The sequence below is a fragment of the Sciurus vulgaris genome (assembly GCF_902686455.1).
Source record: "Sciurus vulgaris genome assembly, chromosome: 5".
NCBI classification, from domain to species: domain Eukaryota; kingdom Metazoa; phylum Chordata; class Mammalia; order Rodentia; family Sciuridae; genus Sciurus; species Sciurus vulgaris.
The window spans coordinates 151,914,052-151,986,140 of NC_136465.1; the positions used below are offsets into that span (position 1 = coordinate 151,914,052).

Below are 72,089 nucleotides of genomic sequence, written 5' to 3' on the forward strand. Positions count from 1 at the left end.
AATTCAAAGAAAGTCAAGAATCTCAGGAAAGTAGAGTTAAAGTTGGAAAAATTCTGGGTCCTTGCCTTATCACAAGAAGGGACTTGTGTATCAACCAGGCTTATCCATATTGGAAGGTCGAATGACTAAGAAATTTGCTTGTATGATGTTCAATTAAAGGAAGAAAGCCTCCTTTTTCTTTTTTCCCCCCTAAAACAGCTGTGGTCCTCTTAATTAAAATGTTTGTTTTCTCATTTAGAAGGTGGAGAAGGTCTAATCTAAGGTTACTAACTTTACAATGGCTCTCAAAAATATCTCAGAATGGGATGCAATGAGAGGCTCATTGCCCTTCAGTTCATCTGCCATTTTGAGTTGCCATTTATTTACTGCACAAAACAACAACAACAAAAAAAAAAAAAAAAAAAAAAAAAAAAAAAAAAAAAAAAAAAACATGGATTGACTACCTTATCCTCCAGGACTGCTAGAATTCCCTCACTCTGTTTTTCTAAGAATCCACATGAAAGGGAATTTCAAGAACTACTTCCTTTGTGTCATTTGTACCTTTCAACCTGAACTTCGGTCTTTTGGTAAAAATCAGTCTATACTAGTTGAAGAATTAAGTCTACCTTATGCATGTTATGGATTCTATTCTTAAGTCTTCCAAGTACAGATAATGTTTAGATTGGGTGCTAAAGATAACAAAACATAGCGGGGAGTGGTAGCACAGGCCAGTAATTCTAGTGGCTCTGGAGACTGAAGCAGGAGGATCACCAGTTCAAAGCCAGTCTTAGCCAAAGCAAGGTGCTAAGCAACTCAGTGAGACTCTGTCTCTAAATAAAATACAAAATAGGGCTGGGGATATGGCTCGGTGGTGGAGTACCCCTGAGTTTAATCCCTGGTTACCCATCCCCCCCAAAAAATATCATAACGTGCGTGCTAGCTTCCCTTACCATAAGAAATATCTTAGATAAGTCAACTGAAAAAGAGGAAAGGTTTACTCTGGCTCACAGTTTTGGAGATTTGGGCCAATAGGTTTGGAGACATAGTGCTTTGCATGTGTGGCGGCACTGGAAATCCTAGTGTGAGTATATATGGCAGAGGAAACTCATTTAACTCAAGGGTGTGTGTGTGCAGAAGGAGAAAAAGAGGAGGGAGCAGGGTTCCATCATCTCCTTCAAGGCCATGCACTCAATGACGAGAAAGCCTTCCTGCTACAGTTCAGTCCTTCACAAAGTTTCCCGTATCATACTGGGACCACCATGCTCAATCTCCCTCGGCTGAAAAACTTGGCCTGTGGACCATGTCACAGCACCATTCACATTTCTGTCAAAATCCCTTTAAAATACTTACTTCTTGTCTTCTTCCTGTTACAACATTGCCTAATTTCAATGGTAGTTGTGAAACAGTAATGAAATTCCACAGGTGAATACGCTAATAAACCATGTCGAATGTAGGGTAGCTTTGGTAGAATTATTGCCATTATTGCTGCTGGAAAACCAAAAGAATGGATGTTTTTAAGATCCAGAAACAGACCAGCTCCATCATTTTGTCTCAAAGGGCAGGATTTCATTCTTTTTCTGACTGAATAGTATTCCAGTGCATATATGAAAACAAATGGAATTTGAGATCATAAATCGCATAAGCCAGGCATGGAAAGGCAAGTACCACATGATCTCACTCAAATGTGGGATATGGAACTGTTATGGACATAGAAATTGAAAGAAGAATGGTTACTAGAGGCTGGGGAGAGCTGAGGGCAGGGTGATAGCAAAAGGTTAATTGATGGGTACTGATTTATAGATAGAAGCAAGAAGTTCTGGTGTGCTATCACACAGCAGGTGACTCTAGATAAGAACGATGTCCTAAATATTTCAAAAAGGTGACATGATGTACTAAATATTTCAAAAAGTTGACAGAATTTTCAATTTTGTTTTTTACCATAAGGAAATAATATTTGAGGAAATACATTTAATCTGATTTAAACTTTGCAAAATGGATTCATGTATCAAATGTCACATTAACCCATTAATACGTACTATTTTTATGTATCAGTTAAAAGCATACATTAAAATGGACCAAATGTTAAGGTATATTTGCAGCTTACAAAAACACTGCTTTCTGCATTATTACCTGATTTCCAGCTTTTTCCATCTAAGGTCCAAGGCACACTTCAGGCAAAAGGGATTTAGAAGAAGACACTAGCATCTGGAGAAATTATAGATTCTGTGGGTGTCACAGCAGTTTTTAAACTGGGCCTAAATCATACCACCTACTGCAGCAGAGTTTTCTGTATTCATTTTCCCTTCTAAAAAACGACTCACTCTCTCAACATTCTTTAGAAAATATAACTGCAGTGTATTTATTGATAGGAGTTGATGAAGCTAGGAAGGAATGTCTTTTAAAAATTCACCTAGCAATCTGGATAGTGTGAGAAGAGTCCCAGTCAAAATAACAACATCCAGAAACATCTGGTCCCCTCAGCTTTGTTTATCATTTCCTGGACCTCAGTAAAAGCTTTGTCCTGTGATTTGTAGGTGGCCTGGTGTTTGTTACAGCGCTCCAGATGTTTTTCCTTAGTCAGGACAGCAGCAGGAAATTTGTTTGGCCTTATCATTCTTAATCATGAACCAGTACTTAATTCCTTTGTCTTTCATTTCCTCTCAGAGCCTTCTTCCATATTGTCATTTTTTTTTCTTTTAAAACTTATTGAAATAATATCTCACTTTCACATTCCAAAGTTATCTACTAGGAGGAACAGAGTATACATATTTCATCTTTATTTTTTCCGGGCCTAACATAGTTCTTGTCATATTCTAAATCCTCAACAAATATATGAATTAATAAAATAAATGAGTAATCAATCAATTAAGATTTTATTTTCTTCATACAAGCTTGCTAGGATTGTAAGAGCATAACCCCAAACTCCACATATGCATACATGCCTGGTTTTATGAAAAGAGAAAGAAAAGTGAATGATTTCAGTCACTTTTTTAAAAACATATTTTTCTTAAATCCATATCAGATCCAGAGGACTTATCAGCTCTTCATGAACCATGTAGGTTATTAAAGAATTGCCTGGAATTGTTCTATGTTAGGACTTCATGTAGAAGAGACTTAGCTGTAGAATTCCTATGGGTTCCCAAGGTTCTCTAGTTAAATGTGGTGGTGCAGTGTCTGCGGTCCACTGGGACCACCTGCAGTTTCAGGCTATGCTATCTTTATCGTTCAGAACTGTTTATTTGTAACTGTCAAACCACTAGCACGTTATCAACCCACAGTCAAGACAGGCACCAAGCAAGCTTTTGTTAATGTGAATTTTTGAGTGAAACAGAAATCATACAAGTTTAAACTCAGCACGAGAAAACAAAGAAATGTTTGAAAAAACAATAAAACCCTCTCTGGAGAGGTTTTTCTTTCTTGGTGTCATCCAAGCAAGATCTGTTTTGGAAATGCTGACAGAATCACAGCAAAGGCATCCAGAGGGAAATATATACTGTGTTTATTTATCTTAGAAACCACAGAACATTGCAAAAGACCAGAACTGGCCCTGTAAAATGTGTTACTAACATGTACAGTATGATTGCTTAGTTTGGATAAAGTTGACTCAGTTCTTTGCTGATAAAGAAAGACCACACTCTCCATTCTGGCATCTCCAGAATCTGTGTCTGTAGCAAAGCTCCAAATCTAAGTTGTCCTTGGTAGTTTCACAGGGAAATGGAATGTGTATCTCAGAAGAACACACTTGAAACCAAACTTTCAATTTCCCCTCCTTTCAGAGCAAACTCCTCCGTCTTCCATTTTCTTACATGGTGACCTCATGCTTCTAAGGCTTAGGCCAAAATTCTTGGAGTTGTTTCTGCCTTTATTCTTTCTCTTTCATACTCATTCTGATAGCTGAGCTATCTCTGTCCTATCTTTAAAACTAATCTGTGTTCTGATCCCTTCTCAACACTCTCTGCTGCTCCTTCAGGTCAAAGCCACCATCATCTCCTTCCTCGTGTATTTCAGTGGCAACCTGAACATCTTTTCTCGGCCCCTTCCTGCCCCTTTACAGTTTAGGCAGGCAGAGCCTCCTTTCAAAGACATGATTCATTCCTCTGCTGACACTTCTTCAAAAGCTTTCCATCTTGCTCAGAGTAAAAGTCAATCTTTAAAAGTGGTGGAAAAGTCCTAAGGACTCGGTTCCCCTAAAGTCTCTGACCTCATGTCGCATCTTTACTCACTGTGCTTTGCTCACATTTTCCTCGCTGTTGTTACTGGAACATGACAGGCACCCTCCTAACTTAGACTGCCTTTTCTTGACTTGCATCCATCTGACCTTCATATCTCTGTTCAGATGTCATTTCTAATTCGAAGGCCTTTTTCTGTGTGTTGTATAAAATTGGCATGCTGCACCCTCCTCCTTTCGTAATTCCTCAGTCCTCCTTCACTTCCCTCCACTTTAGTACCATGCCTCACAAGGCTTCCTCCTGCTGTGATGTGCACTGCAAGAGGGCAAGACACTGTCCATTGCTGCATCTCAGTGACTAGCACAGCGTCAGATACACAGTAGATGATGAGTAAATATTATTGAATAAATGAAGTAATAAGTGCTGTCAGTCATATCAAACCAGGACAGATGTGATGTATTTATTTGAATATTCTGAGCATCCTTTAAATTGATTTCCATTCTTGGACTTGTTCCTGATGATCTGGAAACATTAACTTGGCCTTCACTATTCCTATTAGAGTAAGTGGCCTGCAGAGAAAGTCCTCTGACCACCAAGGTCTAACACCTGGTTTGAATGTCATTTACTTAGGAGGCATCTCAACTTGGACCTTTTCTGTTTGTCTTACCCTGGGGAACATATGGTCTTTCCTCTTTTTCAAGATTATTTAACCCGGTGATGTTGTGGTGCACACTTGTAATCACAGTGGCTCAGGAGGCTGAGGCAGGAAGATCACAATTTCAAATCCAGTGTCCACAATTTAGCCAGGCTCTGAACATTTTAGCAAGACCCTGTCTCCAAATATACTTTAAAAGGTTTGGTAATGTAGCTCAGTGGTTAAGCACCCCTTGGTTAAATGCCTGTACCAAATATGTATATATATGTGTGTATGTGTGTGTGTGTTGGGAGAAATCCTAGTTCTTGGCTGGCAGCAGTGAATGTCTCAAGTGTGTAAACTTGCAGGGAGGAGTATTCCGTTTCTTCTACCTAGGAAAGTAAACAACTGCCCCAAGTTGACTCAGTGTTACCAAGGGAACCTGTATAGGAGCCTGGTGGTCTGATCCTCCGTGGAACATTGTGATTGGGGGAGAAACCTATAAAACACATGGCCATTCCCGCAATAAATGAGTTTGCAAGCTGCTCTCCACAAGCCTGCTTCCACCCAACTCCTGGAATCTGGGGGTCTTGACTTCACGTCCCTACCAGCATCTGAGCTAGCCTGGCACAAACTACATGTATGTGTGTGTATATATATAATTTAACCCTATCAAAAGTTGTCCTACTTTACAGGGTATTTATAGCTCTATGTGATTTTAATAAGTTAAGTGTTTTGCCTCTCATGATTTCACTTAATTTTCCATGCGCGGACTGCCCTGGACCTGTGACTTGAAGTATTTGTGAGAGATGGTATGATTTAAGATACACACAGTTCCAATAAAATAAATTCTCTAGAGTTAATAAAATTTTAAAAGTGTGGGAATTCAAAAGTGGGCAGCAAAGAGAGAAATCCCTGTGACATTAACTCAGTGAACTATAATCCCTGTGCTGCAGATTAGCATCTGAAGGACGCGGAGGTTTTGTAAAGAGCTCTGTGTGTGGGGGGAAGTCTTACACCAGTCCTGGGCGGAACACTGGAAGAATGGGAAATGGCTGCATAAAACAGTTGTACTTACTTGAGGGATTAGGCGTTTCTTCCTTTGCTTTAAGATAAGATGATGATAACTTCAGTCTGCCTCAGCAATAAAACCACGGAATGAAGGAGGTCCTTGGAACAGTATTATGGAGAAGGGAGAAGGAAAAATTGCAAAAAAATAAAATAAAATAATAAGAAGAATAATTGTGATGAGTCAGTAAAACAAAGAGACTGGAAGGAAAGCAGAGACCCAGGAAATGCCTGATTTATGTGATAAGAATGACAGAGTAACCGAGTAACATTCATTGCCAGATCAAGGTCATTGATGAAAAGTGCATTAAAAAGAACATAAATACAGTGTTCTGGAAAATTTGGGTCACTTGAATATGCTAAGATAACAGTCTCTTGTAGCATATATCTTGTAGATATATATATATCTCAAGGACCAAAAAGAGTCAAGGGCAAATTCAGTTTCTAACCTTTGAAGTGTATCACACATAATCAAACCAAAGGTTTAATTAAAATATAAAACAAAAATTAATATAACCAAAAATTTTATAAAGGATAAAAAAACTGGGTGTTCATTGTTATTTTGTGTTGCTCCCTAAAATATGTTCAAAGTCTAATACCCAGTACCCGTAAATGTGAATTTACTCAGAAATTGTGGCTTTGCAGATGTAATCAAGTTAGGATAATCTCATACTGAGTTAGAGTGAGCCCTAATTTATATAACTGCTTAGAAGAGGAGGGGAAGCAACACAGAAACACAAGAGAAGAAGGTCTCATGAAAATAGAGGCAGAGGTTGGAATCCTGCTGCCATAAGGCCAGGAATACCTGGAGCCACCCAGCCCTAGAAGAGGCAAGCTGAGTCTTCTAGAGGTTTTGGAAGGAGCATTGCTGTGTTAATCAGGATTTTATCACTGTAATAAAATACCTAAGACAATCCACTTAGAAGGAGAAAACGTTTATTTTTGTTCACAGCTTGAGTGATTTCATCCCAATATCAGGCATACCCATGCTTGGGGTTGCGGGACACACATCAGAGCACAATTGCATGGCATGGCAAAATCATTTACCTCCTGAATGGGACCACAATCCCCTTCAGAGTCACTCTTCCATGATTTAAACCTCCCATTAGGCTTCTTAAATTTTCCATCATCTCCCCAATACTGCCAAGCTGAGGACCAATCTTTTAACACAAGAGTCTTTGGGGGACATTTCAGATTCAAACTATAACAATGGCCCTATCGACACTTCGATTTTGAAGTTCTGACCTCCAGAATGTAAGAGAATACATTTCCATTGTTTTGAGCAATCCATTGGTAGTTCCTTGTTACTGCAGCTCTAGGAATCTCATATAGTGGGGATTTCTCCCAAGGACCAAAGAACAGGAGGAGATGGCAAAGACATGGGCCAACACAGAAAGAGAAGATTGTGACGTTGTTCCTCAAGGCATGCACTCAGGGGCAACAGCATTGCTGAATTTATTTAAAATGTAGAATCTCAGACCAGAGTCTAGACCTGAGGCATAAGAATTGCCCTTGAGTTGACTGAAGCCCAAATTATGTGCCTGGGCAATATCAACAGCAATAGAAGCAAATGTTTTTAAGCCTTTTCTATGTGTGGGGCTCTGATCTAAAAGCAGTACACTATGTTAACTCACTTTATTCATGTTCCAACCCGTAAAAGGTGCACTCTTATTAGTACTATTTAACAGACAGAAAAATGAGGAAGAGAAAAGTTAAATAATTTCCCTCAGTTGAAGGGGAAGCAATGAGCTGTGTTTATCTTTATTTCAAAGGAAAGATACCTAAGAAACAGGAAATAGTGTTGCTATGCAAAAGAGGGGCATTGAAGAGTCAGGGCTCTATGTCCTTTTGGTGTGGAGTAAAAAAATAGCTTTACCGATGGAAAAGATGTGTCGAATGATCTGCCTTACAGATAACAATCCAAAGTGATCTTTCCCTCTTTCTGTCTCCTCCTGTCTTTCACCTAGTTACCTAGTTGTTCTCAGCCCATTAAGTCCCAGGTTTTTAATTCTGCATAGGACAATAGGACATCATTTAAGCAGCAGAGTAACTTCAGGTTTTCCCCTTAGAACTCTTACAAGAGATGGACTACAACATGGAAAGCACATCATTCATTGCTACAACAGAGAGGTACATCAAACAAGGTTCTGTCCTACCAAAAAATATATATTTATATGTATATATATATATATACACACACATAGTGTATATATACACACATAGTGTGTGTATACATATATATGTGCATATATGTGTGTATGTATGTGTATATGTGTGTGTGTGTATATATATATATATATATATATATATATATATATTCATTCCATTGATGATTATGGCTCTCGAATACCTGAATGCCTTCTTATGGAAACCACTTTTTTAACTGCAGCCATGAAGATGGAATATTTTAAGAGATGGGAGAGAAAAAAAGGAGACATGTCCTTCCCCCTCTAAATTTAGAGAAAGAAAATGGTGGCTTCTTCTGATGTTATTGTTAGCTGTGTATATATCAAATGTAAGTGTAAAGTAGTCTCTACTTCAGAAGAAGGCAAAGAAACTGAGTAAATCCTGTCGAAGGTGTCCAGGCAGTCCGCTTGGACTTTCTCCCTTCCCACCACATCTCCCTGTTGAATTCTCAGGGCACCTACATAAACCCACCTCCACTGTTGCCTCCTCTATGAAGATTTCCCTGTTCCTTTCACCCTTTGCAGAACTCCTCACCCCTCCTCTGAGCCACTGCAAGAACTTGAACATCTTTCTAAGGTAAAATTATCCTGCTCTCTTTCAATTATCCTGTCCTCTGTTAATTTTCACCTTAAAGTTGGGATGGAATCTTGTTCCTTTCATATCCCCAGGTTCATCACAATCCTAATAAATATTTTTGCTTGGACAAAAGTCCATTCTATACCATGAAAGAAATATTTAAACTCATTTGAGAGTGAAGAGAATTGCCCTTTTAATATGATACCTATTAGTTTCATGTGGTTAGTTAAATTCAAATTTATTAAAATTAAGCTAATTTAAAATAAGTTCCTCAATTGCATTAACTCATTTCTAGTGCTCAAAAGCCATGGGTGCTTTCGTTTATACTATACTGGATATTGTTGATAAGGAACATTTCAACATCGAATAAAATTGTAAAATATTTTGAAGTTTTTATGAGCAAATTCATCCTTTTTCAAAAGTATCAGTGCTAATTCAGGCTGATGGGCTACTCATTATTACAAAGAAGATGGAAAATGACATTGATATTCTGTAATACATAACGGTTAGACATGAGTGAATTCTTTTATCAAGTACCAATACAATGAACTGATGAAAAGTTTGCTTTCTTACTTATATTATGAACCATGGGTAAATTGGGCCCAATTTCCTCAAGTAAAAAAAAGGATATTAAACAGCCACATGTAGCCCATAGGGTTACTGTAAATATTAATAAAATGTTGTTTGGCAACAGTTAATACATAGTATCCACGGTGTAAAAATTATTATTTTTATGGTACCTGTATTTCAAAAGTCTTCTTTCCTCATAGTCACTTTAAAAACAGCCTGATGTTTCATAAAGAGAAATAAGATTTAGCTAACCATTTGACAACTTTTCATCAAATTTTAAAAAACTGATATATACCTCAGATCAATGCAGAAAAATCTGTTAGAGCCCATAATGAGGAATCAGAAAAAGCACACAAGTAAGGATGGGATGTAATCTTATCTGTGGCTTGGAGAACTCATTCAACCATCTTACAGTTACTGGTTCTTCTCCATATGTCCTGACCTGACCCATTTTTCTCCCTCATCTCCCTCACCCTCATCTCCCTGGCTTTTTGATGTTCATCTCCTCATTGGATTTGATCAGTGGAAGCACTGGTAGGTGATCTGCATGAAAGAAAGTAGGTGCCTTGCTTCAGTACCACACTAGTGGCAGTTGTAGAGGGCTGTGCAGGATCAGGCTACCTGGGGTTGGGAATCTTCCATCCTCACTTGGTTCCAGATCCTTACTCTTCTTTGATACCCTTTCTGCCATATGGATGGGGACAACTTCACATCATAGCCAATCTCTGGATACGTCACCACACCTTGTTTGTATAGTAAATTCTGTCTACACTCTATAATAATCCCTTCATTCAATTATATTAATTTTAACCCTCCAAAACTAATTGTTTTCCAATGCATTCCAACTTGTACAAGATTAGAGTACTAGTGTTCGGTCCTTCCCAGGTATTTGACTATGGAAAAGTTATTTAATTTTTCACTTCAGTTTACTTCTTTACAAAATACCATTAATAATATTTGCTCCATTGTAGTACTGGTGTATAATAACTAGAGAGAAACTCATGAATACTCCTATAAATCTTAAGATAATATGATTTTCTGTTAAGAGTGGATAAATTATACATGGGATTCATGTTATGGAACCATGAGGGAAACCAGTCAAGCAATGAAAGGTTGAAGGAATTGCAGAAAATTTTGGCTAGAGTTCTGGTCAAATTGTGCTTTAAGACTCATTGGGGGCAGGTCTATTTTGTACTCCTATTTATATTTTAAATCTGTTCGTGCTCCCTTCAGGATCCGAAATGACAAAACACCTAACTTTGTAGAAGAAACTGTGTTCACATGTTTGCTTCTTAGATGTTGGTAGTATAGATGTATTATTTGGTAAATACTCATAGTAAATCAACCCATCCCCTAGGGTTTGTATAATTGGTTGCTTTGATAGATGTTTCCAATGTTCAGGCAAGCAGCATGATTATACACATGAGAGTTTTAAAATTGATTTAGTAAATTAATAACTGGAAATAGTACTTCTCTAGGCAATTAAAAAATTCTCCTTTATGCTTTATAGCTCGATTTTTAATATTCTCATCCTTCAGTTGGAATAGTTTAGCAATGCATGAATCAAATATAGATAATATAAGGTACCATACCAAATACCAAAAAATGGATAGAAGTGACCAAGAATGTGAAAATCTGTGCTGTTATTATTAATTCTATTCAGAAAATTGAGACTAGGAGATGTTTACAATTAAGCTTTTATACAATATCAATTTTGAATGCATTTTAATTTATTTTCTTTAAAATAGTGACATTAGCAAAACTTTGACACAGCCTTATTGAATTTACATATTCAAATTAGGCTTTACCAGTAATAATGCAGATTAATACAGAATTAGGATTTGGCTTTTGACTTCATGTCAAAGGAGCCAGTTGCGCTATGAATTACAAAAGACTGGTACTCTGATTCTTTCTAAAAATTAAAGGAAAAAATTTTATTAGATTCTTGACATATATAGTTACTCCATATTTCATATTTAATGAAATAAAAGTACCTGTTGTAGCTTGGTTAACATCAACAGAAAACTTCAAAAAAAATGATTCTGAAAATGGCAGGCAAATTATTTTTTATTGTAGGCAATTATTTAAACTGCATATTTGGCTTTGTGCATAATAAGTCATGTGGGAAAACATCCACAATACAGTTAAGTTTCCAAAATCTAGCTTTCATTCTTTTTTCTTTGTAGCAATGGCATGAACAGAATTTTGCCAGGTTATGAAAATGAGGGTTTTCTTGGGAATTACTTATAGTTTCCGAGCTGAATGGCAGAGCGCACATACACACACCGGAAGGTGGATGGCTGTATCTCCCAGTACTGGACTGGGTTACTGAAAAGACTCACTCCTGAATAAGAAGCCTTCTTGGTGTTGTATCCTGGTGGGCAGAAGTCGTTTGCTCCAACTGCAGAGATATTGTTGTTATGAAGGTAGACAACCTGCAACATGAAACAGAGAATGATTTTTACCCCTAAATATTTTGAGACTCTTCATGTAAATATTCATTTTTAATATTCTCATCCTTCAGTTGGAATAGTTTAGCAACGCATGAATCAAACTTCTGTTTTCTCCCTTCATTTCTAACTGGTTTCCCTTCTTCATCTTCTGCTTCTCAGTAAGTTGCATGTCAACATTCCAGATGACCAGGCTGTGATCCCTGCCATTTATGCAGCCCTCCCTTTCTTTTACCCTGTCTTCTGTCATGACATCCTGGTAGCTAGGCCTCCAAAATGTACACACAAGCCAGATCTCCCATGTCTACTCCCACAATATTCTCCAAACTACCAGTATCTATATCTGGAGTATTAAAGTTGTCCTGGTTGATCTTCCTGCTTCCTCCTTTGCTTCTAAATTCTATGGTTTAATTTACCTCCCAGAGCAATTATTTTTTAAAATTTTATTACACATTGTATATTCTTTGCCTCTGCACTCCAGTGATTTCCCTTCCCATGCTGAAAAATCCAAAGTTCTCACAATAACCTACAAATACTACCTGATCTGACCTCGTCTCCCTTCACTGATCAACCAACTGTTACTGGTCAGCTTGCTTTTCTGCTACCTGAAGCAAGGTCCCTTGTAGTTTATCACACACTGGCTTCCTACACTTGGAATAATCTTAGAGACATCTGTAGGACCTTCTACCTCATGCAATCAATATTTTCTTAACATAGAAGTCTTCCCTCTTATTCTCTTTATATTTTTCTCTATGATTCACAATAAATAAGAAATGCATTATGTATAGAGGTTTAGCATGTATGTATCTGTGCATATGAAAAAAATTTATGAACTAGTGATGTGCTATTTTCTATTCTATTTCATTCTTTCAATGTTCCTAATGAACTTATAACTTAAAACTTAAGAAGTTCATAATGTGTCCTGTCTGACATCTGAAAAACAGGAGGCAAGAATGTGAAAATGATCATGCAAGGATATAAAAACAAACAAGTAAAAGCTCAACAGCAACAAAAACTAATAAAAACAATATCTAGTCTTATTAAGTATTCTAAGCATCTTTGTTTTACTTAAAATTGCCTATTCATTGTTTCATCACCACGAAAGACCCTGTTGAAAAAAAAAATCAACCATCAAGAAATATTTTAAGTTTGATCTTCCTACTTATAAAACATGTTACAGAAATTGAGTTAGTGTAAATTGGCCTATGTCAATTTAAGTAGGAGTTTTGTCAAAAATCAATAATAACAAGAGACTTGTAATTTATTGACATTGTTTATATCAGAATAAAAGATAAATCTATCTTGAAACCCAAGCAAAATTTAAATATTAGATTTTGAAAACGACAACTATATAAAATGACTTGACTATAAAAAAGCATTAAGATATTGTTTCTGATTCACCATGACAGACCTAAGTACCTATGTAAACTTCTGAAAGAAACTAAATTTAAAAAGCTGAAAAATTAGATAAAATAAGGATATATGTAAGTTCTACAAATAATGTTGAATTTTTAATTGAATCATTTAAATAACTTATTTTTTCAAAGTAATGATGAAAGTCATTATGTATAAAATTATTATCACTACTTAAACATAAGCATTTAATTTGCATATTTGCAGACTGGAAAACACTATCATAAAATTGTACCACTGACCCATATCTTCTTATTCTTATTAAGCACTGTAATTTGATAATTTATATATAGTTAATTAAGCCACACTACTAGCTAAACATTTTTTTTGAGCTACATCATATGTGCTAAAACTAAAAGCTAAACTTTTATTTTTAGTTCATGTCAATGCATCACTGATTATATCACCCTGGGCAACATTTCCTGGAAATGACACTGTCATTTAAGCTGTTTCTTCACAGCAAGCATTGTAGTATGTTCAAAGAAATACCACTAATTAATGAATAATAATTTCAATCTGTTTTTTTTTACAAAATGAAAATGAATATTTATGTGGAAATATTAAATACATATTTCTGAGAAATAGGTTGAATTTTGTTATCTCCTCCCAAATCCACATGTTGGAACTGTAATCCCTGTGGTTGTTAGGAGATAGGACCTTTGGAAGGCCATTGGGACGTGGGGGAGGAGCTTTCATGAATGGCATTAGTACTCTTATAAGAAGAGGTCATAAAGCTGGCTGACTGTCATTTGTCATGTGAAGACAAAAGGTTATGTTAGCATTCTGCAACCTGGAACAGGGCCCTCACCTGAACCAAACATGCAAAGCGCCCTAATCTCAGACTTCCAGTCTCTAGAAAAATGGGAAATGAATGTTTGCTGTTTAAGCCACCCAGTTTATGGTGACATGTTACAGCAGCCTAGCTGACTATGACACTGTAGAAACCACTTTTAAGTGAAGCCTCCTGTCTCCCAGCATCCAGTAGGGAGTTGTACTCTTTGGATCCCTCACAGTAAGGAGTTGCTTATGCATCACCTGGATGTACTTGTGCTCCGCCAGTCCACCAGGGACTTTGATAAGCTTATTGTTGTCCAAGTGAAGCTCCCTCAGGTGAGGAGTGTTGGCCAGAGAGCCATTGTCCACAACAGAGATGCTGTTGAAACTCAGTCCCAACCTGCAAGGCAAAGCAGAAATGAACATGTACCTCCACACTAGTGTCTTTTGTATAGGCACTGTGTGATTAAGCAAGTTAACAGAAAAGGGAATCTTTTTGGTTTTGTTGTTGTACAATTTTCTCTGTTTACAGTGCTTTATCCAATCTCTCTGAGCTTAGACAAAGCCTATTATTCTTTTTTTTTTTTTTTTAAGCACTTTTAGGTTTACTCATCAAATACAAGATCACACACAAAACAGAAGTTGCATACATACTGTTTTTTATTATTTATTTTTTATTTTTCACAGACTGCATTTTGATTCATTATCCTATGTACATGTATGATTACATAAATGGTATGAATCTACATCATGTACAACCATAGACACAAAATGATGTACCCCATTTGTGTACAGTGAATCAAAATGCAGCCCATTATTCTTAATAGCTCAGTGTTATCTTCTTTGAAACTCCTCTGACGGAACAAGACTGGACAGGCACCTCTTGTAAATGCTCCATAGCACCCTGTGATCAACCGTGATTACATAAGGGGCTGTATTCTGTGTTCTAAAGGCCTGTGGAGGTGAATGCCTCTCCTTTGGAATAGTGACACTCTTGTGGTATATCCAATACTAACATAGTTCTTGGCATGCTCAATAAATAGCTACGGAATAGATTTCCATGTGTAATGGTCACATTAAATTCATTTGAAAGAACCAACAGAAATGGCATAACCAATTTGGTCACTTTGAAAATGGAGCAATAGTGCATTCATCATATACACTTATTCACAGAAAATAAAAGGTGCCGTATTCTAAAAAGTCAACATAACCTACTTTCTAGAAAGTTTGTTTTCTAGTTTAAAAAAGTTCCTCAGTGACTATCTAATAGTTTCAAACTCTGTTTTGGTGCCAGCATTCTTGCTTTGACCCAGGTCTCTGACTCATAAATCCCTCTCTTGCCCCCTTTGACATTCCTACTATATGTCCTTCAATTTTAATTCACTCAAAGTCTTGGTTCCTATTTTTGGAATATTGAATGCATAATATATGGGTGTTCTTCACTGTCCCTTCACAGATTTCAAGGCCACGAGAGATTGACTCAAAGATGTGAGTAATCTGTACAACACTCTGGGAATGAAAAGCAAAGTGACATCAATCAAAGGGCAGAGAGAAGATACCAGGTATGAGACAGCAAAAGAAAGAGAGTTAGAGATAGAGATAGAGATAGAGATAGAGATAGAGATAGACATAGAGATAGAGATAGAGATAGAGATAGAGATAGAGATAGAGATAGAGATAGAGATAGAACTCCAAGGAGGGCGAAAGAGAGTTTTTCAGGTTCCCTAAGTGCAAAGGAAGAGATCTTGGCACATTGTTCATGGATAATTTCTCCCTGTCTCCAGCTAGTTCTGTTTTGAGTCTCTTTAGAATTCAGATGCTGATTTAGGTAAGGAAGTTTCCCATTTTTAACCATGGCTTGATAATTGAAATAAAGGTTAAAGTTAACTGCTTTTAGGCTATTAATAATAGCAGCACTGGATTGTAATAGCTATTGATTATTAATCTGGCATCTTGGCTCAAAAAATATTTGCTTTTTACTCGTTCTTTTTTCTGACCTTTCCATTTCTATTTCAGAATTTTGTCTCCTGTTTCTTATAATACTCTAAGTCCCAATATTCAATTTGAGAATACAGCATTCCTCATGAAGTTATTCAAGGAAATTTTCATTACTCAAATCATTACTTAACCACTTATTTATCTGTTCAATCAATAATTTTTTTTTTTTTTTTTTTTTTTTTTTTTTACAGTACTGGGACTAGAACCCAGGGCCTCACTCATGCTGGATGAGTGCTCTACCATTAAGCCACATCTCCGATCCTCAAAAAATGTTTTTGAGAACACAGTATGTACATGATTTTACTGTAGGCATGGTGAGGTCATGCCTAAAAAATGACTTTAATTATCAAAAAATGCTTCATTTAGTAAAGGAGATAATGGTGTATACATGGATGCATATAATATTATATATATATATATTATTTCATACTTCTGATGAAGGGCATGCACTCTTTTCTCCCAACTTATTATCTATTACAAATGGTAACAGTTGCCCTAAAACAATGTTCTGTGGCCAGTGGTTGCATTTTTTCCTTTCACAGTTTTCATTTTCAACATCAAAAGACTTTTCATGTTCCAACATGAGTAAGCAATAAAACCATAATGATTTCATGGTTTAATAGAAAGATGTTTCTGCATTTGATTCTGAAAAAACTATGTTCAATAAATTCAAAAAATGAGAATATTTGCTTGGCCAATGAGGCCATGAATAAAACTCAAAAGTCATTTGAAGAGAAGTCTGAGTCTATGGACATTTTCAACATCTATTAGCTCTTTATGCTTTATTTTGATATAAAGCACTTGACATCAGTGTTAAAGTGGAGACTCTCTAAATCTCCATATCACTGTTAGTACAAAATGAATTTATTCTTTTTTTCTAAAAAGCATACTTTTTATGAATCATTTATTCTATATAAAACTTTCAAATATTGTTTTCCCTGCTACTATTACTGCTGCTACTACTACTACTACCAATAACAACAATAATAATAGTAATTCAATGCTAATGACTTTGATGAATAGTGCAATTCATCTGACTATTCATTTCTGCAGCTAGAAGGACCTGACCTGGCAATACAGGTAGGTGATCCATAATACTACGGTGAATAATGTTTTCTACATTAGTGACTGGCATTAAAACAGATCTAGATGAAGCATTTCTTATTATTTGATATATCAGCATTAATATATGTCAGCCCTATTCACATGCATGTGTATATCTTCAGCCCTCTCCATTGGGTGTTATCCACTGAAATGGGAAAAGCTACCTTAAACATCCATTTGGACTTAGATATATCTCAAAGATAAAATGATTCGTGTTATATTTATTTATCTCCCATGAAATTTATATGCAAAGAGAGGAGTGAGTCAATTTGGCCTAATAGCACAGTGGGGACATACTATGTAAGCACATGCAGTAATGTATGCATATCAAGAACAGAGTATTCCAGGAAAGAGTTTGCCAGCACTGTCCTCTTTTTATTACTTAGCCAGATTGCAAACGTAGAGAAATTGAAGTTAGAAAGCAGATGATCATTTACAAAGAAAGAAACAAAGTTAAGGAAGACAATACCAACAAAAATAATAATAATAATAAATAATTTATAGTTGACCTACATTTTACATGTAGATATATTTTATTATAAACTTGAGAGAATAGGAGGTTAGAGAATTTCATTATAAGCACTCTAACAGTGATATCCAATATTTCTAGATTTTGGTAGTGTTCATTTTTGTATTTGGGACACTTTGTTAATCTTCTGCTTGATATCAAGTTAGTATACATTGAATGAACATATTCAAGTAAAACCAGTTAATCAAGCACCTGGTCCATAAGATCTGTTATAGTTTGGATGTGAGGTGTCCCCCAATGTGAGACAATCAAAAAGGTTCAGATGAGAAATGATTGGGTTGTGAGAGTCTTAACCCAATCAACAATTTAATCCCCTGATAGGGATCAAGTGAATGGTAACTGAAATGGTAGGGTGTGGCTGGAGGAGGTGGTAATTGGGGTGTGGCTTTGGGTCTATATTTGTATCTGGCCAGTGGGGACCTCTCTCTCTGCTTTCTGATCACCATGATGTGAGCTGTTTCCCTCTCTCACCCTCTCCAGCCGTGATGTTCAGCTTCACCTTGAGCCCAGAGAAATGGAACTATTGTTCAATGAACTAAGACCTCTGAAACTGTGAGCCCTCAAATAAATTTTTCCTCCCCTAAAATTGTTCTGTTCAGGTCCTTTAGTCACATCAGCAAAAGAGCTGACTAAAACAGACCTAAACCTATATCACTTTCACAAGATACAATTCCAATCTTGGTACTCATAATAGACAGACTATTTCACTGATTTTTTTCTTCTCAGAAATAATCATATAGACCCAAGTTTAAATTTGTTGAAAATAACAATAACCTGCAGCAAATATTAAATAAAAACCAATCATCATGTTTCTAACTTCAAGCATATAGGCACTGATATGCCTAGTCACTGTTCTGAAAGCAAGTAATGAAAGAAGATTACTTAGCCAAGTTATTGAGTCCCTTCAGGCTAGCTGCATCCACTCTGCTGATTTTGTTGCCATCGAGATGTAATTCAGTGAGGGAAGGAGGAAGGCCTGGAATATGGAAATGGATCATGCTAAGTTAGCAAATAAACATGAGTACAGAATCTAGAAACACTCGATGAGGACTTAGGCCATCAAACAGACAAGCAAGTTTTGAAGAATTAGTTTTGCTTTCTATCTTTTTCCTTCTTTCCTTTTATAATAATGCATGCTTTTGAAAGTAGTAAAAAACCTTCCTACTTTTCTCCCTGTTGGACTCAACAAAATTATAAAATGTTTTAGTCATGTGACAAGTGTTTGTGCTAGCAGTTGCAGAAGTGAAATCAAACACTGAATCTCACCATTCTCTTCTACCTTTGTTAATGGACTAACACTGATGTTGATAAAAGAAATAAGTTATAAAATAAAGAAATGAGCATTTTAATTATAACCAAGGGGTGATGTATTAGTTAAGCATATATGAAAATTTAACCAAGCATTTCATTAATGAGAATCATTAATAACCCACAATGATAAGCTGTGGTAGCCCTACACTTTTCCATAAAATCACCAAATGTCCCTGCAACCCGAATGTGTAGGAGGAACACATTAAACAAACCATTTCTTTATATGAGAAGAAAGCTCAGGCCTATATCCAAGTCATCTACCATATGTAGAACATCTGGAGAAATAATTTAGATCCAATATGCCCACTAAGCCTCGGAATAGTACTTCCTGAATGACTATAATGTCCAAAAACTTAGAAGTAAAAATATGAAAGGTTTAATGTTTTATTTTCATTTCCTCATGCCATCTGAGGATATATCATGTTTTTATATAGCTTTTTACATAGCACATTGTTCCACTTAAAAGAATAGCACAATTGCAAAGAAAATAGCAAATCTATTACATGTAAAAATAAAATCTAACTTCCAAAACTTCTTGCTTATTTACCTATAAAGATACCAGTTTGGAAAATCACAGGTTACATTTGATGTGAAACTTTCATTACATCCCACTGAATTATATCAATATTTTCTATTTAATGAAATAAATTTATCTGTGTTTGACTAAAGAATGAATATGCTTCTCTAAGGAAATATGGTTTTTTTGTGGAAGATGCTAAGGAAAAAAATTGTGTCTGTTATGGCACTTTTCTTAACTCAATTTCATTAATTATCTCACTACATAAATTATTGATAATTAATCCACTATCATAAGTAAGGAAAGAGAGTCTCAAAATTACAGATTCTGTAGACAATCTATGTTTTAAGTAAAGAATATAATATGATCCCAGATAGCCAAAGAAAGTTAAAATAGCCTGTTGTCAACTATAGGAAATGAAAAAAAAAAATTGCATTTTTCTTAAGAATCGAATCTAGGGAATTGTAACCATTTTGACAATAAGGGATTTCAACCACTCAATTCTTCTTAGAATAAATGCACATTAATTTTTACATTTTCCTCTGAGAAAAGCAATTGTATATGGAACAAAGCAAATCAAATACACATTCTTCTTCACCCCTGTGAAAAGTTTTCTTTAAAATGCATTGCCTCTAGTATTCCCCTTATCCCACAGCTATCATTCCTCCCTGGTTTCTTACTGCCTTACCTTTTTAGTGTCAGTTTCTCAAATGTAAAGTTAGAACCAGGAGGAAGTTTGACTATGAAAAAAGTTTTGCAGCAGAAAGAGAAAGGCAAATTTATATCCACTGTGACATGTGACTCAGAAAACATGTTCTTAAGTTACTTTTATTTATTCTTTTCTTTTCCATTTCCTTTTTATGGGATAAAATTAATGAAGGTTACTTAGGTGTGGGTGCTACATGTATATAAATATTACTTATATAAAATGATCCCCACAATAATCCTAGAAGATAGGTTTTATTAATACCTTCATTTTACAGTTAGAAAAACTGATGTTTTAGAGATATGAATAATTGATCTAAAATTGAAGAATTTCTAAGTAGCTGAGATCCCTCTCACTGTTGTTGTAATTCAAACCCATGATTTTATAGTCACTACACTATCCTTTCTCTCTATTTCCATAATTGGTGGGAGAGAATATAATCAGGACACTGGTAAAGTGCAGGCATAAGAGCCCCAGTCTAACAGTAGATTCTCATTTTAGATAGACATAAATATGTAGAGGAGGGAGGGCTTAGGGTAGATGGCAACAGAGTGAAGCAATCACATGAACTCTGATAACAGCCTAGAGAATCTTGCTGTGCCACTTCCTACCTCTATGACATTGCGCACAATTATTTTAGCTTAAGACTCATTGTCCTCATTTAGAAAACAAGAATGATATTACTATATATGGAAGTTTTGACTCCATGGCCTGGTACCTAGCAGGAAACTAGTGCTTAATAAATCATAGTTCCTATGACTTCTATATAATTACAAAGTAGTCAATTAAAGCAAACCAGAAATGATGGGAAAAGCATATGCAGGATAGAGAGAAACCCTAAGAAAGTAAAGAAAAACATATAATTAAGTGATGAAATGTTTCACTTAGGGATATTTCATAGGAGGCATCAGGAGGATTGGAACGTCAAAGATAATGCTTAATAAAAGTCATGGCAACATGAAGTGATGGGAAAATTCCAACCTCTTTACCTCCTATGAGTATGACTATAGGTCAGCTATATAAATCTGCATCTATATATCTTTATGTGTAAGTGTGTGTGTGTGTGTGTGTGTTTGCTTCTGTGTGTGTACATAGTTATCCTTGTGTACCTGTAGGGCATTAGGGGATTTTTTTATGAACCCTCCCATGTACCAAAATTTGCGGATGCTCAAGTCCTTTATATAAAATAATATAGAATTTGCATATATACTACATATATCCTCTTGTTTTTAAATGATTTCCAGATTACTTATAACAATATAACACAAATGGTGTATAAATACTTGCTGTGTTGTATTGTCCAAGGAATAATGAGAAAAAAACACATGTTTCAGATAGAGGCAACTAAACAAATTGTTTTGATCTATGGATGGATGAATCTCTGGATATGAAGCCACTGGTCAATTTTAAAAAAAAAATCATTTGTTAGATGCAACAAATAACTCGACATGAACATGGCTTGTGAACTTTAAATTAAAATATATATCTGTCTGTCCATCCATCTATCCATTCCAGCAGTGACTTTTAAGGACACCAAAACATGCTCTGTATGAAGACTGTAGGGAGGGTAATCAGTATTAAGAAGGCTTCTATGATGTATACACTCTCAGAAATTAAAGTCTGAAAATTCAATAAAGTAACATTGGTGCTTTTTTTTTTTTTTTTTTTTTTTTTTTTTTTTTTTTTGTGCAGAAAAGTACCTCTTATCTTGTACCTAGACCAAGAGAAAGGCATTTAAGCTAAGAAAGGCACAGACTGAGGAGAAAACTTATAGAGAGGCTTCTGTGAGACTGTAACATCTAGACAGTCAGGGAAATGTACAGATTATAGTTACTTATTTTGGAAGATTTATTGCTTTCCTGTCACAAAGCCTGGCTTTTGTGCCTCTCCTAAGCATCCAGGAGCAGGATGAGCTTACTCAGTGACTGTGGGGTGATTGCTGCTTATATTTTGGTTCCTAAATGTAGGTAGCACATCCTGTTCATGGGCCTGTCAACAATGTTCTGTACATTGCCTAAGCCTAGTGAGATTTTAAAACATTTTTAATGAATAATAGGAGATAATATTAGTCCCACTTGCCTACATGCAGATTCTCTTCTGATTATTTATTTTAAAACAAACCAGTTGGGTGTATATTAATATCATTCCCGCTTTACAGATAAAGAAATTAAGGGTCCTTGAGTCAATGACAACTTGAACTCAAGCAAACAAATTCCAAAATCCACACTTTTTACAAGTACTGATATTAAAATAAGAGTGGCAGATCCTCTTCAGATACTAATGATTGAACAGACCCACAATGGAAAGAATTCCTTAAGGAATTGGTGATCCAAATTAAAATCGGCTCAATTCCAGAGGTACTCTTATGTATCATTTTTTTTAACAAACTACCAAAGCATTCACTTTATTTTAAAAATAACTCCACTGTCTCCTTGTGATATCACAATTACAAATATAAACTCATTGCGCATTGTTATATTGTGGAAGAGACATTTTAAGGAATCTCTCCACCTTTACAATGAGCCTGCATGATCTCAGAGTCATCCAGGTTCCACAGAAACAATTTCAGGGATAGAGAAATTGCCATAAATAAGGTTGGACACTTGGTAACAATTTCAATGTCCACACCCACTTTTTTAAGATGTCAGAGCCGTTGGACTTAGGTGTTTCAGAATGTTTGGGAGGGTTTCTGTCACCTTGCGGGATGGACGTTATGTTGGTGTCTGCAATGCGGATGTAGGAAAGTTTCTTCATTCCCTGGAAGGCTCCATTTTCAATTCCTGAGCTCTTCAGCGGGTTGGTGCCCAGCTCTACAAGTGCAAAAAGTGCAAGGCTTTTAGAGGGAATTTCAGGATATTACAAGGCAGAGTAGCATCTTTCTGTCAGGCCTCTAGAAAGAAATTTGGGTCAATAACAACTGGGAAACAAAAGGGAAACAAAAGAACACACTCTTCAGATGGATAGCAAAATGGATAAAAACTTTCCATTCTTAAAACAAGCAAACAACAAAAGAAATCAAGCAACGAAAACCAAAGATGTATGAAACAAAAATAATTGCAACAATGTGTCTAAGGTTTATTTCAGAAAATGCTAACATTAAAGAAATTGTTTATAGATTATACAGTATGCTATTGCTTTTCTAAGATACTTTAATGTATTGCTAAAATTATGAATCTAGCTTTTTTTCAAACTGGTTATAAAATTATATATATTTTTACCAGCTAGCTAGCAAAATGTTATAAGAAAATATGTAAAGCAAATGATTTCTGGACGTTTAGGACAGGGCAAATCCCTACAGAACAAATATTTCTAATTAAGCACTACTTAAAACCTTCCCGTACATTGGGTACATAGCAGGAGAGCTGCTGTCCTAGATCCTCCTCTACATTCTCAGATCCTCAAAATCAAGGAAGAAAAATGTTGTAAATCTCAGATTCAGTCCAATTTCTCCTGACCCTGTTATTATACACCATGTAGGTTTCAGGTATACTGCCTCCAGCTTGTTCATTTCCCGCAGCTAAAGCTTACTTGATATCTCTAAGGTACACCTGGAGCCTTGGCCTTCAAGTTTTAAGAATATACATACCTATGACAATCATCTGGTTCAATCCATTGAACACGGCTTTTCTCACTTTGGTGATCTCATTCTCGTGGGCACGAAGCTCCTGAAGAGTTTTGGGCATTTTTTCTGGCAATTCCTTCAGATGATTTTTGGACAGATAAAGTCTTTCCAATTTCACCAAAGGTGTAAATGCTCCAGGGCTTATTTTGCTAATTTTATTGTTGACAAGGATCAAGGCCTATAGACAGAAAACAAAAACATTTGCTTAAGTCCCAAACCATCTATTATACATGATTTATACATATACATATATATGTTTATATGTGTGTATATCAAATCACATGTGTATATATGTCTATATACGTGTGCATACGGAAGACACATGCACACACACATGCACACACACATACATTTAACAAGTATGTAGTCTCTTCATTTCATTCATGGTACTTGCAGAGAATACCTGGAAAATTGCAAGAAATCTGAAAAATAAGCAAATGTGATTGCTTTACTTTATTCGTGCATCTGCATGTCTATATTTATGTATATGTATGTGTGTGTGTACATACATACATCATACATATATCATTTTTAAATAGTAAATGCTCCCAAAGATTGTATTTACTAGAATGACCCAAGATTCCTACAAACAATCAGTCACAGACATTCATGTCCCAGTCAGGTCTCCATCCTAAATGTCCATCACATTGTCATTGACTGTATCACAGAATCTGCTATGGAGGGTGGTGCCACTTTACACTATCACCAACAATGGAAAAGACTAAAATTTTATTGTAGTTTTACAAAATTTGATATCTTTTTAATAATGTTTTGCCAAATTGTATTGTAGCTCATTGCTTTGTTCTGCATTTTCTTGAAAAGTTAAACTTCATTTTGTTTTCTTGCTATGTATTGCCTTCTTTCTGAGGGAAGAGATTTTCTGATCATAAATGCTTCTTAATTTTAAAAAATTGTAATATATTTTTATAATTGGTTCAGAACATAAAGAAGTAGTCAATACAACATGAAAAATCAGTATTTTTTCTTTTTGTCTCTTTTTATATAATAATCTTATAAAACAATGTAAGTGGTGATTTTTTGGATTTTTGTATCTCAGTTCTCCTAATGCAAGAACTTTTTTTCCAATTAATCAATGCTGTATTTATAGCAATTTCTAAACATATTTGTGGACACTTTATTCTGTCCCAATATTTGTTCTATCAGAGTCACCCTGTGTTTACTGCTTTAAGTCACATTATCTGCTATTTTTAAGGAACTTGGGATAATTTATGAAGGTCTAGGAAACATGCATTTTCAAATGCAGCACATGCTTTTGCATATATGAGGATGCAGGGGTAGGGGAAAGGAGCTGAGGTAATAGAACAGTAAAAAATTTTAGTCACTGAAATGCAAGAATGTTTTCTGAAAGCAATCACTACTTAATTAACCCATGTATATCCTCATGTTATTCACATTATTTGATGAATTAAAACTGCTAATGAATAACATACTCTCTTAATTAATCCAAAGACAGATTGATTGATTAGTACAAAATTGTAAATGCTCCCAATGAATATTACATATAGTTAAAAAAAAATGGGAGTTAAGTAGTATAAAATTTAAATTTACAGGCAAATGCCAGGGAAATCAGTGTAAGACAAGGCCAGAGGAGCAGAGTGAGACCACTTCGTTTTTACCAGATGCACAGGATGGCTAAAGGTCAATGAGAAGTGCAAAGCAGATCTTCAACTACCATCCACACAGGAAAATTCTGAAGATTGATATAACTAAATGTAGGAAGTATAGTTTCAAAATCTGGTTTATATTATATTAAATGCCGAAATCTGACTTTTAACATCATATCCCCTGGCCTCTTGTGCAGGGCCTACACTCTATCATTTACTATCATACTTATTGGTAATTTTTAATGAACAAGAGAAGACTTCTCAAGAGAAGACTTATCCTGAGATTCTAAACTCAAGTTCTGTTTCCTAATCACTAAGAATAGTTATAAGGTTTAAATATTTTCATATATCTAAGTTACTAAGAAGAGCAGCTAGTATAAAGAAATTGCTGAACAGTTTTCATTTGTTGGCAATTTTGTTGATTTTTAATTAAAAAAAATACATTACCAGATTTATTAAGCTTCAATTCAAAAGAAATACTTGAATGTTAGTATTGCCCTACCTCATTCCCCATTTTTTAATAGAAAGATGATATCGTTTTTCCATTCTAAGTATAAAACTACTCATGTGCAAAAAGTACCACTCATAATAAGCCAAAGCATTGCAAATGGATACAATTATTGTAGAATAAAAGTTTTTGGTTTTTTTTTTCCAGTTGAATCCTTTCTATTTTAATCCTGGCTAAATTTTCGTTTTTCTCCTTCCCTCCCATTCAAATGCACCTTTCCTAGCTGAAATTATGATGTTTGTTTGGATAATAACAAGGATGGTAAAGATCAGGAATGAAAGAGTAAGAGAAAAATAGCTGTTTGACATCCTCTGAAAGGTTGGAAGCTCTAATAAGCTCTCTCTCTCTTCCGATGTGCACTTTGAAGTAGAAAGAAGGGGATTGCCAAGGTAATGGCTGCCTGAAAGCACACGCAAGAGACTTGAGGAAAGAAAGAACATATTGTTACGGATACTGGATTCAAAGAAACATCACAAAAATTTAGATGTCTCTTACTGAAGAGCTTTAAAAAATTGTTCAGCATATACTTAAATATACAGGAAGTTAAGATTAGAGTAAGAGAATTTTCTTCCTTAAATATGAAAACAAAGTAGCTTTAGGCTAACCTTAGCAAATGAAGTCTTTAAATATTTTAGTTCACTGAAATTAATGATATTCATTCTTTATTATCACTTCTTTAAATTTTTTCCAATGATAGTTTCAATAGTCACTGAAAAACCTTGCTGGTTTTTTGGCATCAGCTCACCCCCAGTGAAATCTTAAGATGAAGGCAGAGAGCAGGTGAGCAGCTTGGGACCTACTACCTGTGGAAACAGACCCCACCAGCCAAGCTGTGGGACTTCCAGCTCAGGCCTCAGAGCCTGCATGTTTACTCCAGTCAGCTTCCACTTTATCAAATTCTGCTTTCTTTAAAGAAAGAAAGCCTTCGCTTTCTCCTGTTGGAGAAAAAGTCTTCTTATCCCTACCTTTCCAATTTTTGCTCATCTTCTGAAACTTGTTATCCATATTCTCTCAAAACTCTACTTGAAAAAAAAAACTCTACTTGATATTCTGATACCATGGTGATGACTGATTTTTCTGTTACTTTTGTGCTATTAACACTCAATAACTATATTGTGCGTATATTATTAAACATGGTTCTTTTTTTTTTTGCGGTGCTGGGGATTGAACCCAGGGCCTTGTGCTTGCGAGACCAGCACTCTACCAACTGAGCTATATCCCCAGCCCGACCATGGCTTTTTTATTATGTGCTATTTTCAAAAAAATATTCCATGTAGAATCTTAAAAGTTTTGCAGAAAAAATGTGTTTCCTTTAAAAAGCTGGTATATATTCTTTTCATGGGTAAATGTTCATTGCTTTTATCTCATCTGGGCTCTCAGAACATCCATAGCTAAATCTTATGTTAATTTCGTTAAGTAATTACAGTTTATCCTATTTTATATTTTATTTTCCCTATATCTATATTTCTTACTTCTAATATATAGCAATCAGATGATTTATTGTATATTTATATTTTAGTATAAGTTGCCTATTTAATATAAGTTGCCTATAGCCTTTCTATATGGTAAGAATGACTAGAAGAAGATGGTGTGAAATTAGAGTTCACCAAGTTTATGCTTTAAGCTTAAGAATGTATTTCTATGACATTCATCATAAGAAACTGTGAAGTCTTGTCTCCACAGACAGGTATTATTTAACTATTTTCCAAAAATTCTAACCATTTTCATTGCATTTCTTAAAAAAATTTTTTTTTTGGTTACAAGGTATTGAACTCAGGGGGCTTAACCACTGAGTTACTCCCTCAACCCTTTTTTATTTTTTAATTTGAGACACAGTCTCACTAAGTTACTTAGGGCCTTGCTAAGGTACTAAGTCTTGTGTTAAACTTCTGATCCTTCTGCCTGATCCTCCACAGTCACTAGTATTACAGGTATTCACTGCCATATACGGCTTCCTTGCACTTCTAAAGTTGAACAAAAATCTGCTTTCCCGGAATTTCTACTCAATAGGACAATTTCGTTATCTTGTAGCAGCAAATAAATATAATTTCTCTCCTCCAAAGGAGTCTTTCAAAGTTCACTGATGGACCTTTAAACTCAGTTTAGAGATCCATGTCCATCAGTTGTGCCTTTGTGACATCTAGTCTCCTCAGGCCCATAAGATCAGCCTTCCCTGGATGCTCTTTAATGCCATCCTTTGCCAAGAACCAAAACCATCACTTTAGGAATGACCAAACAGTGGAACCCACATAGTGAGATTTTCACAGTATATCTTTTGCACATTGATGTTTGGCTTATTTATACTAAATGTGCAAAGATAAGTTGAGGGGAAACTGCAATATACTCATTGCACAGGTAGGGAGCCAGACTAGATAACACATTTTGTAGTACTCTCTGTAAAGAGGCCATGCATTTACTCTTATGGAAGGCTGCCTTAGAAGATGTATCCCTATTGTCCATTTATGGCATATTCTTTCCCATCTTCTGCTGTATTCACTCTTTGTTCTTTCTGGCCCTCCTCTGTGTCGTAGGACATGATCTCACTCTAGGGATGACACCAACCTAGTGCTCTTCACATATGGCCTTTCAATAGGTTCCTTTAGAGGAGACATTGGCAGGAAATAAAGGAACAGGACAATAACTCCTCAGTTCTCTCATGACTGGAAACTAACCCAAGTTCCATTAAGTCTTGTGGGACTGGGTGCTTTACAATGCCTTGTTGTTTCCCATACCCCTTTGCAAACAGTCCTCTCTGTAAAGTCTCCTGCAGGAATTCCTTTTGAAAATACTGTTTGTTTTCTGATGGGATCCTGATCTTTAGACTGGACGTTTCACTTACCATTAGGTAAGTGAAAATCTTGGTCAAAACAGATCTACAGATGCAGCATGCATGATTCTGAATACAACCCTGTCTGTAGATAAATGTGTATGTACATACACATATAATTATATTTACTAAGTAAAATATTAATGATTATTCCTTTTTATGCTGTTTCAGTCTTTGAGAATTTAGCAGATCATTTTCACCTCTCCTGGAAAAGTGAAAGGAAACAAAGAAATAAAATACCAATATCAACCTGCATTGTATTTTGTTCCAAAATTGAAGTACAACCTAATTGAGAAAATACATATATTTATTCATGAAAACATGTGAGGACATTAAGATATACAATGATAGATATAAAGCGAATACTAAGAAAGTATGGGGATACACTGGAACATTTAATGATTTTTCTTAGGTTGGTTAATTAATACGATGCTCTGCTCCCCGACCACTGCCAAGAAGAGAATTTAATAAACACGTGGATGGGTGCTGATTATTATTATAAATGGTTTTTCCCTTACCTAGTTTTAGTTTGGAAAATATAATTTGAGATATACCATTTTATTACTAAAAAATAAAATTGCTCTTACATGAAGATTCTTCAGGTTCTTAAAGTCCCCATCTTTGATTTCGGTTATTTTGTTGTTTTGCAGGTCCAGCAGCGTTGTGTCTGGGGGAAGATCCCTGGGCACTTTGTCCAGACCTAGCATAGCAATAAAGGGAATATGTAGTCAATAAAAGGGGATTCATGACTACAGAATCACAAAGAACAGATTGACACAGAAACAAATGCCGTGATTATAGTTTTACCAGTAACTTATTTTTCTTGTAAGAATGACATCATTTGTAGTTTAAAAGGTTTGTTTTATCTTCTAACCAAGTCAAATGATTTTCTTTCTTAGTCATAAGCAGAACATATTTTCCCTAAATAATTACTTTTATGAGTAAGGGGAAATTTTGTATTTCCTTAGGATGCAGCTCAAATGTCTCAATACACACTGTTTTATACTACATTTGTTTGGTAGGAGTGAAGTGTAAATCTCTTCATTTCTAAATAGAGACATATTTTAGTCAAATCATCAGCGAATAGCATGTATTGATAATCTAACACTCTCATAGAGCTACACTTTAACTTAAGTTATATGACTATGTAATCATTGAAAGTCAACTACATGAAAAATATTAACCCAACTACTTGAAAACCTTCCCAAACTTCTGGGGGATCAATTCTCTCAGTTTTAACTAGAACACCAGAACAATACCCATTTTAGTTGATATTTTATGACCAATTAATATGTGGCTAATTACAATAAAATAAAATGAATTTGGTGGTACAACTTCTCTAAAAGTAACCTTATGAAACTTTAATTTTGAACTTTACATTTTGGTCAAGTCTAAATGAGTTATTTTTGTTAGTTTTTAAATGTAAATATATTGCATAAGCAAGCTCTCCATGGTATTAAAAAAACATTTCATAGTCATTAAAGCAGTTTTATTCAAAATATATGCCACCTCGAATAAAGGGAATAAAAGTTAATGGAGATAATTATTAAATGAGGTTTTTGGTCTTCCTTTGGCTTTTTTTTTATTGATGTGAGATGTTAAATAAAATTTGATATTCTATTAACTCCATGTGGTTATTTCTATATGTTAAGATTGCATAAGATAAATCTGAAATGCTTTTCATTCTTTGAGAGAAGCAATCTCTCCATCATATCTGAAACAAAGTGCTGAAGAACATGTTTTCATTTATTTGCCAGCACGTGGTTGAGTACCTCCTAAGAACCATCCACTTGCTAGCTGCTGGCTATTAAGTATGAACGAGTCAGAAATTACTCACTTCTCATGGAAAACATAATTTCATCCAAACTTTTCAATTAAAGATCAAATTACAACAGGGTATAATAACTTTTATGTCGGGAAAATTTCCTTCCAATTATGAGTTTTAATTAGAAAATATTTGGAAACCATCATGGCAGACACATTTCAACTATCTTCATTGCTTTTCATGAAAATGACTTAAATGTATCTAAGTCCCTTAATTATGAGTTTTTGCAAAATAATTTTTTTGATCACAATAACATTGTTCTGTTAGTAGTGGAAAAAAATCTTGTCCTTAATCCAGTGACCACTATGTTCATAAATTTCAATATCAAAATGCACCTGATTCTGAACTTACATCAATATGTCATGTAAATAGAGAACTCACTATAGAAACATTTCCTGTAGAAATGGCAAGAGTAAAGTGTTTTCCACCATAAACAGTGAACCACCAGAACAGCTACCTCGTAGTAGGATATTTAATGGCACTATGCACTCATAGTCCCTGCCATTTTCAGAAATGTCAATTTACTAATTTCATGCAATTAGTGGTGGGAGACTTCTGCCAAATCTTTGATAATTAGTTGTTATCCAATCAAGAAAAGATACACTTTCCTCTAATTTCAAATAAAGAAATAAAGTGAACTACCCACATATTACTTCATGAACTTTTTATTTTATTTTATTTTATTGGTCAAAGTAAGTCTTAATATCCATTATTCTTACTTTTTCCACATTGTTGTACTTGAATTCTGGTGATTTTTAACATTTGTTCGCATTCAAACTGCAAATATAGTCTCAGATGTAGAGGGACAGATTGATATATCTGAATGTCTGACAATTTTTATTATGCTGTTATTCCAGAATTTTGTAACAACAGAAACTGCTTTAGGTGAATTATACATGCTTTATTTCTGAAGATTTAGCATCAAAATGGCATCTTCAGCCTTGTGATTTTTACTGTTTAGTTCTTGTAGAGCTATTTTAGTGATTAATTCTATAACCTGATCTGAATTATTAATAAATTCATATCCTTTTGAGAGATTTCATATATGAATGTTTTATCATTAATACTTCATATTTCTGTAACTTTAGAGATTATTTTCAAAAATAAATGCTATCTTATTCACTTCACAACAGCCCAATGTGACAGGTAAGGCAGTATGATACTTTCCTTTTTTCCAGATGATTTTCACACAAGGTTTAATGACAAGAGAAAACTCATCCAGCCAAGAGTGACAAAATGTGTCCAGAAGATTGCTTTCTTGGCTTCCAACATGACATATACTTTCTCCTGTCAAACATACATTCCCAAAAGGATATCACACCAATCTTATGCTATATGTTTAAAAACCAGGCCAGGTGTTGGGCCGTTGGCTGCCGTGTTCAAGAACTAAGGGCAGAGTACCACTGGCAAATTACTATAGCTATGCGTTCCTAGAATGTCACAAAGGGAAAATGACAGGTATTCTATGGTTCCCAAATGCTTCAGAATACACAATGAAGTTTCTTTGGGCTACATCAAAATAAGAAAAACGACAAGGGCAATCTGGTTAGTTTTAATGTAAAGGGCCTCCCCCCATTTCTGAGAGCATTTCCTGCCACTACTTCCTTTTCTGCTTTAAATATACCTTTATAAAAATGCTATGATAGTAGATGTCAGGTGGTTGTGATTTCGTTAGGTCTGGTTTTGCCCTTATTAAGAAATGAACTTTTCAATATTCACAAATATTTATTTGTCCCAGAAGTCAGGTAACTTCTAATCTAACCCATCCTCTTTTCTTCCCACAGGTAGAGAAAAAGAAACCCAGAAACGTCAGGTGGGTTAGCCAAGGTGCCTCATAACTAAAATAGCCCAGGATGGTTTGAGTCCTCCCTCAAGGAAACCTCCACCCAGTCATGTCTTCCTACTTCCATTCTGACAGTGTCTGAAAGCTTCCTTTATTCCCCCTACATGAGTATCTACAAATACTCATCTCTTCCACTTCAGATAGAACTGATCTGCCTCTGAATTTGTTATGTAGTCTACAGTCCTATAAGTTTATGACATACTGTTCTTTATTTTTGGATGGTCTGCTTGTTGTTTGTTGCTGCATGTACAGGGTGAGCCAAGACAGATGATCATTTTTCATCAGAGTGTCATTCTGTCTGCTTTTTATGCAGATGTCTTGCTGACTAATTTTGAAATACAGTCCCAGGTAGGAGGTTCGTGAACATGCCTTTGAGAATTCTTTCTGCCACATTTCATTATTAAATCTCTCCACATTCTACTTCTATTGTAGTTCTTTTTCTTTCAGAAGTATTGGGATATAATTGGTTATAATGATCATAATTTTGTTTCTAATTCTTAATTCTCAAGTGAATGCTACCATCAAATATGTCATTCACATTATCTGCACCTAAAAATTCCAATAAATAATTCAGCACCCACAATCTGTTTCTAGTAGGTTTAATGCCATATGATGGTGGTAAATGCAGTACTCTTGCCAACCTATAAAATTTCACTCTTTATTCATCTGTATTCAAAATTATCAAGGTTAAAATGACCTCAACCACTAACTAGTGATAAGTAGAACTGAAGATTGCATCTCTGAACCTGTATGTCTTCATCTGAAACCAGTAAGCCTAAGGTCAATAGAGACAGAAATACATTTGAGCTAAGGATTATTTTTAATGATTAAAAGTTGTCAATCTGAACTAAAACTAATCTTCACAGTGTATAAAAGTAGGGGGTATTCTATGGAAACCATTATTTTACCTTAATTTTTTAACTATTTAAATAAGCAAATTTAACAAATACTGTAATTATATAATTATATTAACTGTATATGATTTTCATTACACCATTCCTAATGATATTGATGAATTTTACAGTAATTCATAAAAAGAGCAACTAAGATATTAAGCATTTTTAAAATGATAGGAATTTGCTTCAATAAGATGTCCTATAGTTGAAAAAAAGTCCTAGAAATATGACTGATTGCTTCTCTTACAATCTTAAGTAATGGTTTAAGTAACTATGAAGTCAGTTTGAAATTGATTTGAATATAATTTATTTAATTTCTTAAGCAGTTATCAATTACATATGTAATGACCTTCATAGGGACATTAATACCTATGGATCTTCTCTATCAAATGCTCTATATAGTAATTTATGCTCATGCTTTTGATTAGAAACATAAAAATCTAAGAAAATGTAAATAATAGTATTTTTCAAAGACTTCATTAATTATATTTCCTATCCTTCATAACCTTCTAATATAAAAACTCATTCCAATGCCCTCAAGAAGTGAAGTCCAATGCCCTTCCCCTGTCTTCAAGACTAAGACGGACTTAGGATGCTCTGTGAACCAGTAGGATGCTATACAATGGAAACATCATGATATTTAAGACTAAGTCAGAAATGGTACAACCCAGTTCACAGCTGCTACCTAGTTCTTCTGGGATGCTTGCTCTGGGGGCAGCCAGGAGTCATAAAGAAATGTGTTTACTGCTAGACCACCATCTGGAAAGATGAGTCACACTGGAAGACAACAGCTTGACTAGCCAGCTGTGACTAGCACCAAGTGCTTGTCACAAGACTGAAGGACACCATTCAGGTGGCCAGCCTGGGAGAACCTTCCCATCACTCTGGTCCCATCTAATGCTTGACTGCAAACAGTTAGAAACCTCAAGTGGGAATAGTCCTTCTGAGGCCTTCCCAAATTTCTTGTGCCTCAAATTGTAAGCAAAATAAGACTATTTTTTGAAGTCACCATGTTTGTGAGTAAAATACTTATTCAGCAATAGTTACAGGAATGAAGTAATTTCCTGAATTTATGTTTCACAAACAACTTTTAATATGATTTTCAATTTTCTATTAAAACATAATTATGCTATTTACTCTTTCAAATTGTGTAAAAGGAGTTTATCTTCTTTAAACTATAATTATTAAAAGTAAATAAAAGTATACTATGTCTTTGTCAGAAAATGATTTCTGAATAAAGACTAGTAAGAAATGTACTCCTTTTTCTTTTTTTCCTTCTGGTAGTCCCAGTGATGAAGAAAGTGCATTGCTCTGCTAGTAAATGTCAGCAATCTGGTAAACAGCATGTTGGACAAAGGCCAGGTTATCCTAAAACATTATGCTTTATTTCCTGCCATGTGGCAGGAATCCAAACTCCAGAATTTATACTTGTTGATTTCCAATAATTTATTTTTATAATTCTGTCTCCAACTTAATAATTAGGAAAGTGGTGATACACTTGCTTCAGTTTTTGACAAATCACCAAAATAACATTTAGGTTCTCCAGTCCCAACAAAAATGTTTTCCACTTTAGGCATGCGTGCTTCCCTCTTTCCTTCTTAAAAAAAAAAAAAAAAAAAATGGCAATTGGACTGTGATAGCAGTTAAATCAAGCCTCTGAAACAGAAGATTTCCTCTTTTATTTCTATTGCCTTTCCAAACAGCCTCAAGGACGGATTAAGCTTCCTTGGCTTTATGGTCATCCTCAAAAGAAAGAAGCCAGGGTACACTGTACCTGCATGCCTTCTAATACCCAATCAGCCATGTTCCTTCTGGTTATCTGTTTGGTAACATCTAGAGTGTAGTGGAGTATTCACTCAAGCACCAAACTGTGCATATACCTATCAATTAATTGATTAATTAAATACTGATTTTTAAGAGCCCACTAAGTAAAAGACACTTTATTCAGTATAGAGTGTTACAAAGATAAATTGTCGCCACACTTCCCTTTTGGTAGAGAAAGCTGATCAGTGCAGGGTTATTTAAAATATTGCATAATTCTATACATGTAATATAATCAATTGTTACAGGATAATCAAGGCAAATATAGAGTGAAAGTCCAGAAGCAGACAAGCAGCAAAATTTGTCTTAAAGCAGTCTGCAGACTAAATCCAGTGTAACTAAATCTTGAATATTACAGTATAGTTGCTACAGGGCTTTCTCCTTTTATTAAGACTGGATTGCAAACTGGTTTGAATTCTTTATCCTCATTTTTGAGGAAATATATAATCTTCTTGCAATTATTTTGAAGGGAGAAAGTTAAGATGACAGGGTCTCATGGTTTTTCTCTTTTATCCAAAGATTTGCTATTCCAGCAAACCTATTTCCATTCTGTCCCCTGGAGCCAGGATATTCTTCCAAAGGAGAATGCGTCCCAGCTGCAGTCTAATGAAATGACTTGATCCCACACAGCTGCCTCTCTCCCTCCTGGGGCCAAGAAGGAAACCAGGGCTGTGTCAGTTCTCAGGCAGGTCAAGGAGGACAACACCTCTTCAGCCTTTTCAGACTCCTTCCTCCTCCCCATCTTTAACCCATGAGTAATCTGGGTAAGACCTAAGTGTAACTCTTGCTCCTTCTGAGGATTGCCCAGACTCCCCCTCTGCCCAATGCTAATTTAGTAACCCAGTGGGTATACTGTGCACAGCCTCCTTCCTATAGTATGTTCTGAAGAAACCCTGTTGATGCATCTGGCACTTTGAATAAGGGACCCCCAGCATTCCTGCTGCTGCAGAGCCAGACATAAACTATGAAGGGAACTGAGCTTTTAGCATCCTGTCTGGCTCCTGCAAAATAGCCCTGATTTATTCTTCTGGATTGATTTCAGGGGAGAAGTCTAATGGTTCATTGTCTCCTCTATAAGGGCTGCTTTAGGCAAAACAGTCTCCCCAGACCAGCATAATATATCCCAAGCTGTGACATAATATATCCCAAGTGGTAACTACTGACAAGGTTTTCACCAGTCCAAGCAGAGTCATTTTTAAAAAGAAACTATGAAATTTAAACAATTCTATGTTTTCCCTGAGTTTTTTTTAGATGAAAATATCCTGTGTATTAAGAGGAACATTTTAGATACCATCAGGTATTTGTGATCCTTTCACATGAACAAATTAAATGTGTTCATTCTTCTGGTACCATTTCTAAAGGGTAAAGAATGTAAAGTTTAACTCACTTACTATTTTTAAATAAATACATGCTTCATCCTCAGTTCAGACAATTTTTGTTCAAAGGACTATTGGATTAAAGAACACCAAACCTCTTGAAATTGTACAGTTTTTTTAATTCTTATCTATTTCTATTTGGAGATGATGACCTGTCCCTCTTTAGGAGAGAGGAGAGAGATGTTGCTCTTTGTGTCTAGTTTGAAAAACCATATAATTATGAGAGACTGTCGATTTCAAGTAAAAAATATAGGAAATGTCCTAAATAATCTCAGGTTGTTGGTTGACATATAAATGATGAATTGAATATAAAAGTTACTATGATAAGCATTTTCACACACATTTTCTATTCTTATCTAGAGAAGTAGGCTATATTTTCATTCATAAAATGAAGAAACAAGATTTTGTGAGTTTCAAAGTTGCACTTAGGATATGTTAAAGCAGGATATGAGCTCAGAGGTTTTTAATTGCATGACCGAAGCTCTTTCCAATATTAAATGATTTTAAAATCTATTTAAAATCTTTTGAAACTTAATTATAAGAAACGTGTTAACAAATATCATTTTAAGTTTGGAAAATACACAAAAGATAAGACATATACTTATATTTGACTTTTGAGTTCTAATCTACCTTTTGCCAATGAGATGCAAGTCATTACTAGATTTTGCTAACTGGGACACTTGATTAAAAGATGAATGACTGAACCAAAGAGTGTACAAGAAAAATGATCTTCCTTAAAAATAACAAGCACATAAAATAGTATGTAATCAAGGTCAATATTAAGACATTTTAAAAGATTGGACAAGAAGAAGTTACATTAATCAATTGATGGACATTTGGATTGCCTCCATTTCTTGGTTATGTGAAGAGCATTGCAATGATTATGGATGCACAGATGTCTTAGACATGCTGATTTCATTTCCTTTGAAAATAAACCCAGTTTGGAATTGTTGTATCATATGTTAGCTCTCCTTTCAATTTGTTGAGGAACTCCATAATGTTTTCCGTAATGACTGTACTAGTGTACATTTTCACTAACAGTGAGCAAGTATCCCTATTTATTCACGTTCTCACTGGCACTTGTTATCTTTATACTTTTTGATAATAGTCATTTATACTGGGATGAGGCAATATCTTATAGCTTGATTTGCATTTCCCTGATGATTAGTGATGTTCAGCATGTTTCCATGTATCTTTGATCATTTGTCTATCTTCTTTTGAGAAATGTCTATTTAGACTTATTGCTTAATTTTTCACGTTTTTTTTTATTTTGGTGTTTGAAGTTCCTGTTATACTCTGAACATCTGCCCCCTATCAGATGTATAGTTTGCAAATATTTCCTCCTATTCTGCAGGATGTCTCTTTACTTTGTTGATTGCTTCTTTGACTCAGAAGCTTTTTAATTTTATGTATTCCCATTAGTATAGTGCCCATCAATGGAGGAGTGGTTAAAAAAATGTGGTATGCACACAATAGAGTATTATTCAGTCATAAATAAAGAATGAAATCCTGTCCTTTGCAGTAACTTTGATGAGACTTGAGATCATGGAGCTAAGTGAAATAAGCCAGGCACAGAAAGACAAGTACAGTACGATCTCACTCCTGTGTAGATACTTCTTAGAATCTGAGAGTGGAATAGTGGTTACCAGAGGCTGGAAAGAGTGGGAATGGGAACCGAAATGTTATCCATAGGTACTAAGTTACAGTTAGGAACAGGAAGTTTTGGTGTGCTGCTGCACTATAGATTACAATAATATGCCACACATTTCAAAAATCTAGAAGAAAGGATTAGGACAGTTTTCACCAAAAAGAAAGGATAAACATTGAGGTGACAGATATGTGTAAACTAATATAAACATCATGAAATGTTTACATGTATCAAAGTATCACATAGTACCTCATTCATATGTAAAAGATTTTGGTTTTTATGATTTGGTTATAACCATATATTTTTTAAAGGAATGAGTTACATTTTAGGGTTTCTAAATTTAATATACCCACAGGTTTCTAAGGTAACTAGTCCTATGTCTACATTTATTGTTGTTTTTTACAAATGCTATTATTGAGAGTGAATTATTTAATGTCTGAAGAGGAGAGATAAAGAGAGATGATATGGGTATCATAAAATTCTGGTTCTAATAATACACTAAATGACAACAAATTCTGTGAAACAATTTGGCCACCATCTAAGGAAATTCATGTGTTCTTTCTCGATCCCTTGTGCTCTACAAAAATATATTATAATACTACTATGATGAGTTACAATTAGGGACTTGAAACAGCCCTTTTACCTTCCAGACAACCTTCGATTTCCCCATGGACTAATTACTCAATTTAATTTTACAGTTTTCACTTCTTTGTTTTGAAAGAACTGTCTAAAATTTGTATGCTATTAAACTTTACCAGAAATACTTCTTAATGGAAAAAATAGTTGACTGTAACAGAAATGTTTGCTTCTATTAAACATTGTTTAGATAATAACAAAGAATTATCATCTTTCAATACCGTAGCTCTCTCTTTTTATTAAATGCCCTAGCAAAGATAATCTTTAAGACAATATTAGCTATTTGATGAAGAAAATAATCAACCTTTTTCATCCCAAATTGCATTGCCTTTTTTCTTTATTGCAATAATTCAAACTTCAGGCTCAGATCAATAGGGTCTATGAAACAAAATGTACCACACTGTCTTTACTATGAATGAGGGTGTCCATTTCTTCTTGCTTTTTTCTACTTTTCTAACATCACTTATGTGACATGATCCTTATGTAATCAAGACATGTATTGAGTTGCAGCTGTGAGGTGAATATCTCACCAATACAATGGAATCTTCTAGACTGACTTCTACACATGGCAATGTGAAGACTCTCAACAGATTTCTAGGACCATAAAGTTAGCAACAGTTAGATAGTAGTTGAAAATCTGAATAGAGCTAACTTATTTTCTTTAAAGGCAAGGGAATTTCTCTTCTATTTAATTCTCTTTTCTACCCTGGAAATACATCATTAAATTTTTTACAATATATTTCAATATTCATCTTTGAATTAATAAAAGTCTCCTGGATGAACCCACTGCTCATCAAAACTCAGTTTATTAATTAAGTGTGGTTTCTTAAAACAAATCATTGTCAGAATCTTAGTACTTCCTTCACCTGTAAGACTCAGAATATCTGTGCAAGGGAGGGTGATGTACACTTTGGGCACTTAGAAAAAAAAATGAAAACATTTAGAAAACTTTAGTATCTAAAAACAAACAAAACAAAACAGTAATAACAACAAATTGCGTCCAGTGTCTCCCAAATCAATGTACTTGATGTTTCCTAAGACCACATTTTTCTGTTTAGTTTTGACCAATAGGCTTATGTCTTTTATAAGATAAAGAATTGGAAAACTGGTCCAATGCTTTAATCAGATTCGAGCTTTATAAACTATTTCTCACAGAAGTAAAGTGAACCTATATTAGAAGAAAAATAATGCTTCAGGAAAGTGGCAAATTCTCAAAGATACCAACGCTTCATTTTTGATAATATAGGTAGTAGAAGTAATAATGAATCCCTTTAACCTTATTCTCAGAGGTAAAGTGAATTTTAATTGCATCACATTTCTTGGAAACTTGGCCATTTTAGCATATCGCTGGTATATCTATCAAATGATGCTACTTTGTTCATATTTTTCAATCCCAATAATTTCTTGCCCAAGACAGTAATGCAAGTTATCTCTAGAAACTTATAAAACATTCTGGAGAATTTTATACTAATCTAATATCCCCTGTAATGAATATGCAATTCAAAAAGAAGTTGCCACCACTAGCAGGTCCCAAAGAACAGGACCATATTTGTCTTCCTCCTCTTTTCCTCCCCAGAATCTAGAATGGAATTGGGCCATGGTGGGCTCTTAGTATATTAACTGCAGGAAAGAATGAATGAATCCAGTGAATTTATCCTTTTAGCTTTTGGGAAACCATTATGTGAACTTGCATTTGGATTTTGAAGAGCTATACAATATATACAGACATTGAAGAAACTTTTGCAAGTTTGTTTTTCAGCTGTTTCTATTGAACACATTTTATATTTGTCTGAGTTCCTCTGTGTAGTTTATTTCAACTGTCGAAATTAATGACAATATTTTTTCCTACAAAATATTGTTGGCAGGCAAGTCTTGAATAAATACAGGGCTTCTGAAAGAAATGCCTTTTATGCTATGGGATTTCTTCTGTAAGGAAATACACATGGCAGAATCATACTGTGAGGATTATTTTTCTCTTTTTTCCAATAAGAAAATACATCAAAAGAAAGGAGGAATGTGAATCGGCTGCCATGTAAACTAAGTTCATTCCTTTTGGCCCATCCACTGGACCTCCAAACTTTCTGGAGGTTTATCTCTTAAGTATATTACTCTTGGAATTTCCAGACCAAATGTTTCTCCAAACAAGATAAATCAAACTGACTGGTGTTAGGCCAAAGATATATGCTCCAAGATTACATTGAATATTTATCCCATACTGTAATCACAAATATTTCCTTTGAAACTTTCTAAAGAACATAAACAGTTGGATTACAAATGCCATAGGTAGAAGCAAAACTAAGAACCAGAGATTAAGGGATAATTTTAGTTCTTGGAAGATAAGTTTTTGTTGTACGATTTACTTTGTCTTGTTTCTGATAACTGCATAGTTTACAATCAAGTCATGGTCAAACTCTGCTATGTGGACTGAATCCAGTATCAGAGAGATTGTCCAGGTTTTCTTACTAAGTTTTTATGACATCAAATCATAGAATTAAAATGAACCATCCTCTGGAATCAGAGAATATAAGTTGTGCTCAAAATTTTATTTTAATTTTACAAAAGGGGGCTATGAAGTTTAGAACAGCTTTTTAAAAAGTGGTTTATTCAAGATTGCAAAGTGGTGGAATCCTGACTTTAAAAGGAGGGAAAAAAGTGCCCTAACCTGAAAACTACTCTTCTATCATATGCTGCTTCCTTTACTCCTCATTAGGTGGCAGTGTCTCTCGTCTTTGGAATTGCAGATGTTAAAAACTGAAAATCCTCAACTTTGAGAGAAGCCAGACCCATGAATAAGACAAATAAGGTAGGCAACCAAGAGCCTGCATCCCACTCACCCAAATCAGAACACTGCACAACTCGAAGATGGCACTGACAGCGGAAGGGACACACGGGTCCCAGGGGCTCCAGTTCTGGAAGTTCAGGAACGTGATCTTCCGGGCCTATCCCAGAAGCCTCATCTTCTAACATAAAGTCAAATAAGCCTCTCTGTTGAAATGGTCCAGCCCATGAAACTTGTGCAAGCAGGAGGAAGATGAGAGTCACCTTCATGATTGATCTCAGATATTTTCACAGCCTAGGAACCTAGGAAACAGACGAAAGGTTTAGGAAGAGTAAGGTCCATGAGTTGTTTCTTACATAAGGTCCCCTAACAGAGTGAACATGGAGAAAGTATAAAAAATAGTATTTATTATGAGGAAGCAGAATATTAACGATGTATTTGAAGGGTGATAAGGTAATTATAACTTCCCTTGCACAGCTATTTACTTATGAAGAAGAATTTGAATATGATGTAAATTTGTTCGCATCTGCTGTCTGAATTAAGATGATAGACTATACTTTCATATCATTTGCAAAATTTTCGTGATTATAAGTCATGCTGGAGTTTTTGATAACTCTCTGAATACCCACCATGACATAGTTAAAATTCTTTCAATACACAAGAGAGATCACCAATTCCTGTCTCAGCTGCATCTCTGGAAACCATCATCGTCTCTCCATACTACTGTATTTATCTTGGTTTAGGCCTTCTCATCACCCCTTGAACAACTGCAAGCACTTCCTCATTTCCAACTTGAATGTTTTCTCTACCCCAGGCCATCTTCCACTCTGCTACCCCAGTCATCGTCTGAAAATCAACCTTATTAATTCCTATTGAAACGCCTTTGTTGGCTTCCTATGACTTGCCAATAATGTTCTCATCCTGTGCCATAAGGGAGGCCAACTCATAATTTGGTGCCATCTGATATTTCTAGTCACATTTCTCTTCTTTTTCTCTCTCCTACTGACCCTATCTCTACCCTGGCACTCAAAGCCACTAGCCATTTACAACACCTACCTTGTAGAGAGGTGGAAAGGTTAAGTTAAATAATGGCTTCCCTTCGATGTTCCCTGGCTCAGCCAGGCAGGATGCTCCTCTCTGCTTCTTCTGTGCTCCCAAAGCACATCACTCTTACCTCTTTTAAAGAACTTATCACATTATATTGCAATTTGTTTTGCATGCTTGGTCTGTCCCCCCCTCTCGACCATGTACTCCTTCAGGGCGTGTCTTATTATCCCTTGTTCTGTACCCAGCCTTGCACAATGTTTTGCACACAAATGACTCAGTTGACCATCAGCTTATTAACAACATAATTTATTCAATTTTTTCCAAGTCACCAATCATTTTGATGTTTTAAAGTGCACTCTAGCTTTTCCTTCAAATCCCAATTTCTAGAATAAAAAAATTTATCAAATTGAAAGCCTCAACTTGTTCTAATAAAAATTCACATTTTAAAAATAAATCTGTTGGCTAGAATCCCAAATTGATTATTTTTAATAAGTCAATAAATATGTCTGGAAAACCTAATTGCCATATGATTTATATATTATTTACTTTTTACTGTCAAATAAAGAAAAAAGTACAGTTTTGACAAATGCATACAGTATTTACCCATTCATTAGACAAGCACTTATAAATATATACATCCATGTTCTTAAATGGACTGATGTGAGCTAAATAATTCAACAACAAATCTGAGTAAGTCGGAATAACAAAGTGTTTGATTGTATAGACAAATAATCTATTTTTGAGATGATGTGTTTGCAAATCCCATTGAAACCCTTCTAAATATTCCCAGAAAATATTGCAGATATTACCTTTAGTCTCAATATCATTATTTTGAATTGTACATATATAAGGACCCATATTAAGACTTCACATTCATAATTAGAATTAAAGGCTTATTTTGAGTCACATTAGCTAATGGAAACATGAAGAAAACAAACAAAGGGAAAAAAAATCTTTGTATGTGTGTTCTGGAAGTGTTGCCAGATCCACTAGAGAAGAAACAAAATGTTTTGCAATTTTTTACACCTTTGCTCTTAGTTTATATTCAGTATCGGAGTATGTCTAAAGAAGTACACACAATATTGACTTATGACTGTTCATTTTTAAAATGAAGATTATTATTCACACTACTACTCTAAATTCACTATCAGGGGTTCTCTAGAGCCCATTTCCACTCAGTTGCTGAGTTTCTCTTTAAGGGGAGACTGTTGTTTTGGTAGGACATTTGCTTGCATTGATCTGAAGGAGAAGTCCTCTATCTGTTTCACATTAAAATGCAATCTTCATGGTTTACCACAAGTTTGCTAGCCTTGCATATTTAATGTCTTACAATTTTAGAAAAAAAATGAAGAAAAGTAATTGCAGATTTAATAAATAGCAAAGAGAGTCAATGCAGATGTCACTTTGTAATTCCTTCTTCAAAGTAGAAAATGCTTGGCTGTTTCACTAACAACCCAAAAAAGGAAATGTTGAGCATTAGCTCAGAGGAACAGTATCATCATTCGTAATTGTTTACTCTTTTTAAAATGGTGCAAATTCTCTGTGCAATATTGTTTTTGATAGAAACTGAATAGAGACAGACCCTTCATAGATTCGATTACTTATTTTGACATCACTTTCATTTGATCTTGTGTGTGTGTGAATGCATTTTAACTCCAAATATCCTAGGAAAGATTAACAAGTTCAGAAACTTTATGCAAATTCCTCCATGAAATAATTTTTCTTAAGTTAGTGTTAAGGTACCTGAAAACCCAACATCTTAAAACAATTTAGGTAGGGTCCTGACAGTCATGATTTCTTCAATCATTTCCTTCCTTTCTTCCTTCCTTTCTTAATAAATCACTCACACACACACACACACACACACACACACACACACACACACACACAATCGACAGCAAACAGCAATTGCCCATAGAAAGCAAGGAGGCTGTGACTGAGACCACATACCTTTAAAATTTCATTGCAGCTATTTTAAGTATTCTCAAAATGTATGCAGTGCTATTATTCCACTAATGTTAGTTGTCATGGCTTATAAATGCTCTATCAAAAATAACGTTTTCTGACTCCTAAAACTTGCTCAGCATGTTGAATTCTCTGTATCATTCAGATCAACATGCATGAAATGTCATTTATACCTTTAGTATGACTTCTTAAGTTAAAATTTATCTTTCAAGTGATAAGGGGAGCTATAAATGCAAATGAAAATTAGAATCCCCAGCACTGAGTGACTTCAAAGCTTCGTTAATAAGTAATTTAAAAATAAATAATAAGAGTAGCATTTATCCATAAATAGGACTACTATAAAAAGCATTTGGTTTTTTTTTTTTTTTTTTTTTTTTTTTTTTCTATTAAAAACAGCAAGAGGAAGAAAAAGCCACAGGCATTTACATCACTGGGAGCCCACTTAACCAGTGGTCATCAGGTTACCCTGTTTTAAAGTTAGAAAGAAAATTACCCACACCCTCATTTTACAGTGCATGTACCTTATAATAAAATTCCATTTGCTTTAAAATACTGACAAGGACAATTCTTTACAGTTAAGCAATTGTGCAACTGCAAAAATATCTTAGGTCTTAACATAATAGGTATTTTCAATGTTTCTTTTAACCTCTGGTAATAATTTCTGTTCATTTCTAGGGGTTAGAGAAATATACATTAGCTCTCTACCGCTAATCACCAGAGTTCACTTCTCTGAGGTTTTAAAAGTTTGTAAAGTATACAAGAATTCAGGATGGGAATAAATCCTTAAATGTATAACCTAACCACAAATAGTATGCTAGTTTAGAATACTTTTCTGTTAACACTTCATAAAGAGCTAAACATTTCATCAGTACAAATACAAAAACATCAATATAGATAGTCGTGGTGTTCGGTTACAGTTTTTTCATAAGCATCTTTGCAAGAACAGAAGAGAAAGAAGTAAAACAATGCATTCAACCATTTTACCAAATATTTAACTTCTGTTTTCAAGCAATACTTATTTAAAATGTTGCATAAGATTATTAAAAGTTTAGCATGATTTTTTTTCTTTTCTTTTCTCACCAAATATTTCCTTTTGCTCTCGACTTGACTGAAGTTTTATTAGTCTGTAGCAGAGTTCAGGACAATTATTGAAAAGCGTACCTTTTAATCCGGGTATTTGCCACAGGAGCCCTCAAAGCTGAGATGCAATTACACTAAATATTCAGCCCAAGCAAAAGAGTTTGCAGGTGTGGAAAGGAGGAGGGGGTAGGTGCTGCTCAGTGACTGTCACTAGGTTGAAAACCTCCTGCTTCTACTCCATAGCACAGTTAAAAAATAAGGTTTCCCTCAATGAACACAATCCGGCTGACACCCACATTAGATCATATGGTAATGATATGTCTCTTGTATTGTAGCCAGAAACTTTATCGGTCTTTTTTCCTCCGTATTTGCTTTATTCTTTTTGCATCTGCTGAAGATTCTAAACGGCTTTTGTAGTATAGTAGAGCAACTTGACTTGAAATTTGTCTTATTGTTGATTCTTTCCCTAAAATACTGCAACTAAAGGGTTTGTTTCCCCACCCCCAACACCATCCCCCTCTGCAAACTTTCTAGCTTTATCAAAAACATTCTTTATACTTCCAAAATGACAATTTTTCTTGCTTTAAGATACATAAGTCTGGAAAATGGAATGAAATTAATTCAGTAGTTGTTTTAAATGTGGTCTACAAAAATAACTGAGTAGCCTTATTCAGAACTCCTCATTCAGATTTTTACTTCCCAGGGTTTGTGCAAATTCAAGTACTATGCTATGGAACATTCTATGTATTTTCTACAGTATCCTGGAAGAGAGCCAGGGATTTATATGAAAAGTATGTTGTTTATTATTTTCATTACTCACAATTTAATTTGTTTTGCTTTCTGCCTGTCGTTGGTATCATTTTTTAAATAAAACACAAAGATACTAGAAAGTGGTTACAATATAGTTTGGTCCACTTATGAAAAATGCTTTTCTTAGGCTATATTTTTATGTAATCCAGAATTTTGAAAAGGCAATAGATTCTATGGCTCTTTCCAAATTTCAGTAAGTGGAAAAAAAGAAAGTGCAAATACAAGGAAAGATATTTATTTAGCCACTGGAAAGATTTTTTTTTTTTTTTTTTTTTTTTTTTTTTTTTTTTTTAAATTCCCTTGCTGGATGCTGTGAGTTGTTTCTGTGTAAGTCTCTATGTTTTGTTTTGACTTGTGTCTTTATGCTCTGGCCCCTAGGCTGTTACCAGGTGGAAACTTAAAATCAACATCTGTGAAACATGAGAGGATCCCCCTCCCAATCTTCCCCTCCTTCCCTCCCTCATGTAGCCATCTAAGTATATATTTCTACAGTAAATATTCTTTTGCCCTGATGAAACTTGAAGGAATTAAATTCTTTAATGGGTTTTCAGAGGAAGGGGGTGGGTGTGACTCCATTGCATTTTGGCTTTTTCCCAAGCACAGCCTCCCAGATTTTAACCCCCACTCCCTCTATCCTTGATATCTCAAAATCACATGCCCAGTTATTCTGGTAGTTTAGAAAAAGGCAAGTACAATTTTTTTTCCTTTGACATTCATGTGAAGACCCTACGCCCCTTACCTGGAATTAATTACTTTTCTTTTTCTGAGTTCTCCTTGCATGGAATTTATATCTTTTTGATGATATACAATTGCTTCTTCCTCCTATTCTCATTATTTATGGACATGTCTTACTCCTAGGGAGGAAGTAGGTCATGTTCATATTTCTAAAGTCCCTGCACTCAACAGTCATATAGTGAATTATCAAGAAATATTTGATGAGTTACCAAGGACAGTCAAATATTGGCTATGGACCATATCATGATTATTGTCTGGCTCAACCCTTGATTTTCTCTTTATCAAAACCCAGCCCTACTAACATGTATGATGATGAATTATGACAGTACTTGTATCTAATAAAAAAAGAGGGGAAAAAAAATAAAGTAGAGGTAGAGGGGTAGTAAATAAAAAGTAGGAGAGGAACAGGCATAGAAGAGAAGAAGACATTACCTTGAGGTACAGATCATTTTACTTTTATAAAAGCAGAACAATTTCAGTAAAGGCTCACATTTTATTTTTTCCTGTGATGGTGTGAATTCAGTGAACTTAATTTCTCTGACCTTCAAAGCCACATTATGAGTTTGATAGGATTTTGTAGATAAAGCAAAAGTGTACATTGATGATTTTTTAATTTCTTTGCCTGGTTTAAAAGTAGTATGTAACTAGGCATGGTGGCTTATTCCTATGGTCGCGGAGGCTCAGGAGGCTGAGGCAGGAGGACCGAGAATTCAAAGCCAGTCTCAGCAACTTAGTGAGGCCCTAAGCAACTTATTGGGACTCTGTCTCAAAAAAAAAAAAAAAAAAAAAAAAAAAAAGGAAAAAGGGCTGGGGATGTAGCTCAGTGGTTAAGAACCCCTGAGTTCAATCTCTGGTACCAAAAATAAATAAATAAATAAATAAATAAATAAAATCCAGGTTTTTTGCAATCTAACATAATTGGGACTGTTTTGAAGCTAGAAACAAGACATGTGCAGAAATTGCTTAGGCTCATTCTGGTTTGGAATGACTGAAGCCTGGGTTCTCTGAAACTTTGCTTAATATATATATATATATACACATATATATATGAAGTATTTCAATATTTCAATTCAGGGCATATACCACATCTTCTGCTAAACCACTTCAACTCACTTCAACTGTGATTTCTACTGACAGCCCACTAGCTAACGGGATAACTGTATTATGCATGCTGTCAAAGTTCATTTCAAGGCTAGTCACTCCTTCTCACTGACATCTCAAGCAAGTGACTTCAATTGTACCTACACATTAAAGTAGTAAAGAATGCCAGAGCCTAGAAAGACCTCCTTCTGACACCCTTTTATTTTCTAAGAGGTCTGGAAGCAAGTGATTATCTTCACAAACCTGATGTGACCCGTCTATTCTTAGATTGATGCTTCGAAGTTAAGTCAGGGGTAGGGGTGGATTATGTGGTTGTGTGTTTTGCCACCCTAGATAGATTTCTCACTCCACCAAAGAAAGACAGCTAGAGTGGAATTTAGAGCAGTCTTGAATGTAGGATAGCTTGAAACAAAACCTAGTGTAGGACACTTTTACTTTAATTTCCTTCCCCTGCCTCTATGTCCCTAATCTATCACTGTGGTGTTGTGTCCTTACATAAATTTCTCTGTTCCACGGGTTTTTGTTGTTGTTGTTGTTGTTGTTTTTTGTCCCAGGGATGAACCCAGGGATGCTTTACCACAGAGCCACATCCCCAGTCCTTTTTAATATTTTATTTGGGACAGGGTCTTCCTGAGATGCTTAGGGCCTCTGTAAATTGCTCAGGCTGAGTTGAACTCTAGATCTTCCTGCCTCAGCCTCCTGAGCCTCTGGGATTAAAGGCATGTACCACTGTGCCTGGCTCCATAGGCTTTTGGCCCATAAATTATGGGTAGCCCTAGGACTGTCTTCTTAATGGGTTTGGATGAGGTTTAAAGGTTAATCCTTAAAGGATTTAGAGCTGTGCCTGATGCATGTCCAACAACATATATACCTTTGTTGTTGTTTCTGCTGTTCTTGCTCTTATGAATGGTAGTGTTACACTGTGCCTTGGACATTCCCATACAAAAATCAGACTGCCCCCAGTTATTATTCTGTCAACAACCTAAGAAATCATCTAATACATATTATAGTCAGAAGAATGAAAACGTTACAGTTCGATGAGTCTGGGGTTCAGCCTCTACTTTTTATTGTTAAATAATGTGCTTTCTGTATGACAACATTTTATAAAGCTGGATGCTGCTGAAATCCATTGGTGGACTTTACAACGAACCAGAGACTCCAGTTTAAGAATCACTATGCTAAACAATGATATAGAAACAGGAATAGGGACTGGGTCAGAATAAATAACAAATTAAGATAAGGAAAAGGTACAGAGATATAAACTTTTCTCTGCAAGGAAATAATCGATAGCTTAATCCTCCAACTCTTTTCTTGAATGCTCAGGAACATCTTTTTCAGTTGCAATCAAGAGAAAAATTATTTTTCTGTAATATTGATTAATCAATTTGCACTTGCTCAATAGACCGACATTTATGGGCTCTGTAGCTTAAGGCACACATGTCTCTGTTAAAAACAAGGCAATTTTTCAGTAACTTATCCATCAACCAGTCAGAAAATATTGACTAAGGAACCACTATGGGAAATAGCATTAATATTAGGCCCTATACAACATACTAAGAAACACAAAGTAAAGTGTGAAAGGAATGACTTCAAAGAATTTACAATGCAGGAGGAGATAGAGCATAAACTATGTATTTATATAATAACATGTTAGAATTAGCATTCCAGAGAAGTTATAATGCATGATTCCAGGCCAAAGTAAAGTATGATGTAATTAACAATAATTGTCTTAGCAAGTGAGAGGAGGAATGAGGGAGAGATCACTTTACACAGGACTGTTTAAGCAAGTGTTTATGGAGAGCAGGGTTTAACTTCAGCGGGATCCTGAGGGATAAGAAGAATGTGCATGGAATGAAAGGAGAGAAATGGCTTCTTAGACTGGCAAAACTGTACTAACAAAATCTTGGAAACAAAAAAGCAAAAGGCAAGTAAATCCATGTGGCTGAAGTAGATGCTTTCTTTCAAAGGAACCATGAGTTCCTTTATCACTCTCAAATTTTCAAACACTCCCAGGTTGTATGACATATTCAAGTAACACAGTGAATGAACGTTCAGTGTTTATGGAAATGAGAAAATAAATGAGTATAGAGTCTCACTGGGGAAGGACTTGAAAATCTCCAATGGGACACTTATCCATCTATTCACTCATTTGCTCAGCAAATATTTATTTGGTGATTAAAATATACCAGTTACTGTGCTAGAAGCTGGATATTATCAAAGGTCCTTGAATGAGGTAACAACATGATAAACTCATTTATTTTAGCAAATCAAATTCTATACCTATGTTCATAGTAGTGAAATGTGAGTCAAGGAAACTAGTAGGGTGGTTATTGCTTTAGTATCAGTGAATTAATATCTTAATAACAAGATGAGCAGGGCAGAAATAGGGACACTGCTCAAGCAACTGATGTGATATATTAATGATGTGTTTGGAGTACCTATCCTGTGCCAGGCACTGTGGTATGTTCTTTAAATGCATTACCTCGACTAAGACTCATGATAAACCTACCGGTTTGATGACATCATAATAAATTTTCATAATCAATTTTAAAAGCACAGAGTTAAAAAGTGAGGAATCTGTACACTCCAGCTGTTCTCTGTACCACTCCAACAAACTGCTTCTGTTATGTAAGTGATGGCCAGGAAAGAGTTGAATGCTTTGCGTGCATCTTTATCTCCGAGGAGAACATTATGAGGAAAAGAACCACAACGTAACTGAATTGACTACAGCTCTCGATGCGTGCAGTGATTGGAAGAGATTAACCATTCTATGAGTTCAACTCTTAACATTCTAAAATAATATGTAGTGTTGATAGTGACCCTACTGCGATTAGGAAATCATGCAGTCTGAATTGTAGAATGAAAGAAGAAAGAAAGGATTAATGTTGACTCCTCTCAAGTTTCTCCCACTGAGTGGGAAGAAAGGTGACATGTCACATATAAGACCACCTTTGGAACTGTGTAATTGCAAGTGGGTGGAAACTACAGAAAAGAAAGATAAAAGCCAGATACTACCTGGAGGCCGCCTCCTGGGCCCTGCTCCTGCCTGTTGGCATCTTAGTTGATTTATGCAGCTGCAAACAAGGGCCACTAACATAAACCTGAAAAAGTAGGCTTCTGTGGCACTGTTATATGTCTTTTGCAAACAACAAAAAAATGTCCTGTGTGAAGACAAAAGCCAAGGCTTAGTACAAGTCAAGAAAGAGAAGAATAATGTGCAATACATGAATTAGGGAAAGTAGAGAACACCCAGTGTTTTTCATTTCCTTTGTTGAAGATGTTTCCTTGTTACCAGTTTTCAGAGAGGCAGCAGTGTGAGAGCCAAGCACACAGACCCTGAGGCCAGATTGCTTAGGTTTGACTCTGAGCTCTGCCTCTGGTAATCTGTGTGATCTGAAAGAGTTTCTCCTTAATGATAGAAGCTATCTCACATGAAGATAAAATGTCTAGAACAGAACCCGTCATAAAGGATGAACTCTGTAAGTTTGTGTCAAGTATTTCAGATTTCAGAAAGGACAGGATTTTCAGAGATTCTTCTTCTTCTTCTTCTTCTTGTCTTTTATACATACTTTGGCTTGAAAGCTATGTTCTGTTTGGTTTGGAGCATTCAGATGCAGGTCATGTCTGCACGGTGTGTTTACTGCAGGGCACATATTCGGTCTGTAAATATTCTCTTTCAATTTGCCCTGTATCCTAGGAAAAGTAAATTTTCCACCACAGAGTACAACCTTCCAGAATTCAAGTAAATCAAAAGAATGAAGAGTTTCATTCTAAAGTCAGTACTGTAAAACAATGGCTTCGTTTAGGAACCTTTACTGAGATATTTGCGGCCCCTGGAGAAGGATTTGATCTGATTCAAGTTGTCCCTTTCCTGATAATAGTTCATCCCTTGTAATTTGCCTCGTTGTGATTATTTTTTTAGCAATTCATGAGATGAGCTTTTTGATGCAGGTATATATTAAAATGACAACAAAGTGAAATCTCCACTCTAATCACTTGAGTGCTTTTATTTTGGGAAATGATCCTCTATCTCGAATGAATCCACTTCAAATACCTGAGGAACTATTAACCTTTAGAAAATAATTTATGTGCCCAGTTTGCACAGAATGATGTCAAAGCTTATCATTTATAAAGACATTAAATCACCAGCTTACTTTATAATTAGGAGCCCATGGGGAAAACAAAAGAAAATTGGGGCATTATCACATTTAGTGTTTCAGTTTTAAATCTCTTTGGAGCTTTCTTCATCAAAAGATTGGCTTCTCATGAAACGTCTTCATTCCCGGAGGCCCGTTTCAGGAACTCCCTCAGCATTACTCATGGTCCAAGACAATACAAAATCCAACCATAAGCAGAGTGCTTAATTCCTCCCAGCAGCCAAGAACCATAGAAGTTCCTGCTATCAAAACATTCTCTAAATAGGTGATTTGTTTACCCTCTGAACGATAAGAACATTATGTGCTTGTTTAACAGAGGAAAACCACATAGGGAAAGCTGCTCAGGGATTAGAGGAAATACTGTGGAGATTTTTTTGTTGTTGTTTTTTAATTCCACCTAGTTGCAAATCCTTACTATTGCCAGCTGGCTGTTAAAATGTGAGTGCACCAACATTGACAAGTGATACATTGCAATACGTTAACAAGTAATTAATAAATCCTTTACAAATCTGGTTGTTTCAAAGTTTTTCTTTGTTTTAAATTTGTATCTTTTTTATTGTGCTAAAAATATACATAACATTAATTTTACTTTTTCACATTTTAAGTACTCCTATTATTGGGATTAAGTACATGTATAATGTCATACCCGCATCATCATGATATATTTCCAGAACTTTTCCATCATTCCAAATAGAAACTCTGTACCAATTAAACAATTCGGTATTTGCTTCTCTCCCCAATACCTTGTAACCTCTCTTCTGTTTGTCTCCCTAAATTTGCCTATTTCAGGAATCATAACATGTTTTTAATCTAGGAAGAAAATAAGTTTTTTCTTTTCTTTCTTTTTTAAATTTTTTTTTAGATGTTGATGGACTTTATTTTATTCATTTATTTATATGTGGTGCTGAGAATGGAACCCAGTGCCTCACACAGACCAGGCAAGTGCTCCACCCCTGAGCCACAACTCCAGTCCCTCCTTTTTGTTTGTTTGTTTGTTAGATTTTCATTTTGAAATTACATGTGAGGAGTGTGTAATTTGAAGAAAGCATCAAAGGCAAGGAAGGAGCTAGCACCACAAGACTTCTAGAGAAAGGACATATAGGAACACAATTCTGAGTTCAATCAATACATTTTGACAGGTGGGGCCGGGAGCCTGCTATGAATATGTAAAAGGAAAAATTTTGAAATGCTTAACATTCTTTATTAAAATAAATACAAAAAAGAAATGCAACAATTACAATGTACAGATTTTCTGTAGAAAACAATTCATTAAGGATGCTTTAATGTCACCAAATGTTTGTTTACAACATATTCACTATAGATAAATCTGAAGACCAGCTGATGTGTTCGGAGTTAGCATCTTTAATAGTAAGTACATAATTTAAGCTTTCTACTCAGTATTGAAAATAGGACTTCTGTAACATACCTGTCTTTTCACAGCAGATCTGTGACACAGAAGAAGGACATATTTCATGATCATAAAATATAGCTAAACTTACTGGGCAAATAAAAATTGTAATTTTGGTCTTAATAGAAATATTTCCTATACAAACTAGCTATTTTATAAATACTAAAAATTTATTAATATCTCCTTCAAAGAATAGCATGAGTAAAGTTTTCCTAAAATTTTAAAGTTGAATACATGGAAACTAAAACAACTTGAATGTTTAATTCTAAAAATTAAGACTCTTTAAAAGCTTAATGCTAAACAACAGAAATAATTTTGACACTGTGCACAAATTTTTAGAAAAAAGTCAATGGCAGACTAAAATCACCTACACTTCCTTATTGCACCTCCACTTCTATTTCCACACTCCATGGCTTTTCCAAGCTGCCTCTTTTCCCCATACCTAGGTGATTCTTAAAATTCAATCACTTGATTACCATATTTATAACTTTTATAACCATGATTATTGTTCTAAATAAAAAGTCTGTGAAATCTCATTACCATGTAATGGTTATATTTTCTGTTATACATTAGACAAGTACATAGGACTAAACATCTGCATACTACCTACAATGACGTTGCTTATTATCAATGGTATTTAACTTAATGTTGGTGATGATTAGACCATAACAGGTTTCAGGCATTCAGACACATGGAATTTTTTCATCTGATAACCCTTTCGTTTTTTGATATCAGAGACATATCCCCAGTTCTCTACACTTTGAGGTCATGCAAATGTGTTTTAGTTACATTAATCTTGTGTCTGTCTTGTGTGTTGAACCTATTCTCTATTTTCTATGATCTCAAACAATTTTTGTGGTTAAAGTCAACTCCAACAACAGAATCCAGACCAACCCTATTGGACTTGGTCTATAAATCCCACATTAGGTCTTTCCTGATAGATTCCTTTACCCAGCATCTTTTTCCATTGTTAGAATGCCCACTTTAGTTTTTCCTTGACACTTTGGACTCCTGCATGTATACACAGAGATGTCAAGTTCAACAGAAAGCAGACCTTGAGACAAAGCCTTCCTGCAGGAGGTTTACTGGAAGAAACTTTCATCTTTTCTACTTTCTTTGGATTTAAGTGAGCTTATGTGATTCCCTTTCATCTTATGTCTTTAGAATATATATGTTTTTAAATGTAGTAGTTAACTTAGATTAACTAGTGTATATTTTACTTGATGTTGTCATTTCTTTAACTTCTCTATATGCTGTAATCACACAATAACTTGTTATTATTGAAGCATTACATTTTAGACCAAATGAGATTAAGTAAAATGATATATTTTTATTATAACTTCATATCTTTTTATCTGATGATCTTTTCTTTATGTAAATCCATTATTTTTGTTGTTTTCTTCTCGACCAAAAAAAAAAAATTCAGTATTTTTTGTATGCAGTTATATAGTCAATAAATTTCTTATATTTTCATTTGTCTGGAAAAGTATTTTTTTTTTTCAACTTCAAAGGATAATTTTGCTGGATATAGAATTCTGAACTAGTTTTTTAAATGTTTTCTTTAAAAAAACAAACTCTTTAATTATTCATTCCACTTCCTTCTTCCTTGCATGATCTGTGGCAAGAAGTTCACTGTGTTCTTGTTCCTCTTTAAGTAGAACACAATTTGCCCCCCGGGTTTCTTTAAAAAAAATTTTTTCTGGTTCTTTGTGGTGGGAGAGAGGAATTTTAAAGTTGAATATGATATGCCTAGATTTTGTTTTTGTTTTGGTATCTCTCTTGCCTTGAGTTCTTCGAGTTTTCTGCAACTATGGATTTGTGTCTACCATTAGTTTCAGAAGATTCTCAACCCTTGCTACTTCAAATATTTCATCTTCTGGTATTCCAATCATGTGTATTTTTATATCTTTTAATATTATTCCAAAGTTTTTGAGTCTTATGTTGCTTTTTCCCCAGCCATTCCTTTTTGTCTCTTTGAATTTCAGTTTGGGGGATTCCTATGGATATATCTTCAAATTCACTAAGTCTTCCTTCAGATGTGTCTCATCTTCTAATGAGCATGCCACAGACATTCTACATTTTTTATGGTGTTTATGATTTCTAGAATATCTTCTGGATTTTATCTCAGTTTCCATCTTTGCTTTCATTACCGAACTGTGCTTACATGTCTTCTTCATTTTCCATGATAGCACATAGCATAGTATCACAGCATTTTTAAAAAAATCTCCGACATCTAGGTTTTATCAGAGTCCACTTCTGATGCTTACCTTGTCTCGTTAAGCTATTTATTTCTTGCCCTTTGGTATACCTTGTCACTTATTGTTAAAAACTAGGCATGTTTTATTGAGAGATGGAACTAAGGCGAATGAAATTTCAGTGTGAGGATTTATGCTAATTTGCTTAGGAATTGGACTGTGTCCATATTTGATTTGGCTGTAGGTGAAAAATGTCTTCAAATTCCTCTAATGTTCTTGTTTTCTCTCCCCGTTTGGCTCAGGGCATCCTAAATACCCTTCTCTCTAAAGAAGGGTGTCTCAGTTCTTACAACTATAATTCCCTGTTATTATGCTGGAGCCCTATTGTGTGATAAGGAATGGGGATGAGAAACCACTCTGTAAACTTATGATTACATCTTACTCTTTGAGTGGGCCCATTTATTTGAGCTGTGACCTTCTCATCTGTGTCTCCCTAGGTATGGCTTCCCCTCTGCTTTTTGCAAAACAGGAAGCTCAGAGGATCTGAAGTAGAAGAAACCATTTCCCTCAGCCAGAACAGGATAAGTAAAGTCCTTCCCCCTGAGAGTGATGTTTGTTACAGAGAAGACACAGGGCATAGTATGCAATTATTCCCTTTCCTCTACCCATTCTAGAACCATGAGGGCAACTTTCTAGTAGCTTCAACAAAATAATTTGGTGCTGTAGGACCCTGGAGTTTCTCACTTATGTTCAGCTCCCAGCAAATCTTAAAAATTACTAGGTAAGGTCTCTTCCCTCTTATGGCTACAGTGACATTTGATTCAGTTAAGTGGATTCCAGCCAAGACTCTGAAATCACCTGTCTGAACAAATATCATGGTAGTATTGTTTTTCCCTGAAACCTGAATTTTCTTATGAGTCAAAGAAAAGTCACTGATGTTCAGTTCATTAAACATTTCCTTGATAAGTCGTTCTGAGCATCTTTCATAAAACTGCTGGCCCTTCCTATTTCTTCTTTGGAGAAATAGCTCCTCAAGTTCTTCACCTATTTTTTTTTTTTTTACAGGGTTATTTGATCTTTACTACTGAGCTGAAGAATTACTTATATGACTTATAAATTTGTATGATTTGTATTTATATAATTTGGGTATTAACCCTTTATCACATGTATGGTTTGCAAATATTTTCTCCTACTGTTGCCTTTTTATTCTTATTTTCTTTGCTATAAAGAAGCTTTTTAGTTTTACTTATTTCCACCTATCTATATTTGCTTTTGTTCCTGTGTTTTTGATGTCAAATACAAGAAATCATTGTCAAAACCAAGTGTGGCAGCTTTCCCTCTTTATTTTATTCTAGGAGTTTTACAATTTCAGGACTAACAATTAATTTATCCAAATTTTACTTGATTTTCCTATACTGTGTAAGGATCCAATGTTATTTTGTCCGTGTAAATATCCAATTTTTCTAATGTTGTTTGTTGAAGATTCTTTTTCCTGCTTGTGTTTCCTTGGCGTGTTTATCAAAGATAATGTCACAATATATTCGCAGGCTTATTTCTGTACTCACTATTCTTTTGCATTGGTTATATGTCTTCTTGGAAATTAAACAGTATAGTACTGGAATAAAGTGTCTTTTTAATGTATTTTGAAATCAGGAAGTGTGATACCACCAATATTTCTCTTCTTTCTCACACTTTAGCTACCAGGGGTCCCTTGTGGATACATGTGGATTTTAGTATGTTTTCTATTTTTTGTAAAATATGCCATTGGAATTTTGATAGGGAGTGTACTGAATCTATACATCACAGTGGATAGTGTGGACATTTTAACAGTATTCAGTTTTCCAAAGCATTCATGTAGGATCTTCTTATTTTTTGCATGTGTCTTTAAATTCTTTCATCATATATTGTAGTTTTCAGAATATAAATATTTCAACTCCTTCATTTAGTCCCAAATATTTTATTTTGCTGTTATTATAGAAGGGATTATTTTATTGATTTCCTTTTCAGTTATTTCATTATTTGCATACAGAACACAACTGTGTTTTTGCTTTTGTTGATTTAATGTCTTTCGACTTTACTTAATATGCACTTAATGTCCTTTTCAGAGCATTTTAAAAATTCTCTATCTTGACATTCTTATGGGATTTGGTGAGAAAGTAGCAATTAGTGAATTTGTTTAATTTCTTTCCAAAATATTTAAACTTTATTAATATATTCTCTTATAACCCCATGGAACATAAGTTCTGCATGATATTAACTTTTAAATTAGTACCTAAATTTATTAATTTGCTCATTTTTGTAACTTCAAGGCCAAAATAGTGATTGGTAAATAGTAAGCACCTCAAAAAATTTGCTAAGTTAGTAGATGGGTGAGTGAATCACTGAATGTGTGAATGGATACCTACTTCATTGTAGGTACACCAAGAAGAGTCTTCTCTTAAACGACCTTGTTAAAGGTCTGCTCCAAATGAAAATATTTGTAAAGTTTCATAGATTTCAGGTTTGAAGCCTCTTCACAGTATGAATGTTGAATTACTATGGGAGAAATATCAGATGAGCCAATTTAAACTAACATTTCACAAGAAATTTGAATTAACCTAAATAAAATTGTTTGTGAATTGTCTAAACTGGAAAAATTCACAATATTGCCTTGCTAATGTTTTCTTTCTTGTGTTAGTCAATTTACATGATGGTGGCCAAATAACTGAGATAATCAACCTATGAGGAGGAAAGGTTTATTTTGGCTCATGGTTTCAGTCCATGGTCACTGATTTCTGCTGCTTTGGGATTGTACCAATTCAGTGTATCATGGGAAGAGTACATGGCAGAGGAATCAACTCACCCCATTGTGACAGGGAAGCAAATTAAGCATGGAAGGGGCTGGGTTCCCTTCAAGGGTCTCAGTGACCTGACTCCCTCCCACGGGTTTCACCACTTACCAGTAGCACCACAGCCTGGGAACCAGGGCTTATCGCATGGCCCTTTGGAGAACACATATCCAAACATAGCACTTGAGATGCCTTGAGAAGAAAAATAATCTTTAAAATTAAGTTCTTTCCCCTTTTACCACAGTTATGTCTAAATCATGCTGAATTGTTTCTTTCAATACTCTCTGCACTAAAATTTATCATTTCTATTCTATACAATCCAGTGCTGATTAATTAAACTTTCTGCAGTGATAGATATGATTGACATCCACACTGTCCTGAATGGTAGTCACTAGCACATATGGCTATTAAGCATCTAAAATGTGGCTAAGTTAACTGTGGGATTTACTATTTTGTGTTATTTTAATTATTAGAAATTTTAACTTAGGTAGCACATATGGCTGGTGGCTATCTTACTATATAATGTGAAAACAAATCACAACACCTGGGATATGAAATTACTGTAACATCCTTGCTTAGGTCTCCAACTTCTTCTCTCCTTGTTTTTTTTAATGCCCTAGATAAGGACCAGTCGTAGTGAACAACCTGAAAGTCCCCAAATGCATCACACAGCTGCAGACCTCCTGGCTCATGCTTGTATCTTTGTTTTCTCTTCCATCCATTCAATGAAATTCAATAAAGCATCGATATTCACCTAAAATATAACTTCTCAGGGAAGTCTAACATGATATTTTCTGTTTTTCTGATCCCTAGAAGCAGTTATCACTTCATTTTGTCATTCACACTGACATGTACCCAGGAAAGACTTTTCTCAAATCAGCTGTAACATTTATATGTCTCTCTCTATCCTTACAAGACCATGGATTTAGGAAGTTTCTTGAGAATGAAGATACTCTATTATTATCTTTATTACCTATCACAATGGATACTCCATAAGTGCTAAATAAATATATGCTGTTTGAATCAATACATAAATTGATATTTGGGTCTATGACACTAATCATGATAATGTTCTAAATGTTCTTATAAATGTCTATTCTGAAAAAAACTACACTAAATAAAAGCCATATTATCAGGGTCTATAAAAGTTTTACAGAGGGGCTGGGGATGTTCAGTTGGTAGAATGCTTGCCTCAAATGCACAAGGCCTTGGGTTCAATCCCAAGCACTACACACACACATACAAAAATAGTTTTACCGAGACCAATGTTGATTTCATTTCATGGGCTAACATTTTAAAAATTAACATATACAAATAGGATTTGAAACAAGTTGTATTTTTATGGAGTTGTGTTTGTGATTTCCTTTACATTCCATCAGTGTATCGCTGTGATTTATGTACAACTTTACTTGGAAATAATGCTACAATTTGAAATTTGAGGAACTGTGAATATCAAATCTAGTGCCAAGTGGTTCTGCTACACGTTTCTCCATGACTGACCTTGATTATTATATATGAAAATACAGAGGGGATGGAATGCACTTCTTCATGTACATATGCAATTTCCATTTTTGAAAACTTAGCAAGTTTTCAGAGAAAGAATATAAGAACTGATGGTTCAAGAGATTTTGTACTTTTTGAGCAATTGCTAAACCAAATTGCTAAACCAAGATTGCCAAATTCCTTACAGTTTAACTGACTTTTTTAGTCTCGTTGCTTTTTATAAGCAATTATTGACCAAATCTAGTTATTCTCTAAAAGAAATGCATTTTATATTGTGTTTGCATTGAGAATAAAGCTATGAATTATGAGGATGCATAATTTATGCATTTGGAGTGGTACATCACTGCATGTTTTCACTTGTATTAAATTATACCCTGAAGATAACTGTAAATATTATTGAAGCTGTTCCTTTTTTCTTTTCGATTGACATACAAACACAGAATTCCTTGATTTATAGTGTGAATAAAGATTAGGATTCAAAAGTTATTTTTAATTCTTAAGAAAAAGAACATTAACTTGCAGAAAGTAATTTTTTCATGAGAATTTCCATCTCTGAACAAAGAGTATTACAGTAGGCATAAAACAGCTCTGCCAGACACTTAAAATTAAGTTTACTGTTTCAGAAATTAATTTTTGAAGGCCTACTTATTCTTTCATCCATGTGTCTAAAGCAGGATCTGTTGACAGCTACATATTCTACAAAATATGGTTAATATTATCAATGAGGGTAATGTTCCTTAATCATTCATGCTTATTCCACCTGACCTCACATCTGTTTCCTTACTCTCTTCACCTTCTGTTGACTTCACATAGCTTTGGGGGGACTATTTCTATGATAAAGCAGATATTCTCCAGTTAAAGTCTTCATTGAGATAGGTACTACTAAGTATGCTGCTGCTATAACAAAAACCTAACATAGTGGGTATTGGATTTGGGAGTGAATAGTGGAAGACAAGAAAACTGGTGTTTTACAAGGCTCAAAAATGGAAAGGAAAGTACTACAAGGCTGGAGGAATGTCAACCCATGTTGCCAAGTTTTGCTGCTATAACTTAGAAGACAGTAAATACATTCAATGAACATGTAAATTTGAGTATGATGGCTTCGGGCGAAATGTTGAAACAAGAACTAGTTGCTTTTAACTGTGAATGACAAATTAAAATAAGAAAGATGGTCTTTTGGGTTAATCAGATGTGTATATGAATCATATCTTCATTGCTGCATAACTTAGAGACCATGTATATATTTTCTTCTGAGATTAAGTTTGCAAAATCATGTTTAAAATAAGGAAAATAACCACCCTACTTCAGAGAGTTTTTGGGGGGCTTTCACTTTTGGATAAGATATGCTACATACTCACTGATACACTTGAAGCACAGTAATTAATCAACAGAATCCCGAACACCATAATATGTTGAATGAATGGGTATGTTTCAAAATTATTGCATATGTTATTCATGATTAAATAAGATAGAGGAATAATACACCAAGCCCATCCAAATCTCCGTACAACAAAGATCTCCATGAGGGCAGTAATTCTTATGCATTATTCTATACTAGGTTGAAAATAATGAACATAGTAAATAATAAACATATGTACATTGGGTCAGAGTATCAAAGAAAGCATTAATTTAAGGAATAAGAATGAGACAGTGACTGGTGGAACCCTCTTCTTGCTTGCAACTTGCTAATATGAATTCATTTGTCTATAATAAATTAGAGACCATGTCCACCTAAACAGGATACATCTTTTCTAAGAGGTTGGCTATTAGTTCCAATAGCCAATGCCATATTAGAATGATAATCTTGAAAATGTAGACATCTATCTTTGCCAGTTTTAAATATTTGCCTAAATATTTTTGGGATTCAAAAGTTTAAATAAAGCATAAAATAGGAACATTTACCCCACAATTCACTTGTTTGCACTGTCTGAACGTTACCTTTGAGTAGTACTTAAAGCAATAATCCTATTATATCCTCAACAGAATTTACATACTATAAGTGAACATACTCTGCACCTTACCCCTAGCAAATGAGGAAACAACTCCTTCCCCAAAATGTTATGGCAATGCAGTGAAATGAGTCAAGAGGGAAAGGTTTCTTTGCAAAGGCAAAATACTCCAAAGTAATTGAAACTGGTGTTATTTTATAGCTGTTTTGGTACTCTAAATGTCACCAGGGCTACAAACACTTCCCCCTAAATAATTACTGTGATGTTTTCATTTTTTTTTAATTACATAACCACTTTACATTTATCCCACACCTTTCAATGGCCTACAGGTGAGTAGCACATAACTACTCTTTACTGAACTAAAGAATGAAACAGGCTTGTTAAAAGTCCTAAAGAAATGAAAGTGAAGAGTTTGGGTATTGGGTGTGTACTTTACACAAGGCTCCTGGGTGCTTTTGGTCAGCTCAGGTGCTAACTCAGTGTGTTTACCCAGGAAAGGGTGAGGGTTTAAGCCCAGTCTTTAATCTGTCTTTCTCACCCAATGGGTGGTCCTTTCTCCAAATCACCTGCCTCAAATAAACCCTGTTTATTTTCCCACCAAAGCTGCCTTTATAAAGCCATGTGCCATTATTGAAAGTGAAACTTTCTGTTGTCATCAAGGAAACTTATAGCCCCCCTGAAAAGAAAAGACCTGGGATTTTCAGGTCCATCCAGATAAAATTAGAGTATTACTTATTAAAATAAAATATTACTCTGAGAAAAATGACTCTCAGCATTCATTTATTTGAATTCATTTTTTCTAAACAGCAGAATTCTTCAGCATGGCTCTAGAGAACTGCATTCTCTGACATTAGACAGTGTAGCATATGGTTTGTTGCCAATAGTTGTTTAGTTAAGAGAAAAAAGCACTTTACTTATATAAATGAAGGTTTCATATACATAGATTGAATCTGTAAATTTAGAGTTTTAGAACAAGAAATTCATCTTAAAAGACTTTGAAATCCACATGTGCCTGATCTGAGTAAGGCTTTCCTGGAGTCAGGAGACCATATTCAAATTTCAGTTTTTCAGAAATACCTGTAATTTCACAAAACCAACATCTTTTATTTATTAATACCACCTTTATTTACACTGCACTTTTTTTTCCCTTGATGATTACTCAAAGTTTTGTAAGCACATTGGTAAATGAATACATAAGAAAATATTTAGCACTGGTCACATGTACTCACTTCAGGGAATTTTCAACCCTGAAGAGTGTGTTCCAGATGTATTTTATAAGCTGCTTCTCCTGGCATCATTGGTAGGGAAAGAAATTCATATCCTTTATGTTCCCTCTCAGAAGTCCAGATAATGAACAAAAACAGGGGCAGTGGTCTTATGGGGCAGGATATCTTTTGACTTCTTTCTGGATTCTAGCCTGCAGACACTAAGGAAAGGCAAGGATGGTCAAGGATGGGTGAGTTTGAAAATAAAATGTGTTCAAAGGATCTAGAATTCTGGGTCAGAGCATAGCACATCTTCCAAAGAGTTACTCTTAAGGAGCAATGGGAAAAGGTAGCGTGGATAAACTCCTATACATTACTATAAATTATAAAAAATTATCATGAAAAACAAAATGTGATTAAAATATTATTTATGATTTCCCTGTGCTGTCATAGCTGAATTCTACAGCAATTCCTATCATCTTTTGGTTGGTGCTAGTTCCCTTCCAAGGCAGGTCATAGTTAGAACATTGGGTTGATGAATAGACATGAGGCAGCTCCATCTCAAAGGGGGAGCTTATGTCCCAAAGGCCATAATTAGCCAAAACTACTAATAGCCATTTTTACTAGGTTCTAAAATAGAACAAGTGAGCCTTAATGTTGGATTTTTTTTTTTTTTTTTCACAAAATGTTCTGGTTTAGTGTTAGATTAAAAGGTAGAGTTAAATGGACATGATACATTGTTTTGGAGTTATTTTGCTTTGGAGTAATCTGTATTTTTGTAACCCATTTTTACTGACAGAGCCACAGAATGACAGTGTGGTTTAAAATTGCCTACAAAGCACAATGTGCTCATGAAAAGCTGCTATAGAAATGCTCTTTTCTTGGCTGTTTTATTCAGTTTCTCCCAAAGTAGGCAATTCACCAAGGTAAGAGGGTTTATTCTTTCATACTCCTTTCTCCAAAACCTTCTCTATGGTATTTCTCCAAGTATCTCAGCAGCAAATAACCCATTTCCCTGTCACTCAAGTACAATATCAAAAGTTCCTGCTAACTTGCTTTCTAACCCAGCCCTTAATCCTATCTTTAATTTAATCCTTGTCCATTTTAGTCGTGCGTGGGTGACAGTGTGGTGTTGGGCAGGAGGAATTTTTCTTTATAGCATGTATTAGTTTTCTATTGCTGCTGAAATTCTTTTATAGTCCCTTAAATTTAGTGGGTTGAAACAGCAGTCCTAGAAGTCAGAATAGTGACATGGCCTCAGTCGTCTGAGATGAAAGTATCTATTTACTTGCCTCTCCAGGCTGTCCACATTCTATGGCTCTTAGCCTACGTCCATCTTCCAAGCCAGAGAGAGATAATAGTGTTTCCTACAACGTATCATTGTGGCACTGACTCTTTTACCTCTCTCTACCATGTTTAAGGCCCTATTATGGTTTAGAAATGTGGTGATCCCCCAAAAGTTCATGTGTGAGACAATGCAAGAAGGTTCAGAGGTGCAATGATTAGACAATAAGAGTTGTCACCCAGCCAGTGGATTAATTCCCTAATAGGGGAATTCCCTTAATGCGGTAGTAACCCCTAACTGGCAAGTAGGAGGAGGTAAGTCACTGAGGACATGCCTTTGAGGTGTATATTTTGCTCCTGTTGAGTGGAGCGTTCTGGGCATCCTGATTGTCACATCCTGCGCTGCTTTCTGTCCCCATGCTTTTCCACCATGATGTTCTGCTTCTCCTGGGGCACAGAGCATTGGAGTCAGTCATCTATGAACTGAGAATTCTGAAACTGTGAGCCCTCAAATAAAACTTTTTCTCCACTACATTTTTCTTTTCAGGTCTCTTATTGACAGTGACAATAAAGCTGACTGAAATAGGCCACATGTGATTATATTGAATCCCTCCCCATAACCCAGAGTACGCTTCCTATTTTGTGGTCAGCTAAATAGTAATCTTAATTTCATCTACATTAATTCCCATTTGTCTTGTAATATAACATACTTTTATGTTCAGGGATTAAGATATTAAGATATGTGTATCTTGGTGGCAGGGCAGAGTGGAGGGACTATTCTACCTACTGAACATTCTGACTCAGAGTTGGTTCCTTGCTTCTCTGATACTTGGGCATATGACATCATCTACTGATGATATTTCCTGAATAGAAAAGTCAGAATTTCTTGCCTTGTAGAACTGATAACTATCAGTATTCAATGTGCCTAGCATTGTGCTCAACCAGATAGAATTAAATTGTGCTAAATTTATAAGCACTGGGGAATTGTTCTATATTCACTCTATTTCCTTCCCTCTCTATTCTATAACAAGAGGAGACAAAAATCACTGGCACGTGGATTTGCCTTCCACAGACCTCAAATTTTCCTTGTTGAATTATTAAAGTGGGAATGAAAATGGATATAAAGAAGAGAAAGCATTAAATCCCTTTGGTCATTCATGTAAGCCACTAACATGCTCCAATCTAGGTTTCATTGGCAATAAAACTGGTATGTTTATAGTGTGATTGTATCTTCTATATCAAGATGATTTCCATTTATGACTCCCTAAAAATTCAACACCCTTTTTATTCACACTCTAGTGGATTAAAACACCCATGCCAAAAGCTTCCTTCTTATCTGTCAATCTTCTTTGCTTACATGCTGCAATCATCTTAAGGTTTAAATAATTTTAAGAGTCTATATCTCACACATCATAGATATTCAGTAACTGATGTTCCACCCATTTTCCTATGAATAGGGGGATTATCAAGTAAATTAAATTTCAACCAATGATATAAGACAATTGTTAGATTAATTAGCTCTCAGGGTGTGGGACAAAATAATGTTTAGTCTAATAGGTGATTTGTGTGTTCATTCATTTATTGGTACCTTCATTTACATGTGCAGGCTTTTCTACTTCTTAGAGAAAATACAGGTTGAAATGAGTAAGACTGAATTTGTTATGAGCACAGCATTTGTGTTTTAACACAAACATACTAGAACTGAATCTAACTACATACTTGTATCTCTCAGAACTAATGCCTGAAACCTATAATGAATAATAACAATTCGACTTTGCAGCCATAATTTTTACTCAATTGTTCCTAACACAAAATAGTAATATATTTTGGCATAATTTTAGCAGAAAATGTTTAATGATTACATCTCCAATAATAACAAGGTGGCAAAATTAAGATAAAATTTTACTTTACTAAAAAAAAAAAAAAAAAGAATTTTGGACTAGACACTTCTGGTATTTTTAGGTTTCCCTGGTAAAGCTAATGACTTACACCAAGTAAGAACTGCTATTTTCTGTTAGAGCTGGTGATAAGTTTTACAAATTGGTAAATGTTTCTCAGGACATCAAATGCAGGATGAGATCAGCCTGCCCTGGTGGGATTAGTTTGCACAGTTATTGGTGTTTTTGAGGTAAAACAGTGACAGATGTTGTATCATTCACTCTTTTGTTGTTGGGCAGATTTACATAGGCATTACACTACCACGTAGCTAATGTTAAAACCAGAATTTCCACATGTAAAAATATACACTGCTAGTTTAAAAAGCATGAATACCTACTGTATCATCTTATGCTGTTATAGCCAAGTATAATGTGGAAATTTTACTCTTTTGAAAGAATAACTTGAAAAGGCAATATTGGTGTTATTTTCTTAATGATGATTTTTTTTTTCTAAGCACTTTAAAATGTAGGTTCCTTTGATATTTGCTCATTTTGATGTAGGGTGATGTATAGTGACCTACAGTCATGAAATTTGTTTGAGTCCTCGTTCATTTATATGAAATCCATGACCTTAGGCAAGTCATTCAACTATACTAAGATTTAAAAATCCATTTTAATTTCTTAGTATAATACCTGGAATATGGTAATACCCATATACTAGTACTCATCAGATATTATTATTACTTTCTATCTGATGGGGTTTGAACAGAAGTAGCATCTTCAAATTGAAATGACTTTAATGAAGAGTCTCTATAAAGCTGTGGTCAGGCAATAAAGAAGTCAAGAGGGAATGATTGGTCATGCAAGAACCAGCAACAGTGGCAAATAATGCCCATTTCTTCAGGGACAGGAAGGGCCCTTGTTACCAGAATAAAGGAAGAGCTATAGTCTGGGGAGGAGAGTCATCAAACCAATTCTATGGCATGTTCAGAAGAACATAACCAGTGACACAGTCACAGTTGGTGAAAAAGTGGGGTGGTAAAGTCAATATGGTCCTCCTTCCCTACCTACGGGCTACACAACTTCAGATTCAACTAGCCACAGACTGAAAATATTCTTTAAAATCCATCTCTATTGAACATGTGTAGACTTTTTTGCTCATTTTCTCTAAACACTATTGTATAGCAACTTTTTACATGGTACTTAAATTTAATAGATTCTATAAAAATCTAGAGATGATTTCTAGTATACAGAAGGATGTATATAGGTATTATAGTTTGGATGTGATGTGTCCCCTAAAAGCTCATGTGTGAGACAATACAAGAAGGTTTAGAAGAGAAATGATTGGGTTATGAGAACCTTAACCCACCAATGAATTAATCCCCTGATGGGATTAATTGAGTGGCACCTGAAGTCTGGTAAGTTGTGGCTGGAAGAGGTGGATCTTTGGGGGGATGTGTTTGGGGTATATATTTTGTATCTGACAAATGGAGTCTCTCTCTCTCTCTCTCTCTCTCTCTCTCTCTCTCTCTCTCTCTCTTTCTCTCTCTGCTTTCTGATCATCCTGTGAATCTCTTCCTTCTGAAACCATGAGCTCTCAAATACTTTTCCTCCTTTACAGTTCTGGTTGGGTCTTTTAGTCACAGCAGTGAAAAAACTGCCTAACACAATAGGTCATGAAAATATTTATATAACCTATAAAGCTAGAAGGTACTTGACAATTTGTAGATTTTGATTTTGGTATAATTTTGAAACTATGCATGCTGAGGGATGAGTGTAAATTCTCCCTCTGCCTCCTGAATTCCTTATAGTATATCTCATTTGTTAGACCCAATGGAACTGGAGAGAAGGAAAACACCATAACACAGGCTGTTGAAGTGCAGGCCAAGACATGGAATGGGACAGTGATGTGCATGAAGTAATCAAGAAGGACAAAGAAAAGAACAAGCAGCATGGTATTAAATTGAACAATCTCCTACTGAGGACTCCCCTCTTCCTTGAATCAATTATGACTACTGGGTCTGCTTGCCAAGTAAATACTTGCCATGTCCCATCTGTCACATGTTTGTGGTTTCCATTAAGACCCATGACCATGGACAGCAGGACCCTCTCTCAGCAATATGGGATTCTTCTTTGTATTCAAGGGTCTCAAGATCACAAGTACACAAAACTTCTTACAGTGGAAACTTTGTTAGTCTGGCCTAGGAGTAAAAACTCATCACCATATGGATGTGGAGATAAGATGTAGATCTACTCGTATGCCTCAATTAGAGCATTTCCATTACCAGCACCTCTGAGACCAGCAGCCAGACCGTCCGTTCCCCCACATTTCATTATTCTTCACAATCTCTCCCAAAGATGCACTTTGGGGGACCAAGTAGGATTTAATCACATTTCAGGATCCTTCATTGAAAACTCTGAAGAGAAGGTGAATTTATTAAATGAAAATCACCAGTCAATACTTGCTGTCCATATCAGCAAATTCAATTCAGGGACATCCTTTCATATAAAATCATTGGTATTTTTAAATTGTCTCATCCACCAAAGTATTTGAGAAAAAATAATATGATATTGGTATGACACATAATTAAAAAGAAAAAAGTATATTTTCATAACATTTTTTATTCACTATTTTAGAAGCAGTTTTATATAATTTAAAGCAATAGTTTGAGGCAGATCTTTGTCCCTTCTATTCATTAGCTCAGACATCACACTTAAACTCAGTGAGTGATGTGCTCTCTTGTGGCATTAGGATACTAATACTTACACTGCTGTAAAGATGGAATCACATAACAGACATGAAATGTGGGAGGGAAGAACTGGGGATTGAACCCAGGTGCTTTACCTTTGAGTTACATTCATAGTATGTATTTATGCATGTATGAATGTATGTATGTATTGAGACAGGTTCTTGCTAAATTGTCCAAGAGGACCTAAAACTTGCCATTCTCCTCTGTCACCTTCCTTTGTAACTAGGATTTCAGGTGTGAGCCACTGTGCCTCTCTCACACACAAAAAAACATTTTGTGTAAATTAAAATTATTTTGGGAAACTCTTTCCTTTTCTCTCCTATCCTCTTCTCTTCCTCTTCCCCCTCCTCTTCTTTTCCTCTTCCTTCTCCTGTTCTTTTCCCTTCTGTTCCTCTCTCTCTCTCTTTCTCTCTCTCTTGCTCTCTTCTCCTTTCCCCCATTTTTTGACAACACAAACACTGCTGTGCTTAAACTTAGAGAATACCTGCGTTTTGGTCAATAGTTACATTTTGACTATCTTTGAGTCTTTAAAGAAGTCCCATAACACTAAACAGGTAATAATTATTCTAAAGACAAATTATCTTAAATGTATAGTAAATCAATAGTGTTTACATTTTTTTCTTTCCTCTTTAGCTCTGTAATTTTTTTTAAACTAATGATATGCATGATAATTTTTTGAGATGTTGTTGGTTTTAGAGTTCATTGCTAAATTAGTAAAGAAAAATATTATTTCATAATTGGACTGATAATAGTACATGATATTATACTGTTGGTATAATTTGTTTTTTCATATTTTATTCTCATCATAGAAGAAGAATGATATAATATACCAGGTGGAATTCCACTTACTCCTTAGGGTTCAGGAATGCAAATAAAAAAAGCTATGTAATAATATGGTCCAGCTGTACTGTGGAGTTTAGCATAGCCCCATTTGTGATGGGACATCTAAGAGATTTTTCACAACATATTTTTCCAGCTGAAATCTGTCATATCCAGGTACAAGATCTGCCAAGTTTCAAAATTATACATAGATGCCAGGTTTTTAAGCAGCAGGAATTCATACAAGTTAGGAATTGTTTAGTAACTATCTTTCCTTGCTTCCTTCAAAAAAGCAATCCAACAACTGAAAGAAATACTGTTTAATGAAGCTATAAAATAAGCAAGTTCTACCTTACTTTAAAAGTTCATACCTATTTCTTTATATAAAGCACTGCAAAAGTTCCTGATAGGTGTTTGTGTATAAAACTATGTTTCTGTATGCAGCATATATGCAGTTGTATATGCATGTGTGTTTGTGTATATTGTGTATTTTCAAAATATGAATATTAATGGAAAGACAAACCATTTAGAAAATGAATATTCAAATTTTTACTGCTGTGCAAAAAGTCTAATACCTGGTGGTCCTGCATGATCATGATCGACTCACTCCCCACCACTGGGTCAGTCCATTGGTGTAATGAAGAACATTACAACTATGAGTCAAGGAAACTGAGTTCAAGTTCAGATACTTCCATTTCCATGCTCCTGGCCATAGGAGAGTCTCTAAACTTTCAAAAGTTGAGTTTCTAAAATGAATAAAGATGCATAGAGAACACTCAAAAACCTTGTGAATTCTGAAATGTATTAGAATTTCAGTTATCCTGAAACTAGATTGAAAAAAAAAAAAATAAGTGTATCCTAAACTAAATTTTTTTTGAAGTTTAATAAATTTTATTTCTTAGAGAACTTTGGTTGTAGAAAGTACATACATTACCTGTTTACTCTCTATCCTGACTTTTCCTGTTAACTTGGGAAGGCAATGGATTTACCAGCACAACACCATACAGAATAATCACCTGAAAATGGCCTGTGGATAGGTGAATTGTTTCACTTATTTACCACGTTTCCCTCCCACTTACCTGTCCCTATAGTTTTTTATCTTTTCCAGATTGCCATATGGTTTGAGTCATATAGGATATATTCTTTTCAGTCTGCTTTCTTTCTCTTAGAACCTTGGGTTTAAGGTTTCTCCATGTCTTTGAAATTTGATAGTTCATTCTCTTGCTTGTTAAATAATATTACATAGTTTGTATATGCAATCATTTGTTTATCCACTATCCTCTATGGATATTTGTCTGCTTCCAATATTGACAGTTATGAATAAAACTACTATACATATTTTGGGGAAGATTTTTGTGCAGACAGAAATTTTCTACTCTTTTGCATACATACCTGCGAGCACAGTTGCTAGATTATGTGTTAAACCTGTGTTTAGCTTTATGAAAGATTGACAAACTGTCTTACAAATTTGTTGTACCTACCATTTTGTATTTCACCAGCAATGAATGAGAATTCTTGTGAAATATATTATTTTTAAAATGCAAATATGTTGATTGATGCAAATCAAATCAATCTAAATAACTTTTGAGTATTAAAAATTTAATAAATGAAATCAATTTATATCTCATACTAAAGAAAATTTTGTTTATGTAAAATAAAAGCATTTATGTCCAAGTCTCTCATTTTACAGACTTAATCATTTATTAAAATATGTATCTAAGATATTCCATATGCATGAAAAAGTGTATTGTTATGTAAAACACTTTAAGGACATTTTTAGCTATATGTGATAAGGTTTGATACATTTCATGCTTTGTATATTACTGTAAACTACATGTTCAATAGATGAATCCCAGAAATTTTTATATCTCTTCTGAGAAAATCACAAATTATGTTGATATTATTTATTATCAATATTTGGCTTCTACTTGACAGGAATGTTTTCTGGTGATCAGATATGTCTTAGTGAAATGAAAGAATTAAGA

General features: G+C 34.9%; 1 protein-coding gene across 3 annotated transcripts; it reads right to left on the reverse strand.

Annotated features, from left to right (window-relative positions):
* Positions 1-11,232: 11,232 nt before the first annotated feature.
* Positions 11,233-45,838, reverse strand: DCN (decorin). 3 transcript variants are annotated; one of them, XM_079140141.1, is made up of 8 exons: positions 45,565-45,838; positions 41,447-41,693; positions 29,155-29,267; positions 23,572-23,785; positions 22,682-22,795; positions 18,334-18,427; positions 14,082-14,220; positions 11,233-11,618 (listed from the first exon to the last, which is right to left on the reverse strand). In XM_079140141.1, the coding sequence occupies exons 2-8, from the start codon at positions 41,658-41,660 to the stop codon at positions 11,424-11,426; spliced, it is 1,083 nt and encodes a 360-aa protein (XP_078996267.1). In that variant the 5' UTR covers positions 41,661-41,693; positions 45,565-45,838; the 3' UTR covers positions 11,233-11,423. The 3 variants fall into 3 exon arrangements, with proteins under 3 accessions (XP_078996267.1, XP_078996266.1, XP_078996268.1); XM_079140140.1 differs by lacking the exon at positions 45,565-45,838 and adding an exon at positions 42,448-42,605; XM_079140142.1 differs by lacking the exon at positions 45,565-45,838 and adding an exon at positions 42,021-42,144.
* Positions 45,839-72,089: the final 26,251 nt, after the last annotated feature.

Excerpts from the sequence above, each read along its gene's own strand:
- DCN (XM_079140141.1), bottom strand. The coding sequence starts at position 41,660 with ATGAAGGTGACTCTCATCTTCCTCCTGCTTGCACAAGTTTCATGGGCT. Across the intron at positions 18,428-22,681 it reads CATAACGTCCATCCCGCAAG|GCCTTCCTCCTTCCCTCACT; the intron begins GTGACAGAAACC and ends TCCATATTCCAG. Across the intron at positions 14,221-18,333 it reads GGACTCAATAACTTGGCTAA|GTTGGGACTGAGTTTCAACA; the intron begins GTAATCTTCTTT and ends TTTGCCTTGCAG.